The sequence below is a fragment of the Cygnus atratus genome, chromosome 1 (assembly GCF_013377495.2).
Source record: "Cygnus atratus isolate AKBS03 ecotype Queensland, Australia chromosome 1, CAtr_DNAZoo_HiC_assembly, whole genome shotgun sequence".
Lineage (NCBI taxonomy): Eukaryota > Metazoa > Chordata > Aves > Anseriformes > Anatidae > Cygnus > Cygnus atratus.
Window position 1 is genome coordinate 46672379 of NC_066362.1, and position 72089 is coordinate 46744467.

Sequence of the window (72089 nt, forward strand, 5' to 3'; positions counted from 1 at the left end):
AGTACAATATGAAAAGCTAGCACAGTTTCAAGCAATAGCTCTCTGCTATCTTATATTTTAATAACCTGGTTTCTAATCAGTGTTATATTTCTTCAAGGGTGAAAGAATAATCTTCCCCCTCCCCCCCCCCCTTTTTTTTTCACACTGTGGAGACATTCCAGTATAAAAATCTAACATTTCTAGTCCAGTATTGATATCACTTAAGTGGCTGGCTAGTGAACCTGTGATCCTATGCAAGAAAACAAAGCAAGAAAAGCAGGTAATTATTAAACTAGCAACAACAGTCACTTACATAAATCATTGTACAGTAACTGAAAAGAATTTAATGAGAAGAGATATTTGACAAGCTTTGATGTTAAGCCTGGAATGTATTACCTGTCCAAAACTTGGGAAAGACACCAGGAAGTAATTCTCGTTTAAGCAAACAAATCACTCTTTCTGTAATGTCTCAAAAGAGTTCATCTATTCTAAGCAGCTAATTTGGTATCTCTAATGTTTCTTAGTTACTTTAGAACAACTGGACTAAGTAATATTTAATGTTAAAACAGGTAACACACCATCGTAGCCCAACATACATTTTTATGTTTCCTTAACTTGCGGAGAAAACTGAAAGTGAGAAGTACATAATCATTTGTCCAGCCAAAGAAAAGGAATTTCTTCTAAAAACATTTGTTCTTATGAAAATAATGTGGTACCTTTACTAAAACCTGGATTGTTTACATTAGTTTTTTTTGTTTTGTTTTGTTGTTTGTTTGTTTTTATCTGTAAGATAAGTTTGTTTTTCATCTATAAGAAGTTAAAGGCCACTGACAGCTCCAGAGAAGTTCCAGTGAGAATTAAGGTCTCATCCCTGAAGGTGACAGCAATAGGCACAGAGAGCACAGCTCCCGAAACTCTGGGTGATCTCAGTGGAAAGCTCATGCCCTGGACTCTTCCAGTCCAGTCTTCAGGTTCAGAATAGCAACAATCAAATTATTTCACATTATCAAATTATTTATCTGGCATTAAAATACGTTAATGAGATGTTTCTCTCCATGTGTCAGTGGACAGCATTCGCCACAGCGAAGCAGTTGTCATTCTCAGCAGTAGGCTAAAAGAAAACAAACATAGCTTTTCTCTGCAAATCTCAGAGTGCTCCCACAGCAGTGAACTTTATACTCTGACATAGTACAGTGGGCATGTCTTTTTTTTTTTTTTCCTTTTTTGTGCATCGTTATTTGACTAAAAGAATAGCGGATTTCAGTTGTAGCTATGAGGCACGCACTTTTCACTGATAATAAAATTACAAATAAAAGCTTCATCTTGCACCTGAGTGCTGTTCTAATAGCTTAGAAACCAAAACTCAAGAAAAATATTAGAATTGTTATATGTGTGTGTGTGTGTGCGTGTGTGTACATCATCAAACGGGAAACCTGACTCATATTTTTCAGAACTTGACTGAGTTCTGTCAATCGCTCTCTCATGGTTTATCAGAACTGGTTAATGTATATTAAACATTAGTGTTCTCTCTCCTGTAATTACTATCTGAAACTGGGCCTTCACGAAAAAAAGTCATCAGAGAGGCTGAGGGAGATAAAGAAAGGTGCTGCACAGTGGAGAGACCAGGCTAACATTCACCCTTGCTGGTTAGCAAGAACATTTATTCTTGCCCTAAGACTTTAAAGAACAGCAACAAGGAGCAGAAAAATAACCTTTACATTATGTTTTTAATAATTATTTTGGGGCATACAGCCAGGAGAGAAGTGGAGACGGCTTAAAATTTCAGAATCTTCAACTCTGTGCATCAGCAGAGCGTGGGCTCTACAGAGGGTAAGCGCTGACATTTATTTCACACAATGGTGCATGTCTTGAGGGTAATTGCCACCAGAATATGACCCCCACTCTAAGTGTCAAACATTAATGTAAAATCAATAGGGAGTCGCATTGTGCTTCTGTGCTTCTCACGCACCTGCGTCACACCCGGAGGTCTGTGGCTCTCAGTGCGGGGCTCCCCAGGGGCATCGGCGTAGGCTGGCCACACGGAGGATCTCTGGCAACTTCGCGGCTCTGTCAGCAAATCCTGAGCAAGAGAAAGTATAGAAGTTGTTTTCCACACTGTGGGTGACATCCTAGTTTGAAATGACACAGTTGGAGCTGCTTTGTGACAAGCGCGGTGTTAAGATGACAGAAATAAACCCACAAGAACAGCCATCCTGCCAAATACACTTAGATTCAACTCAAAGCTTTCACTTGATAGTCCACTGATTATTTTTCTTTTTCCAGAGAGAACGTAGTTTCCTCTCAAGCTCATTATTAATTAAGCTTTTCTTCACATTATAGCCAAATTACTTCTTTAATGAGCTCCACATTTCAGAATGCAAATAGTTTACCTTATCATGAGACACCACAGAAAACTTCAGAGTTAATCAAATGTCACAGTTATTGGGGGTGGGGGGGGGCAGGAAACCCAAGCACGAAACGAACCGCTATTGTTCTCTGAAAACAATCTGCAGCAGATCTCTTTGCCTTGTGTCCATTCTCTTGAAACACTGCTTGGGCAGCAGTTTCTCAGCTCAGCATTGCAAAATTTCCATTCTCAGAGGTGCTCTGTTTTTCCAAATGATGTGCATCCCTGTTAGCACCTTCCAAAATGTGACATATCTCCCATAAACATTTTATTTGAGCATAAAAGGGTGCAGTTCTAATATGTTTCTTCTAGATCAGGCAGTTGTGTACGGACCTATTGTAATGTATCTAGTCAGAAAATTACTAGAGCATATTATCTTCAATTGAAATTACCATAGCTAAGGCCACTGAAACCATGGGTTTCTGATGTGCCAAATCATCAATCCTAAATATATTGATTGTAGTGGTCAGAAATACACTTGAGTTCCTGTCTAGATCTTGTTCCTGGATATTTTGATTTATGGAGTGGGGCTTAGTTATTTCTCTCCTTTTCCTCCACCCAAGGCTTCCAAAACCCAAAGCCAACAATTTACAGAGGAGGAAAAAAAAGCTCATAACTGCAGTTCCTCATGTTCATTGACTGCAGAAGATACCATGCTCAGTTATCACTGCCAGGATATTAAACATAGTTCAGTCAGCTAAAATCAGTAAGGGCACTTTTCAGGGAAGTTGCTCTGCATGCCTCCTAACTGAAGATGTTGAGGCACACATGACCCCAAATATTATATGAAACCACATCTGTGGCAACTTCAGCTGCTTCCTCAAGCTGTCCTCTCCACTATCCTGCTAAAACTTGAGGCTGAGAAAACACATTTTCCCAAGCTAACACACTTCTCTATTAAAATAATAATAATAATAATAAAAGAGTCAGAAGAGGGATCGCTATGGAGAGATGACAGCATGCCTCATCTTCGAGCACATACTGGCAGCAGATCCCAAATGGGGACAGCTATATGAACTCACAAACTTGCAGGTACCCACATCGTTTGCTTCCTACACATTTGTAAAACAAGAGCTTTTGCCACAAAGGACCTCACAGACTGGGACTGAGCAAACCCGAGGGAAGTTTTGAACCTAGTGAATTTGTGGTGTTGGGTTTTAGCAAGTGATGTGAAATCATCTAATGTGATGATACGCATCCATTTCTTTGCCTTGCATTAATCAATGCTTGCAATGTTTCTGAAATGGGATTGCAACTTTTCAGGGATTTGAGAGGGGTTTAAGAATCCCTGCACAGACAAGTCATTTCACTAGCCACTGAAATGCAACTTTGTTACATGGCTAACACAAGAAGGTAGGTGTAAGTTTTGTGCCTAAGACTAAACCCGAGTTTGGCCAAAAGTAAGTCATCATTACAACAAAGAAACAGCCAAAAATCAAAAACAAACAAACAAAAAAACAGTGATGTGTTTTCGTAGCAGAAAGAATCCCGGATTATCATGTGTTTATGAGAATGACCTCCACAGAAAAACACCAGCAGAGTTCATGCTATATGCTGTACGACGGTGGCTTTATAAAGAACCAATTATCCTTTCTTGGAATCAAACCTATAGTTGCAGACAGTTTAAGTATTTCAAAAATCAATGTTTAGAGAATACAGTTCTGCCTCAAAAGGTTAACTGGTGAATGTAGGGCACCTTGGTGAAATGCAAGCTTCGCCACTATGCGTTTAAAAATCACGGTCAGATAATGGAATATCTCAAGTAAAAAGTACTATACAGTGAAAACAGGGAATATATATACAACATTCAGACAGGATAAAACAATCAGGACATCTTTATATTAACCTATAGCTTCAAAATGCTAACCCAAATCTCCCCACCTAATCCCCACAGGACCATGAGTGGAGGACTTAGCCCCTACCTTCCCCTAACCACGAGGCATGGGAATTCCTCTGCAGTGTGTTATTGCAAATGTCATTTCTCTATGTAATGGTACTTACACTGCGTAAAAGAGAGCTACCAAGAGAAACAATTCTGCTAGTGTTAACTGGATACTGCATTAAATATTTGTGGCATACATGAACAACAAATTATTCCTATAGCAGAATATAGCAGTAATACAAACTGCAGGAAATAATTTCTCTAGTCCTCATGGGATATGCATTAAAAGGTTCAACAAAAGATATTATGTCAGATTGTACATTTACTCTTAAATTATTGATGAGCTATTTCTATTGTCATTTGTGCTTGGAATACTAGAAACTAAAGCAAATACTAAACACAGTGTGCCTGGAAACACATATGTTCATAGGCTCCAGGATTCCCCATGGTCTCAAAGGGATTCTCATAACCTCACAGGTATCTTCAAGCCCTAGAATTTGCATTCTGCTTCCTAGCTCAGCTTGCAGATGTTTAAAAATACATGCAACAAGACAGCTCGCTTTTGGCTACACATCTAAGAGGTTCAAACATCTGAATTATTCTGTCTGAGGTCAACTACGATATGTGTGCCAAATTAGGTTGAAACCCAGCTGGGAAGAGCTGTGAAATACTAAGATCTTTGGTGCTTGGGAACTTCTGCCTGTTTCTGACCAATGCACATCCTTTCAGATCTTCTTCCAGGGAGAGGACATATTTTCAGGAACCAAATCTGTAATCTGACCAATCATATAAGCCTACACCTTATGAATCTGTAGACTTCAGTCACTTGAATTTTGCCATACAGATATAAAATGCTGATTTTGATAGCAAAATTTCATAATTGTGTTCATTGGCTGCTGGAATTTTAGAAGACAAAGGATACACATCATGCGCACTCGTGTGCCAAGAAGATTTGGAAAAAAAAAAAAAAAAAAAAGATAACGCAGGTTTCCTAGGCTTTTTAATATAAGCAGAAAATATTTTCCAGTAGTTTCCAATCGTCATATATCCTGCTAAAGCAGGATACACCCATGGTAATTCCACAAAAAATATATTATTTTGTATAGATATAACTTCAATGATATATGTATTTCAGCATAATTCAGCTAGTTCACTAGAGAACTAATGCTCAACCAACAATTTATGAGAAATTTTTTGCACGACTCTAAATTGTGAACCAGTAATTTAAGGAACTCGTATGACTGATACTCTAAGATAATTTCACATACCTTTTTAAGTGACAGATGATATTTCAAATAATAACTATCTGCTGAAACATTTCAATACAATTAAGGTAGAACTAAACAGAAAAAGTGGTTCTGCTCTTCAGGGATTCATGTGTAAGTAAAGTCCCAACCCCTAGTCTAAAAGCAATCTTTGCTTTCTCTTCTCCTGGAATAACTAGCACAATTTTAAAACTACTCTTGGGAAAGGACAACTTAAAAGAGAATTATCCATAAATGAAAATGCTAATGACATTAGCATTTTTTTCTCTTTACTAAATACATTAGATCTCAAAACCCAAATATTTTAGGAATTTCAAACCTCTAAAGAAAAGCCAAATAGCTATTTGTCTTCAGCACTGTTAATCTCTCTCCCACACACCTCCCCACCCCCACCCCTATCTCTTCAGTCTTATCTTACTTCTTCTTCCAGGAAAGGAGAATAGAAGAATCTGAAAACAGTGGAGAATGGACTAAGGTGCACTTGCAAATACTCATTTCAATCCTGAAGACCTTAATGGTAAAATTCACTAGCTGCAGGCCACATTTTTTTCAGAAATAATCAGTATGCTACCATAAGCCTGAAATGTAAGCCTCAAATGTGCTACTACGGACTGATTCCTAAAAGTGTCTGAGATTGTCACCTATCAAGAAGCTGAAGAAAAAGAATCTGTGTAAGAAGTAGTGAATTCTGATATTTGTTTCTTCTCTAATTTTCTGAAATCAAAATCTACACAGACAATTCAACCAAAGTATCTATACCGATATGGAAACAACCGTCATCCTTATCAAGGACAGAAAGAGAGTCAGAGTCTATTAAATCTATTTTTCTTGACAAAATATTGCATAAAAATTCCATGCTGAAGCTGGTTAGAATATAATATCAAAGGATACAAACCTTCACTACAGTAGTACAGAACACTGCAGCATATTGTTTCTAAACATATGAAGTGCAAGTTGGATCTCTTCTGGAAGGTATGTAATGATATATACATGATTCAATTTCTATCCAAGATCTGCAAAGCTTGTCAAAGAGTAGAAGACTCTATAAGACCTGACCTCCCTGATCACTACAGAGTCTTACTGAACAGCTCTGCATTACCTCCTTACACAAGCCAGAGCACAGTGAAAACCACTTGAAAATCTATTTTCAGGGCATCCTTAAAAAAAAAAAAAAAAAAAAAAAAGCAGAAATATCCACTGAAGTGAGTATCTCCTATATCTGCAGAAAGAAATCCAAGGCCCCTAACACGCAACAGTAGTACCCTGAATGTTGTCCTTGACCATGGCATAGAGCAAGCAGTTTGGGAAGAATATAAAAACAGGACATATTCTTCCTACTTTCTGTTAAATTGATGATTTAAAGAGAAATGAATAGGCAGACAACATCTGGACAGTTGCATTTTATAGTTCCACGAACCCCCCTAATTCCATTTTTAACTCATTTAAACCTTCGTCCTCCTTAACGTCCTCTGGCACTGAGTTCTGCAACTCAGGCTCATGCTGCCAGGAAGGGTTTCAAAACCTGCTTTTATTGGGAAGCCAGAAGAAACATTAACTAGCTATTCTCTGGTCGCCTTCTCCTCACATGTCCTGATGGAAGGAGAGCCAACTCTGAACTAATTGTGCCATAAGAGACACACCTCTCTCTCTCTCTCTCTCTCTCCTCTCTCTCTAAATTCTTATTTAAATGTTTTCCCCACTTCTGCTGCTGTGCACACAACAGTAATTTCCCATAAAGAGAAACTCCCTCTCCTCTCCTAAAGCACTCCTCCCAGGAGATTCACGACTGCTCCAGCACTCAACTCTGATGTATCATTTTAGTCCACGAGGCTTTCAGTGCCCCTCTTCCTGAGCTGACAGTTATATATAGTTATGGCTGTATCTAAATTAGCCTTAATATTTGTGCTCATTAAAACAACCATTTGGGAAAGCTTTCTGACCTTCTAACTGATTCTTATTTTAATGTAAGTGTAACCTGCCAAAAACTTCCATGTAGTTCCAAGAAAGCTGGAGGCTCAGGGTCTTAGTCAGAAGTAGTTTAAAAATAAAAAAAAAAATAAAAAACACATACGAACAAACCAAAAACCTCCTCAGACATGAAGTACATTTACTCTGAGCCCTACCAAAATGAGTAAAATAAAAAAGAAACTGAAACTGTTGAGGGAGGATAAAGTTTCAAAATAAGAAACAACTTCTTTAAATCAAAGAGAGATGATGCTAACCAAGCATTCATTGCCTGAACTAATGACCAAGGGAACACAATTGTCTGTCATCAGACTCAGTAAACCACTTAGTGTGATGCAGGAAGATATGATGGTTTTAATAAGATGACATTAAGAAAGGAAAAAATAAGATTGAACATTGGAAAACACCATCAGCGAGATTTGTTAAATTAAGAAACAGTCCTCTTCATCATAGCAACAAGTTCAGCTTCTGAGAACATTTAACACTAAAAAAGAAAAAAAAATAAAGAAATAATTTCACACAGGGAAGAAAACAAACAAACAAACAAAATAAAACAGACCTTCTGTCAGGTTGTTCTCCAGCTCCAGCATCAGTGATTCTTTAATAAAAGCTGTGTAAACCTGACCTCAGCCTGAAACAACCTCTACAGAGCTGCAAATGCTGATGGATGGATATCATATACTCACAGGTAGAAGGCCCCAGCAGAACAGGGATAATCTGAGGGCTGAATGGGATTAGCTCAAGGTATTTAAAGCCCCCCCCCCTTTTCTCTCTCCATGGGCACTATCTCACATGACAGCAACATTCCAGAAGAACAATGAAATTGGTGAAGCAATAGAATGAACCTCATAAGCATAGACTTCAAAAAAAACAACAAAAAAACAACAAAACAAAACAAAAAAACCTGCATGGAAACAGAACCGAGGCTGTAGAATCATTTCCTAACTCTTCCTTCCAAAAGAAGCATTCAGAGAAAATGCTAATATTTGCTCCGCCCACCCTGAAAGCGCCCTGAAATAGCACTATCGTAAGTTAGCACTGTTCCATTTCTACAGACATGTGTTAGGACCTATCTCACTACTATTTAAGCAAATTGTATCAAAACTGTTAAATTTTTTTTCTTAGTGTGACTCATGCCAGCTGGACTAGTCTAAATATTATTAAACATCATTAAATATATTATAGTCAACCTTAACTTGTGCCAGCAAGGCTAGTTAAGAAGCAAAAAAATAATATTCCAATAAATCCTGCTCAGATGCTGCGGTGACTAGTGTTACAATAAGAAAACCAAGACTTCAAGAAATTCTAAGGTTTTTTCAATAATGGTATAATAAATGTAATAAATGGTAATAAATGGTTTTTTCAATTGGTATGTTTACCAATCCTTCTGGAAGTATTTCCACTGCTGTCACTTGATAGAAGATTTAAAAGACAATCCAGGAAAGACTACAATTTGCTATAAAAATTAAGAAGTGCTTAAGTGTCTTGATCACATTTGAGGGAGATCTGTCACACTTACAAGACTAAATCTTGATCGTGCCCAGAAAGAGACCTACTTTCTGAACTGCCAGCAGGATAACCATACTTTTATCCTGGCATCTCTAAAAGATACTTGAAACAAATCACTGGGAGCACAGCGCTAAGAAAGGCAGTTATTATGAACATAGTGATTATTTTACAACATCAAAACCTACTGAAAAGTGCTTTTTCATATTATGGTATCTACACCATCACAGCACTCAATATTTTTATGAATATTCTGAACTCATACCTGCATATATGTACAAACACAGCAAGTTATAGAAATCAATGGTTTTTTTGTTTTTGTTGTTTTGTTGTTTTTTTTTTTATGAACTAATGATGTTTATAGTCTTAGGAGCTTTTCAACAGCGACAAACACAGTATTTCAAAAATCGCATGTCAAGTCTACCGTGCCTCTGGGAGGACAAATCAGCATGTGTTACATCTGTAAGTCTGCAAGCACAACTGTTAAGTGTATTATAATCAACAGGAGGAATGCAGAGTACCTCAAAGGGAAAAATAAAAGTCATAGTAGATAGTAACCACTTTCTTATTTTCTGGAAAAAATACCAAGATGCTGAAAATTGCTCATACTTAAATTGCTATTAATTAAAATAAGCCATAGCTACTTTCTCTCCTCCCTACTCCCATTTTATCCTCCTCCCCCTGCACTCCACAAAGAATCGGAAAATACTTGTATAATGGAAATTTAAAATTCACTGAGTTTTGCATTTAGAGGTAAATTAAAGTTCATTTGGTTAACATTACAGTGAATAAATTGGAGCTTCAGTTTGGTAACTTTTTTCTAAAGGTAATTGAATTTTCCGTATGAAAGTTTAGAAAAAATGTTTACTAAATGGACAGAGAAAATAGTTTAAATGCTGTCCTTTTAAACATGGCTTTTTCCAGCAAACTAACTCTTTTTTCTCTACTTAAGTGGCCACTTTGTCCTCTGCCCCCACTTATGCATAGAACCAGTTGTTATTTATTTATTTATTTTTGAAAGTGCTTATCTGTGGCATAAAGTGCAGCAGTGTTTTTCCTTTCCACAGAACTGAATTTTATCTACATCCCTTGACAGACCTCCCAGTTTCCCCAGATTGCTGATTTCTGATCTTTCCCACTGTTTCCTTTCTTGAGTGCATTCTCAGCACCAATATCCATATCACACAGCCATGCAGTTGCAGCCATGCCTTTTGGAAGGAAGACTGGCCCTGGGGAATAAATCAGACTCCCTGGGGAGCAAATCCTGTGCACATGCGACAGGACAGAGAAAGCAGCATCCCACTACCTCCATTCAAGAATTCCCAGGATCCCCAAGGCATTAGCCACAGGGACAGGACAGGAGGGGACAGGACGGGACAGGACAGTATTGCTGAGCCTCAGGAGAGTTACACAGATGCACAAGGAGATCATCTAGCTGATTTCCTCATTCTGGCTCACCATCTGCAGAGATGGGAACTGCCATGTAACACTGAACTGTGGAGCTCCCATCCCTCTTGGGCATTGTTATTTCTTTTGTTTAAAATTCTCAGGTTTTAAAAAATTGATTAAGAAGGTGAGTCACAATCTGATCTAGTTCCTGTATTAAAAAGGTTAACACAAGCAGCCAAGTCACATTAACATAACAACAGCAAAATCAATCCAGCATGAGATTGAATGCACTAAATTCAGTCTTAACCCCAACTATGACCTGTTGTATCAGTCTTCAATTTTATCTAAGAAATTCCCACTTCCTAAATCATTTGAGGAAAAAAAAATAAATCTAAGAAATTTAAATAGAGCATAGGACTAATAAATAATTCCTCTTTTTACCAATACATAATAATCCACTTCTAAGATCCTTCTTGGTAAAAACCTTCACAAAATATTTCTTAAAGCGTTGTGTGTCAACAAATCAGAACTTCCCTGGGTAGGGACAATGCTGGGAAGAATGAAGAGGGGTAAGACAGATTAAAAGGAATAACAGACCTAGATCCTGTTTGCAATATGGGTAAAATATACAAAACAGTATTTTGCATGCAGTAAGATACACACACATTCTGACAGAGTAGGCATCTAGAGTAACTTTAGAAAGTGCCTTTGTGCTATCCTCGAAATCATTGCATTCAAAAGGATGAAAACAGGAGTGGAAGAACACCTTTAAAATGCCTTTCATGTTTTCTTCCAGTCCAAAATTACAATTACCACACGCTTTATAAGCCTGCAGCCAGCTTTAGTAAACTGCTACTTACAGCTCTTGCATGACAGCCAACAGATGAAAGCGATGAGTGAGAGCTCTCATTCATTGCTGCTAGCAACCCACTGCCTTTCTGATCCCTTTCTTCAGAAACAAAGATTAGGTGGGGGGAAATAAGGTAAAGGGTTATTTTTAAAAGTCCATATTTTTAAATCACCATCCAGGAGCTGGCTGAGTTGAGCTCTTATTAGTTTCCTCTCATCTCCCACTTCTGTTTCCATAGAAACCATCACAGCATCATTGCCTGCTTCACTATTCCAAAGTCTTCAAATTCAGTCAATTCCAAACCTGGCTGGGCACACAGGTGGAAGATAATGGCAGCAGTGCTTAAGTGCTAAGGTCTGCGTGGCTGACCTCCCACCATATGGAGACCATATATATAAAAGAGAAAAGTCACCTCTACCATATTGTATGGACTGGGGCAGAAGGTTGGTCCAAATCCCAGCTGGTTCTGCAGAAGCTCTTCCCCTTTTCTCCATCACTCCCACATGAATGCATAGGTGGAGTGGGATGAAGGACATGCCTCAGTCCTCAAATTAAAACCCACAAAAGTTGGAAAATCAGTTAAATGGCGGGACATCGATGTACATAATCTGCACAGCAAAAAGGCAGTTGGTACTAAGTAGCAGATTTCTCCATTCGGCCCGTTTTCCCTGCTTCTAGAAAAGTATGGTGGATAGTCTCAGGAAATAAATTTGGGGACGGGGCGAGGTGGTAAGAAAAAAAAATCTGAATATTCAAAGGTACACAGGTACCATGGAAAGATACACTTCAAAAGCCTTTCGTCCATCGTATTTGTCTACTTCATTGAGTTCATCTAGGAAGAAGAAAGCTCCTTCCAGTGCCATTCACTCATTTTATAAAGAGAAGGCACTTACTATTCATTATTTTTACTTAAATGGTCTGCAAATGAATAATCAGCTGTTTTTTTTTTTTTTACCTTCTGCACCACCTTTATCCCTATCAGAATATACCCAAAAGTGACATTTTGAGATGACAGTTTGAGTCACCAGGTGACCAAAACTGACTAGTCAAATGCAAGAGAAAGTATTACTCACTACAGACTGCCCAAGGGGATTACTAAAAACCCCAGGATGGTGAATTCCTCTTAACAAAAGGAGCAGAGATGTTCAGTGAGACAGTCACTCAGTATGGCTTCCCCTGTCAACCACAGTTAATTTCATTTCAGTTCGAGCAAATTGTTCTTAAAATAAATCTCATCTTCTCTCAGGCACAGCCTGATAGGGAGAAGTTGGTTATGGATACAAAAACACAATAAAGGCTGCTACCAACTTGCTAACAACAAGGAAGCCCACAGAAACACTCACTCAATACTGAATAAGTAGCAGCAAAATCTAACCTGTGGAAATCCAAAGAAAAGAGGAACTATCCTTACATGTCTGAGAACTACTGCAATAATACCTGAACATGATTCCTCCTCTTTGTACCTACTAGGCCCTGCAGACAGTTTCTGTTCAAGAGATGTTTCCAAAGTATGCCAGATCACCTGACAATCTAGAAGAAATAGAATTGATATATTTTTTTATTTTTCCAATGTATGAACGCTTCAAGCTCTATATGAAACTTGTACGTATAAAATATCAAACCATACATTCCAGAACAGTTTGTGAGCTTGGTGAGTGTGAGTAGGTCTAGGCATTGCATAATAAACATGATTAACATGTAAGTGGATGCAAATGTACACCCACAATACATAAGTTGTAGATGCTCCATATCTATAGTTTTTAATGGAATGCTCGAACAAACTGACAACCAAAATGTGTACCATGCTGCAAGAATGAATTATGCATAACAGGCTTTTGTTATATCTAGAGTTGTGAAGAACTTGAAGAATCTGGCCCTTGTGTAGTTTTATAAATTTTGACCCAAATTTTCCTTAGATTCCCCAGTTCATGTTTCCTACCACTACCCTGATCTTAGAGTAAGGCTCATTTTGGCTGAAACAACTGGCATGCTCTTAATTATACCCAGTACAAGACAGATGGAGCTAGTGGAGGGTCCTCAGCAAAAGGGCCATGAAGATGATTAAGGGACTGAAGCACTTCTCATATGAGGAAAGGATGTAACAGTTTGTCCTGGAGAAGAGAAAGCTCAGAATATCTCATCAATATCCATGCATATAAGTACCTGAAGGAAGGGTATGAAGAAGAGGGATCTAGGATCTTTGTGGTGTTCAGTGGCAGGACAAGAGGCAATGGGCAAAAACTGAAACACAGGAGGTTTTTGCTTTTGTTTTAAATACAATTAGGGTGACCCACGCACTAGATTAGTTTTCCCAGAGAGGTTGTGGAGGCATGTTTCTTGGAGATACTCACAAGCCACCATGGTCCTGAGCAACCTGTTCTGGGTGGCCCTGCTTGAGCAGGGGGCATTGGACAAGATGACCTCCAGAGGTCCCTTCCAACCTGAGCCATTCTGTGATTCTGTAAAGGTTTTATAGATATAAAAAAACATGTAAAAAAAATCTAAGTGAATTTCATGGATATGGAAGGTGATGAACTGAAAGAAAAAACGTCATCTTTGTTTAGTAACAGTTTTGAATCAATAAGCTGAGTGCAGATAGCAGTGATCTCAAGTTACTTCTCAGGAAGACTGTTATTTTCAACAATATCAGTATACACATATTTATGTGGGCAAAAGGTTGTGTCCAAATCACTTAACAGTTCCTTCTTCCAGAGAGCAATTTTCTAAAACTGTGTTTTTCAGCCTAGCAGTAAATAATTTATTTTCCAATAAAACATTTCAAAGGTATAATTTATGGTGCAATAATACCCAGTATCATGGATTTTTATTTTTTAATGTCTATTACTATCTCTCTGAATGGTAAGTGTAAATTTGGGTTCTCATCATAGAAGAACAAATTCCATTTGTATCAGTGTTCCTGGTATAGGATAGTGCAGCTACTGTCTGTGACAATGCAACAACCCTACTAAAATATGCTGAGCTAAGAATTGGTTTCTTTGATGGAGAAACTTACAGTGCCCCAACCATACTCACCCTGTGTCAATCTGCCATATTTCCTCAGTTACGGAAAGACAGGTTAGTGCAGTAGTTAAAATGCAAACTGAAGGCTAGTTCAGTTTCCAACAAGGAGTTCAGTTTCCAAATCAACAGCTTCCAGTTGATGGCCAAGTCAAGGCCTTGGGGGCCTCAGCTCTCTGCTCTCAGATGCAAGGGCCCTGGCAGAATAACAGGAATTTAGATTTTAAGATGATCAAATTAAGCAGTAATGAAAATAAGATTGTTATACAAGTTATTGGTGCAGATCACATTGCTGCTTAGATAGCATGGTTTATGCAACAAAATTTAAAAATGTAATGTCAGAAGCTGAGAATAACACTGCAAAAATGAATCAAGTCCATGCCATCAGCAATGAATACACTGCCACCATTTTCTCATGCCGCAGGCCCAGAGGAAGATGACAGCTGCTATTGAAGATAAAGATGATTTTGTGGAAGTGCTTGAGGAATTACCAGCTAAACATGAAAGTGCAAACTTCTCTTGCCTCTCTAAAGGAGAGGGCCGGCACCCATGTAATCAATAACAGCAGACTGAATAAAAGCAAAAGGATCTAAAGGAAATACCTTAATGATCTAGTGAAAAGCCCACAGAGGTAAGAGACACCTCTGGAAGACATAACCTACCTATTTTAGTAGTGTGCTTGTAATTTACTCACAGAACAGCACAGAGAGCATCAAGAACTGAATCTGGAATCAAGGGGTCTTAGTGCTCATTCAGATTCAAGGGGTATAACACCTTAATCTAGGAGACAGATCTAGGGACTAATCTAAGTGTTTCAGCAAGGAATCAGGTTACCAGACTCAAGCAAGAAAGACTGTATCCAATCCCTTTCAAGATGCAAGCACGGGGGGGGGGGGGCAGGGGGGAAAGAAAGAAGAAATAAAAGAAAAAGCAGCCTAATCACACGAGTACTTGACACTGGAAACCACTGAGGCAAGCAGCTTTTCCCCCAGGAGGCACAGAAGCGAGGCGGGCAGCACGGCAAGCCAGACCCACATTTCCACCAACACTAGCCCAGCTCATGCTGATGCCTTGTGCCTGCACCTGCTGAAGGGGCCGACCGGCCCTCCCCAAATTTGTGCTTTGACACAGCTGCCTCTCTCGCACTGACACCGGGGCTTGAGCAGCCATGCAGCCAGCTGGATCAGGCGACTGATCTGCCTGAAAGCTAACCCTACCAGGGAAAGAAAAGACAGATTAGTTTTCAGTTGGTCAGAGAGCTTCAGAAGTCATTTCTGCAACAAAGAGGAGGGAGGACCGGCACTTTTAGTAGTACTGCTGGCCCAGGTCAGCTGAGCTGCTTCAAAAACTCTCGCTCCTCCAGGCACGCAGCCACCAGGCAGCCAAGCAAGCAGCCCAGCGCCAGGTGATCCCAGGAGCCACCTGCGTGCACACCCTTCGGAAAGGCACTGGGCTTAGCGGAGGGTGGCTCAGCCTGCAATTCAAGTGGAGTCAAATTATCCAGCAGCCGCCCCAAGAGGTCTCCAGCAGAAAAGATCGCGACAGCTTCATCCTTGGGTATTGCAGAGAGACCTACGCGTCACTCAGTGTTTGGGGCTTGCAAACATTTGACATTATTGGTCAATAGCATCATCAGGATGATTGAAGATGATGAAATTGATGCACAGGGACAAAGAACGCTGCTCTCACTCAGCTGGGTTCTGGCAGAATCTATTGATTTAACGCAAACAAAACAATACGGGTAACAATATTCAAGACAACCTTGAGAGTTTATTCTGATTGCCACATTAATTCAACAAAATGGATGTTATACAAAGCTGTAATTCTCACAAAATGTACACTGACCACACACTTTACACATATATATATATAAATACAGATACTAATCTTGAAGATTATGATAGAGGGTGCAAAGTTAAATAGCAAACAGGATAGGTACCAAAATTAAGGCTGATCACGAATTCAGAAACAGATCTTATGATAATGGGTTTAGTTACAAACTATTTTTTTTTTGGGGGGGGGGGATATCTTATTAAGTGTAAAGGAAGACTGTTACCGAGTAATGGATTATTTCATCCAAATGACTCTGTTCTCAGGCATCTTCTGCCTGTGAAGTGATATACAGACAAAATCAAAGACAGGAAAGATGTCTAGTGGGGAGGAGGGATGGCATGCTGATGATACCAGGGCCAAGAACCATCAGATGTTAAAACGATTCGAGCTTTTGCCATTCAGCATCCAATTTAAAAGCCCTCTTCTGCAGGTGAAATAAAAAACATGCAAGTCACCCAGACCATGTTTCCAGCTTCCATGAGACTAGTCAATGGGATGTCTCAAGAGAGACAAGGACATGAACACCAGTGGACAGTCAGACACTGAGGTATGGAAAATCCCATCAGGAAATTACGAAAAAATTATTAGCCTTATACCAGTTATGTAAAAGCAAATTCATATCTGACCAAAACAGTGACAGAGACAAATATAGGGTCTTCGCTAGGGAGAGAGTGCTGTCCCCAGCCTATGCAGGTGGGTGACTCAGTTGTCCCAGGAAAAGAAAATAGGAGCAAAGGACTTGCTCCCCATGAGTCACTGATGTCTCTCTGGCCACTTGTGGCCAACAGCAACAGCAGTCTGGGTAAACCAGACCTCACCTAGGAGCTCACTCAGTTGGTTTCCCAATGCACACTCTGTGCCAAAGCTGCCAGAAAATTCAAAGGTGGGGAAAAAAAAATAAAAATCCTTAGTTTATAATTCCTCTGCACTGTTTGAGCTACATATGATCTACTGTAACCACCTGTGGTGTAAAAACAAACAAAAATTATTAAAAACTATATATCTTCTTCAAGAAATTAATTCATACACAGTTTTGGCTTCATCCAAAATTCAAACAGGGGGGACTGGTGTTACATGTCAACGTTTTTTACTCCAGAAACATGCATATATCTCATGAAAAACATCAAGGAGAGAAAAACAACAACAACAAAAATACAATTTATGAGTATGCATCAATTTATGGTTATATTATGATTTATTCTTTGGTATTCTGTTCTTCCAAAATATAAGAAATATTACTTAATACTGTTAAAGGAGGCCACACTGAATATATCCAAACTATCTACATGTTATCTGCAAAATTACATGCAAAATCATGCATTTTAAAGGCAAAAATACAAGTTTCTCCAATGTTATACCTTTATTTCAAAAGCTGGACTATATGATAGCTGATAAGGTAGCTGTTGACAAGAAAGAATAATGATTAACTTTATTAGGAGGGGATAACTGAGTAGAAGAAGCCTAAAATTGTTTCCACTTTCCTGCAACAATGTGTAATTTGATGCATATTTCTTACACAATGTTTCATAAATGGAAAGTCTGCTACAAAAAATTAAATTGTAATACCAGTAAAGGAAACTTGTTTCATAATCTGAAGGACATCCCAAAAAATGCAGTGATGAGTTTCTCTCTCATTTTTGTACTCCAGTGATGTGGTGGCGATATTTTTGCTGGCTAATCAACACTGTTTATTATGTGTGACTGAAATAAGAAGATATAATTTCTGTATTCTCCTTTTCTTAAGTTGAATTCTGGAGCTCTGAAGCAACTATTTCAGTTATTATACTTGTATTTAGACAACCAAAATGTAAGAAAAACATGGACATAGACTGTGTCCTGATCGTACAATCCCTTATTCCAAAAGCAATTTCTGCTTGTGTATGCTGAAACCAGTTAACTTAAATATAGGTGTGAAAAAGACAAAAGATATATACATCATTCAGCACAACTTCTTTAACCATTGTGCTATCAAATTAAAAATTTTCGTAAAATTCAAGAATTAACTTTTTTTTATACTTTGAAAAAACAAGTACTGCGCATTGAAGTACTGTCATGGACAAAATAAGTAATGCCAGATCAGTATTTTTAAGTGTTTCTCTAAGACATTTCTATTTCAAAAACCTTTTAAAAAACATCCAGTAGTCTTTAGGTCTTTCTGTCTGGTAACATCTACTTTAAAGTGAGAAGTACTGTTTAGCAGTTTTTTATTATACAAAACAATCAGTATATGAACATCAGACAGTTCTAAAGAACGTCTTCAAGAGGAACATCCAGGTTAGTTTTGTCACCTTTACCCTAAAACCTTTTTAGTAATAGCTACTAATAACTGCTACTCCTTGAGGACCTGAAGCAACAGCACTATTGTGAACATACACCAAGGAAATACCTCTGCAAACTCAGTTATCAATCTAAAACTGAAAGGCATCTCGGCAGTCCCAAATTCCATTTGCAAATTCCATTTCTTGGAGAATTTATTCTGGTAGCAATTATTATCTACAGATAAATCTGTCACCACTGTAGATTCAAATTTTCAAAATCACCTCAGAAAGACTAAAAATTGGCACAATGGGCTCAATTAAAATCCTAAGACTCACTCTAGCCTATTATTGAAAATAAGCTATGAAAAAATTAGGTTTCAGAAATATTACTTTTACTTCAACTACGCTAGTTTAAATGTGAGCACAATTGAATTATTTTTGCTCCACATCTGCTTAGCTGTACTTAACAGTATATTACAGCAAGCTATTCTTTACATTTTTAAGGAGCAGAGAGAGTTTCTTTTTTCTTTTTTTACTCACTTTTCTTTTTTCAAGGCAATACATTTATAACACTGTCAAGTACTAAGATAAACAATTGATATGACTTTCCCCTCTACAGAATACTGATAGCCAATTTAGTAGAAACCATATTAACATACAGCTTAATGTAACCTTATTTATTTATTAATACTCCACCTAAAAAAGATTTTGCTTCTGTTACTGGGCATTCATTATCACAACTGTTTGGTGTATGTACACCCTGAATGGTTATGAGAAATTTTGATGCAACAAAATTATTACTGCTCAGAGTATCAAAAAAGCACTCTACATTCTTAATGACCTGTTAGAACAGCTCATACAGAAAGAAATTCTAATGTATGTGAAAGACTAAGTGCCATTAAGAACCACACAAGTAGTACATATCTGATACTACTTGAATACAAGGAACTTGTCTAAGAAACTGGGAATTTCCTACAGCCAAGCCACAGTTTATTTGACTGCAAATACTTTTACAGTTAGTAATAACGAAGCAGCAGACAAACAGCATGAGAAATCGTATTCCTGACTTTTTAATATCTGTACAGAATAAATAAATTCCTAATTGATCAATTATATATTCAAGCGGGGAAACAGAACGCTGGCCTTTCATTGTCAATTGACACCCAGTCTCATCACCAGAGAGCACAAATGAAATGCTAATGGAAGAGAAGATGAATGCCAATTTCCTTCACTTTGCTCCAAGTTTCAGAGGCTCTCTACAATAAAAGATAGCTGTTTGTGGAGACTGGCTTGTTCCATACCATTAACTCAGAACAAAACATATTTTTAGTGGGACAGCAGTGTTTACTTGTAAGAACTGATGAATTGTACACCGCCATTTATCACTTGTAGACAAAGACATTCAGGCACAATTTTGGACATAAATCAAGGTACATGCTCCTAAATAAAAAAGGGATTGCTTAAGTCCCTAAAACTGCATAGATTGAGGTCAGATTGGCCATAGCAACCAAGAATGGTACTTAGGCCTCCAGTAAGACTTAGCAACCAATAAATGAGCTCAGATCTCTTTTCATCTCCACTGGTGTGAAAGCCAAAATTAAAAAGATTAGATCACGCTGCACCCACCACAATAGACTTCACAGTGAAAAAGTCATTTCTAGCCTTTGATTCACATCAAATAAATAACATTCATCCCTTCCATAATGAACAACTTTCAAAGTAAATTGAATCTCCATAGTGCTGCTTTCCCTTGCTGCACCGTATTTACATAACAATATATCACAGGAAGCTCAGAGTGGGTCTTACAAATGGAAAACCGAGTGCAAGGCAGCTTTAGTGCTGATTACAGTATATTCAGCTTTAAAATGCTTCCCTTTTAAACATAATGCAATGTAGATTATAATAAACATAAACAATGCTTTAAATCTTGCAGGATGAAACTTTGTCATTATTTCAATATGGAAATCACATAGTAAACAGCTCCCTCCCCCTTTCCTTTCAGTCCTTCCATTTGAGGATATTCAGCAAATTCTACTTTCCAGGAGCGCCGATGATACTATCTGTCTAGCGTTTCCAGGAAAAGGCATGGTACATTATTTCGTTTTGACTGCCTCTTTTCACACTATTGCTGTTCACTTTTATATATATTTTGAAGTACTTCAACAACACATTTGGACATAACAAACACATAGGTAATCTACTATGTCCTTCTCAGACAAAGCAGCAGGTATTATTGTTCTTCCTCTCCCTAGAGCGGTAGTTACTTGTAAATAGGTAAAAGCTGATCACAGCTGCAGGAATCTAACACGGGTTTGACATAAGATCAGAAAACATATTGCAAATGTTTGCATTGTATTGTCACTGTATGCCCTGTTTTCCCCTGCACAAAATTTATCATTACTAAAACTGGATCATCATTCCCCTCTTATTGCAGGTTGCATAAACTAACATTTAAAGGAAAGCATTCAGAAGCAATACATTAAAATAAGAATTCTAAACCTACAATAAAAATATGCAGAAATAATTTCAGTCCTCTGCAGCAACAACTCACGTAGATCATACTATTTGAACTCAGCAGGGAACCTCATTAATTTTTAAAACTCTCTGACCCCAGTGCAGTTAAGGGTGTAAAAATAATTACAAATTAGGGTTGAGGGAGCACTGTTTTAATATTGCATGTGTACTATCAGCTACACAGCATTTTACTGTGGATGGATATGCATTATTGCTAAGCATAATTTTAACTCAGTCAAAATGCAGCTTCACAGTTAATTTTAAAAATGCAAATGTTAGAAATGTTATATTTTTAAGAACGTAACTATAGTAGCCACCGCTTCTATGCAAAAGCCCTGCCTGCTTTCTGCAAACAGTCTCGTAACACAAAGCACTGCAACCACAGTTTTAAAAGCTAGTAACAGCCTGGATACCACAGTAAACAGAAATATTTCTATAACAAGACACGTTTGAAAGCTAACAATTTCTAACTTATTTAGAAGGCTATAAAATACTTGGCTGCAGGTATAAATAGTCTCTCTTACCTAAAACTTGTCAGCAGAAAGATCCTTCGCCATTGTTGTCACCTCCAGTGCCCCCTCTTGCCACCATGGAGATTGGTTCTGCTATGTTTATTGCTCTGTGCCTCAGTTACAGCTGTGACACGAATCTGCCGGCAAAGGGGTGTGTGCGAGTGTGTGCGTGCGTGTGCAAGGCGAGAGCCCACTGACTTCGAGACTGGGAACCTAAACCTCAGGCCAAGCCAAGGCTGGATGAAAATGATCAAAGCTCTGTCCCTCATCAGCAGAGCAGACAAGGTTTTGTTCCCCCCCTCCCCAGAGCGAAGCAGGGCTATCAGTAGGGATTCCCACTAGCAAGCCTCTAGCAGAGGCAGACCGTCTCCTGATTGCTAGTGCCTGCCCAGCAGCCTGTGCAGAATACAGGTAGCTATTGTTCCTCAGACAGATATGTAGCCAGCCACTCAGACTCTGACAGATCTCAACAAACCAGTGAGCCTGCCTTCATTTTAACTCTTTATTTACTAGTGCTTTACTTTTTAGTAAGGTCTCCTTTTGCTCTGGAGAAGGAGAGGAAGGGAAGGCAAAAAATATGTAAGACCATCGGTACATTGTTCTGGTTTTGTTACGAAAAGTGTTTCTGAATTTCATGTATATGGGAAGAAATCCTATGTAAATTTAGAAGCATCGATTTTAATTTTGAAATCTGATCTAGCCTACTGTTGGGCAACACAGCAATAGTACACTTCAGCAGTCAAACAGGATTCCAGCTCTGTAAGGTAAATAACTCCTGTTCTGCCGCCTTCTGAATTCTCATAATTCATGAGGAAATAAAACAGTTTGAATAGACACTGTGCATCTTTGCACAAATATTCTAGTTATTTTAAAAAAATAGTGTAATTTAACGCAAGTGCTTCGTCATGGGCAGTGTGTTTTTCCACCAGAAATCAGTTTTCAGCATTGAATGAAAATGAAGTTAGGGTCTCCAGCACAAAACTGTTACAGCAAGGACATAGCTAGCCAGTTAGTTGCAGTAAGAGGAAGCAGATACTCATGTCAGTCTTGCAGCGGTCTTATTTTTTGATAAGCAGATTTTACTTACACAGAAAGGATTTTTATTTTGTATGACATGGAGCTTAAGAATATATTCACAATGACATGATCAATGAAGCTGTTAGATAAGAAAGATATCCTGATTTATATTCTGTGCTTGACTATTAGCAAACAATTTGTTGTCATATGAAAAACTAAAGATTCTTCATTCTGTTTAAGTATTGTATAAGTTCAGCCCAGGTATACACTCCAGTTTTAAACATACTTTTCTCCTTCTTCAGTTTAAGCCAGTCTTAACTTTATTTCAAGCAGGTTGCAGTAGGATATGCATACTTGCTTTTGAGTGGGTTGGTTGAATTGTTTAAGGCAATTTTAAGGTGTGAAGGTTGAAGATTACACCTTCCCCACAACAATAAAATCTGATTTATAAAATACAGTTTTGTGGTTTTGTTTTGAATATTCAGACTGCTAACACAAGTGCAAATTAGTGACACTATGTCAAAAACAATATTTTAACCTGGCAGAAACTATCAATTCAGACAAGCCTCGACACCAATTACATAAATAATCATTTTATCAGCAACTTCATAAAAATCTGCATGCAATTTGTTTGAAAAGTCACCATTGGTCATTTTATTGTGTTTCAAAGTAATCTTTTCTTCATGTTTGAGAATTTTCTTCTACACTTCTACAAAAATGCCAAGTGTCCAGTGCCTTTCAGGATTCTTGCAGTGCAGCAAAGAAACAAGCAGACAAGCAAGAAAGCAAATCAGTGTTACACAGGGCAATGCACCCTGTGCGGCAGAATACCCCTAGAATACCAGATGTGTTTTAAAGCAGGATTCAGCATTCACAAACCCTACTGCTATTTTATCAGTCAGTATCTGACTTAAGTCAAGTGGAATATCAGTCTTTAAGGACAGAGACATCTATTGAACTGTACTTTTTTTTTTTTTCCTCAGCAACTTACAGAAGTACCCAGCAATATGTAGAAAGAAAGCTTTCAATTAAAAATATATTTACAAATTAATGGCGTTCTTCTATAAAATATGATTTTATTACAAATTCTGAAGCATTCTGCACCCATTTCCCTTCTCTTTTGAGCAAACCAGTAACAGTGGCCCCAAAAGCCTTAAAACGTAACTAAAAATTGCTGGGGGAGTATCTGCCAGGCAGCCTCTCTGCTGCTAGGTGCTGGTGTAACCCCCCAAAGACTGGAGGAGCTGTGCCAGCCGACAAGCTGGCCACAAAGCTGCAACACCAGTGGGTAGCAGAGAACAGCCCGGTCCTTTCTACCCTACCCAGCACTGCAAAATGGGGGCCACCAATACCACACTGTGAAAAGAGCAGTCTTAAGCACAGGTGTTGATCACGTGAGAAGTTTCTGAGCATGGTCATATCTGCTGCCCAGTCTTTGGCTAGGCCTTTCTCCTGGGGTATTTCACACTGAATGGAGTCTCCCATACATCTTCCAGCGCTGTTGTGATCGACTCCTGGCTGGGTAGCTACACAAATGCACACACGGTTCAAAAACAACACAATATTAAAAAGCAGAAGGTTGTGGGAGAATGAAAAGGAAAACTTTCCACAGTGAGATAATGACAGAGCTGGGCACCTCACGGGAGGATGGAGAAATCTGCGCTTACTGTGAACACATGACTTCCTCCCCAGAAACCTTTTGCTGTTTTTACTGGAACAATCTCTGGGCTGCGTTCGTGAGGAAAACAGCTTTCTTTGGGTTTTCAGACAATACTGGAGAAAAAATACTTTCCAAAAGACCTTCTGCACCTCTGATGGTTGCCTTTGGGCAGGAAGATGGCCCTTCCAGTCAAGTCTACCACAAGTAACTGATAGCAACTACCTTGCTATAAAGTACAAATTGATTTCTGTAAAGGGCAACATTTGTTTATACTGATTAGCACTTAAAAAAAAAAAGAAAAAAAGCTTTTTCTTTTAACAACAAAAAAAGCGCAGACTGCTGCTTAAGAAGCAGGCATTGTGTGCAAAATGTTGATATCTCATCTCATGTAAAATAGAATATTTTAACAGTTTGAAATGATTTCCCAGAAGGAAAGCATAAAGAAAACCATGTCTGCCCTGCATAATAACCTTCTGCCTGAGAATGTTGCTTATGACCACACGGCTGTGATTTCTTTCAGCTAACCCACAGCCATACTTGCATGAACAAAGCCACATGCCAGCACCACGTATCCATCTTCCTTTAGAGATCCCATTTTAATGATTCTTTAGTAAATAGCTTTGTATTAAGAGATTATCATACCAGATATAAAAAAAGCCCAGTGTTTCAGTAACTGTTATAGAGGTGAAATAAACATCACGTATCCCAGCACATAACCTCAATTAAACTTTTGTCTCAGTTTGTAGGCAAATTATATATAAAAAGTGAGCTCTCCCTCTGATCAAAAATCAGGTTTAATACTTCATGTGGTTTGTGGCTAGTTCTTTATACAGAAGAATATAACACAAGGAGAATTTTATGAGCTGCAATTTAAATTTAACTGACTTTGTCAGTTCTTCTTTTACTTAACGTAAAAGGTATTGTAAAACATGATATGAGAAAGCACTGATATTTAAAAAAAATTTACTTAAAATGTGGTAACTAGACTTTATCACAGAAAATACTTTAAAAGATAAGATGGGAAATAGATTTCTATATCAAGATATAGAAATATTTAGACTGGAGCAAGTGCCTAGTTTGCTTAGGATGTAGGCAAGTGCAGCACGTAGTTTAGAAAAGAACTTATGGTTAACATATGCTCAACTATATTTGTACACTGTAATACAAAACAACCAGGTATTACAGTTGATAAAGTGCTCTTAGGCTTCCCGAAATTTTACATATATATAACTAATGAAATAGCTTCTCTTTAAAATGCAGTGATGAAGAGCACAACTTTTTTTCCCCTCCACTCTTTCTCAGAAATATAACTAAGGTATTCCATTCTCCACTAGATGCTTTGTGAAAGCAAATGTCAGGGATTAGGACTCAGCAAGATAATTACGAACATTCTACATAATAACATAGGAAACCAGCATCAGAGAATCATTTCACCAGTTCATGTGCCTCTTAGTGATTACGCTTTTGATACATGATCTGTTGGGAAAAATGGGTAGAAGTTGACAGTATCTTCTCCCTTCCCTGCCGACCCCACTCTCCCCTCAGCATTCTATTACTTTAGAGTTAGTTTCAGGATACTGAACCACGGTTCAAAATAAGGCTTTTCTTTTGTAAAGCTTCAGATTCCGAATCCCAAATGCATACTTCACAAAACCTCCCTCCATTCAACACTAAGCCCCAACCTAGCTGTTAGTACATGAATTACAACAGGGCATGTTTGTATATCATAGGGTAAATTAAACTATTTATAAAAAGTTTATTTTTAAAATCAATGCTGGACCCTGTTCCACACTGACACAAGAAATAAACAGAATGAGATGTTTCCTAAAAACAAAGCACAACAAAACACAATACAAATGTAATGAACATGAATAGAGTTCCTCTGGTTTAAGTAGCCACACTACATTACAGATGCTCCAGTTTGACAATTCACTTCTTATCAGGAATTTGTATTTAGCAGTTGTTCTCATCAACTCAGAACCAGTGTGGACCTACCGCTTTAAGTGCTGATCCACGGGAATTGCTGGTTTCAAAGGGCCTGAAGTAAAGTAGCTGGTTGGAGGAAAAACAGGCAGGACTGCCCCTGTAGCTTCAAGCTGCCGTGTATAGTTTTCTTCCTTGGAATCTTTTGATAAAAGTCAGAATACAACATGATTTATTGATGTAGCAAAGTCATTACAATTCAGAGCAAAAAATGTTATTGGACTTCCCTCCAGCTAGTGCTGTTTAAGGAAGCCTTTAAAAAGCAATTTAATTCCATTCCACAAAGTCAAATTTTCTCCACAGATAATTGGTTTTCATTATACGTATAAAAAGATACAATGAAGCCAATATGTCAAACTATATCTTTTTTAAGATTTATATTTATTACTGAAACACTGACCTGCTTTTGCAAGAATTGTATTGTCTCTGTTTTTCTACCGTTAACCTGAAAAGCCTTACTGTTAATAACATAAGCACACATTATAGTAACATCCACCAATCCACCATAAAGTCTGAATATAATCAAGAATTCCTCTGCCCTCTCACATTTATAGCCAAATAATTCCATGCTGTCATCTGTCATAGATTAAATCTTCATATGTAAACTTGCTCAATATGAGTTAAAACATTCACGCAGGTTTCAGAGCTTGAGACACTTAGTTGGAAAGTATTTACCTGGCTTTGGTCATTATAAATATATTTCAAAACTGCTATACCAAAACAATATTAATGCCTGTTTTTCTGTTTATATATGTAATATATAATAGTGCATATTGCCACTGGACATGTTTATATTCAAAAAGACTAGGAACAGCAGTGCTGTTCTGAGCATCTTGAAACATTAAACTTCCAAAGCTAATACACTAATTACAGCAGAACAACAAAACAAAGAAATTCAAAAGTTATCAAAGTTTGAAAAACAAAAACGGGCATTAAATTTTTCCATAATTACAAAACTTTATCAAAAAATAAACTCTTTCAAAGCCCTAATCCTACTTATGAGTTACGTATTACTAAAAATAATCTCCAAGCTAAAGCAACCAAATGCAATAAAAATACTCACCAAGTCCCTCATTTTCCTTAGAATTCATGTATTATTCTTTTCCTTTTCCTTATTTCTCTTCTTTCTTTCTTTCTTTCTTTCTTTTTTTTAATTATTATTTTTTTCCTAATAAGTCCAGAAGATTGAAATTTAAAAGCTGTATTAGTTACTGTCCTTCTGTTCCTGCAGCTCTTCAGTTGTACAGAGGAAACTTGGCTGGTATTGTTTAGAGAGAAAGACAGTGGCCTGTGTAAGCCAAGAGACTCTGCACTGTCTGAGGATCTCTGCAGTGCTCTTAAACTCCTCCACTGAGACAGGTATTTGTGCTGTCTGTTGTCCAAACAGGTTCATCACAGCTCTCACAGTCACCTTCATTTTTCAGTCTTGCAGGCCCTATCTGCTGAGAGGAGAGAGGTTTCTTCCTTTCAGTATTTATTTGCTTTTGGATTGGAGGAAGAGGCTCAGAGATTTTCAATTTGAGATCAAAGACAGGCACGTAATGGGACGCAACAGAGTTTTCTGAATTGTGCTCAGAATAGTAGTCCCTGAGTTCCCACATTCACTGCTCCCAACTCCAGAAGCTTCATGGGGAAAGAAAGAAAGAAAGAAAGATAGATAGACAGACAGATAGATAGATAGATAGATATATGCACACAGACACACACACACATTTTAAATATATTAGTTTTCCCCCCTGCAGCACTGCAGTCTCTCTATTGTCAAATAATAACTGTATCTGAAAAGAAAGCACTTAATAAGGCTAAGGTCAGACTGCTTAGACTTGGCATTTGCTGCGATAACAAATCAGAAATGATAGCATCGTACAGATTTATGAATTTTTTGCCCCCGCAGTCACAAACATCAGACGTTTACTTTATAAAGAAAGCTTTTAGATTCTTCCTGCAGTTTCCATAGTGATTTCATTTTTCCCCTTTTATCACAGATTGGCTGAAGTACTGCTACCCTTTGTGCTTTAAAAGGCTTGTGCTACCAACTGTCGATAGAAAGGCTCTGTAGCAAAAGCACACATGCAACACATACTGTCAAAAATAATTGAAATAGATAAATGCTAGCTAAAAAAGGTTTCCGTATTTTCTCTGCTTGTCCTGAACACTACCGGAGAACGGTATTTTATCTAAGTAAATGTAATTAACTTGAGCCAACCATACTACTGTTCTGTTTCCCCTAACCTATGAAACTTCTATTAGAGCACTTGTATGACACAAAATAATCGCTTCACAAAAAGCTTTAATAGAGCTTACATCGTGTAAAATGCCTGCTTGTTAGATATAAATTAATTTCATTCATTTTTTTTGAATCTTTCAAAGACAATGCTTATGCCAATGATATTTTTCTTCTTTTTCGTAAGTTTACTCTTTTAGAGAACATACTGGTTTAAGAAACAATTACACTGTTTCTGGCAAAGCAAACAATGCTCTCTGTTGCTGGAAAGATAACCACCTTTCAAAGTAAGCCTAGAGGATTAGTTTCTATTTAACCCCTTGCTAAACAAATGAGACAGTCATCTCCTCAACAAAACAGAACTCAGCTAAGTAAACATTATTTTTTATTCAGTTATCATGCCTTTAAAAATGGAGTCTTTAGATTACAGAATGCGTGCACAGTATTTCCCTACCACTTTTTCAACCAGCTTAATAGAAAGTGGGTGCACTGCTAATCCTAACCAGTTGCTCCAGCCTCATGAGAGTTTCTATTCTTATAAGTCAGAGATGGCCTATTAAAAATACTGAAATCATATCATGTAGTGATAAACATATTACAAAAACTCTTTGAGCTGGAAATTTTCCAGGTGACTATGAAAATACAGAGAATGAGATATTTGTCCCTGTGAATTTTGCATTAACTTCCTCACTTTCATACAAAATTGGGAAAAAAAATCCACAGGATACAGTACAGTTAAACAGATATTTTAATTTAGGATAATAAAGAAAATATCAGGCAACTTTCTTTTGGATATACTTATGAAAGTGATTTATTTCCAAAGAGATTATCTATGCCAAACCATCAAACTCCCTATTTTCACGTCATCTTTTCATGAGGGGAGTTATGCAACTGACTTTTGTTGTTGGGGTATTAAAATCTAACGTTAGGCATTCACATCCATTAAATAGGCAGTAACTGCAAACATGAAGTATGTTAATACTTACTGTCAATAAAGTTTATTGGACAAAAGAGTTTGCAGCATGGTGTAAGTGAAGAACTAAATGTAAATCGATTACCAATAGAGATTTGAAATAAAAAGCAGACGGTTATTAAGACTGTGTTGATTACTGACATGCTCCACAAGTGGTCCTGGCAAAAATCAATACAGACAGATGTAGCAGTTTTGGGATCTGATCTGATCTGATCTGATCTGCCCTGGGATATGAGGGCAGGCTAGTGGAGCTCCTGAACTTTCTCTTGCCCCTCTGTAAGCAACCAGTGAACAGTCACTTTTAGCAAACCTGACAGAATCTGGACCTGTTCTTCATACCTATTTTTCCACCATCTCAAGGGTCATTTAATGAGCCAATTAAACAATGTATTCAAGTAATCAACTCAATCTGGCTTACAATAATTAATATAGTCTTTGTGAAGATTTTTCATTCACAAAACAAACAAAAATATAAATAAAACATGCTAAACAGTAATTAGAGTCCAAAATTTCTGAGAGGATGACAATTTTTCACAATCCTTTTTTTTTGTTGGTTGTTTGTTTTTTTAACATTATATGTAACACAAAGATGATTAATTCTAGGAGAATTTCTATTCAAGGAGGGAAAATTGCTGTAGTTTAAAAATAACTCATCAATAAATAAATAAAAAATATGTAACGGTTTTATCCCAGAAGAGCAAGGATGAGAAATCTGACTTATACAATATAAGAAACATTGAAATCAGTTTCATTGTACCTTGAAACACTAAATTATGTTCTTGCAGAACTTTCTTTCCAGAGTTTACATAAGTCAGATATTCAAACAGTTCCTGCACTTTTCACAAGGCAACTGATTTCCTGGGACTTGTATAAGATTTCTGAGTTTATCCACTGATTTTCTCTAAGCCATGGAACCCTCAGGAAAATATTTTCATAGAAGGAAAACACAGACCAAGTATTTTTTAAGCATCAGGGACTAAACAAGGCATTTGAAGTGAAGAGTCAACTAACAGTTTAAGTTAAAAAAAAAATGCTCCTTTATACATGGATCTGCATTTTTTCCTTGGAGAAAACCTTATATACAGCTGAGCTAACTAAACCAAGTAAGGATTTATTGCTATATACTTTTAGTAAAATCTCTTTTAGCATAAATAATTCTTCAGCCATGCAGCTGATGGGTGTCCAGAACATTCATTCATTTTCTTCACCAAATAAGTAAAATAGGTAAAGTTCAGAGTATGACATCCTTCCCCCCTCCACATGTAGACCTCACAAAGATGCTATTTACCTTGTAGCTTAGGCAGAAGAAGCAAATAGTTTTAGATCAAGGACATTCATTAAAATATTTGGCAATAAAATTAAATAAATTAAGAGAATTCTCCTTCAACAGTTCCCTAGTGATGAAGAACCTTCTTCACATCCTCTAAATTGGAAGAGTGATGGGAGGAGGAGGAGAGGACAGACTACATAACCAAAGAAACAGATTACATAATGATTGGTTCCCCCTTATCAACCAGCAAACCACCCCACAACAGAAATGAAAAACACTCTTCTGCTATCATTCCTGGACACATAGTGAGGGACAATAATTTCCTTAAGAAGAGAAAAGCATCCATTTTTTCACTCATCTAGTACCTCCCTAATTTTTCAGTTTTGGAGGAAAAAAAATGCTCCTAAGGAGCAGATTTCCTAAAATCCTCTTTCCCACATGAAAGAAGAAGATGTGGAATTCTAAACTTCAAACAGTGGGTGCATTTATTCAAAGACAAAAAATCTGCAACCTACCACAAGACACGAACTACAAGACAAAATATTTTAATATTTTCAGCCTCAGTACAATCAACCCCAAACTGCAGTGTTAAATGAAATACTGCCTAATTTACCCACCAGCACTTGGGTAAAGCGCTACCCAAAAAGAAAATGGTCTAGCCACTTGGTAGTCCATTTTCTACCAGCTAGCATCAAAGCCAGTGACTTACGTAGCACCAAGAATTCCCTACCTAGCACTGTCAGTCTTTTCCTGAGATAGAACAACCGAAGCTCTCCACTGAGATCTTGAAAAATATATTTGAAAAAAAAAAAAGAAAAAAGACAAATTTTTGCAATTATGTTTCTCTTGTTCTCTTGTGCAGTAAGTGGAATCTAAGATGTCATTTGCTTCCTAACAAGAAAATAAATTACTGAAGTACAGAAAAAACAGCCTGAAGTGTCAGACTAGTCTTTGTGAGCTAACCTAAGCTCTTAAAGGGTGGTTAAACATGCACTTTATTTGGGCCAGTGTTAAAGCATACAAAAGTTCTTTGCTGCTTTGTTTTCAGTGACTTCTCAACTTGCTAAAATATGTGGATATAAAACTGTTGATGTTTGCTGGAAATCTTCCTTAATGAACGAAAGCATCAGATGCATCTAGAAGAGTGCCAGCTCTGAATCAAGGACATAACCTACAGCCTATACCAGTTCAATTTGAAAATCTGCACACATTTTTTCCCTTCAAATAGATGGAGACCCATAACTGTGCTATACAGAAAATCATCATATATTTTTTATCTATTCATTGTAAAACAAATGTTCTCAGACATTGCAAATTTTTGCTAGAAGAGAACTAACCTGAATTCCATTACTGGAGCACCTAACAACCACACCGTTGCAGAAAGGCATCCTCTCCTCTTTGGAAATCAACAGCTCAACACCAAGAGAAATCCTTTTTAAGCTATGTCTATTTGCACATTACATGGAGGTGTGCTTGTGCATGACTGCTTTTGTAAATGCATCTAGCACAGCTGTGAATGCAACTATCTGTAGTTTCCCCAGTGCACAGATTAAATATGAGAACTACTGATTCTGGCACGCTGGCAAGTACACACACATTAAAACCTTAACTTAATAACATCTGAGCATCTTCTAAAAGGGCATCCAGCAATATGATTCATACCAACCACGTTATTTGTTCCTCTTCCTTTTTCATGGGTGAGAATAACGTCTGAGGGATTAAGATGAAGCAATCTGGGATTTTTGTTTTCTACACATTGCTATGTACCTGCACAGGTAAGGTCAGCAATGTTCCTACCAATGAATGTACATATTAAAATGAAATTTATGATGATACTTAGCTCCTGGGGGAATCGCAAAGTCTTGAAGTGATCCCCAATAATATTCTGTGTCATGCAGAGACTATGTTTTAACTCAACCAAAGAAACATAGCAGAATAATGACACTTTCAGCCAAATTTTCATCTTGGAGCTTTAGACAACCTTTAGACTGGAAGAATCCATGACAGGAATTATCTGGGAATCTCTGATTAACATAAGGTTAATTTTCATCGCATAGCAAAATAGCATGAAATAGCCTCAAGAAGGAAACAGAATCTAGAGGAAAAGGAAAATCACATTCAACACACAGAAGGAGACGTGGCTAACTTTACAACAGATAGATAAGGCACCTGTAATTTCTGGTGTCAGGAAAGCTCCTCCTAAAATTATCTAAACTCTTAAACTCCAAGAAGCACACATTTTTTCTTGTTTCTATGCTCCATCTTTTAATTCTACTGATTTCTACTGATGGAATTTCCAGTAATAATTTTGATTAAAAAAAAAAAAAATCTGTCTTTGTAGAGCAGGTCTAAAACAAGAGAAAACAAACGACAATACTGATCTTCCAAGGACTGGTGAGAGAGGGATCTCAGACCTACAGCCATGCATTATTGATACAAATCTGATTAAACATGATGAGGCATAAAACTGAAATCAAACACCCCAAAAAAACAACAATTTCCTCTTTGTCCTCCAACCCCAGTAAAATGGAATCCAGTCTTATTCTATAATTTGGTTTTACTTATGATATGTTGAAAGAAGTCCAAACGAGTATGATTTTAAATTATGCTATTCCTTTATACTGGAGCATGAAGAAAACCAGTTAAGAAAATATCATAAGAAAAACATGTTAATACAATAATAAGCATATTTTCTTCAGAAAGGGAAGACCTGTGCAACATTTACATTTCAAAGCCTATGTCATTCAAGAAAACTCAGAATATGAACAGAGCTCCACTAGTTTAATGCAAGTACGTTAGCTCTTTATTAACAAGAATCACAAGCGTTTTCAAGAGTTATTTTTGTTAAATCCCTTATTAAATTCAGGACAGGCTTTGTGAAAACCCAAGGTAATCAATAGTGAACCATATCCCATAAAGCTGTGAATTAAGATCCAACCCTGATCATTTTAGAATGCAATAGATATTTAAAAAAAAATACTTAGCATTTATTACCTACACTAATTAAGCTTCAACATGCCTGTAAGGCAGGCAAGTAAAACCTCATTTTACAGACAGGAACATTTAGAGCAGACAGAGAGGTTATATACATTGTCACCGATTAGGAAGAAAAATCTCTGACCCATAGTTGGAATTCTTAGAGCAAATTGTCAGCACACATTCACACTGTCAAGTTCTTCCTTCAGCAATTTACAGTTTGCATTAAATATAGAACAAAGAAAAGTTAGGCAAATATGTAAATGTGAACATATTCTCAAGCCAAAACACATTCCAGGCAAATAATAGTTGAAGTGGTCAGCAGCTTGCCCTGGCTTGCTTCCACTTTCTCAGAATTCAAGGAAATACAAAGGTGGCAGGGAAATGGGGAGAGAGACACAGATAAGTATAGATAATTATGAAAATGCTGAATCCTGCCTAGATCTATCATAGGACTTCAGGACAACTTTCTTATTAGAGTTCTGTGATTACCCGTGGGTCAGGCACTGCAGAGAAGTGCCTGTAGAGGTGATGTTGAATTCTACTGAGTAGAAAAATATCCCTCAGGGAGCTAGCTTGTTCTTTTCTGAAGCAAAGCTGAGAGCACTTGGTGTTCTCTTGGATAGAAAGCGAAATCTATTTGTGGTGTTAGCTCCTGTCTGAAGGAGTGACTTGATCACTAAGCCTTACCAAACCGAGCTGTATGAAGTGCTGCTCTGGTTTCTAACTTCACCTGGATGTGCCCTGTCCAGAGCACACAGTGCTGCAGAAGTGATGAGCAGGATAATGTGCCACTTTCAATGACAGATGGCCTCTGAGCTAAAGAATCTGAAATATATGCCATTGTGGCAATTTATGTAACACACCCACAGTGACACTGTGTTGGAAAGAAAAGATTTAAATGTTAGTATGACAACTCTTTAAGTTCTTTTATACATAACCTGATCTCCACTTGCATGCAAAGATGAAATTATTAAGCCTGTCTTGGAGGCATCAGTACTAAAAAAAAATGCAAGAACTGGTGTGTAAGAAAATATGAACAATCATCTCTGACCAACTTCAGCCAGAAGAGCTGTTCTTTGTCAGAGCTCTGATAAATGCAGTGACTTACTGTAACATCCAATTCCACACTCTTCTGTGGCATACACATTATTCCCCCAAGACCCAAAGTAGTCTTATTCTCAGCTGGGCAAAACAGCGCTACAAGAATTGAAAACACACCAACCAACCTACAAACCCCTAAGTATCTCAGGTCTTACATATCCAAGTTACACAATGTGTATTTAAGTATCTCAAAACAATACTTGGAAATTTTAGATTGCATAACCTGAGAAGTGCAATTACCAGACAAAGTGTTGGGGTCTTCTTGAAATGAAAGATCTGCAAAGAATCTATAGACTTTATATTGGTCTTCTGAGCTATGTAAAGTGGAATTTCTTCTAATTTACTCACACACATTTAGGATTTAGAATAAAGTAGTAGCAGTGTGGGGTGTTTTTGGTTTTGTTTTCCTTGACAAAACTGAACCTTTTGGTAATCTACTCTTGTTTCTTCTAAAGATATGCAACTACTCATTAATTATGCCTTCTCCATTGAACTGCTGTTACATTTATTAAATACATCAGAGTGAGTAAAAAATTAAATTGAAGATTTTGCATAGGCTAGTAAAGCTCAAAGCAGAAACATAGCATACTGATTTTGACTACACCAAATCACAGAAAGTGAGCATCATTCTAAAATTTTCTTTGCCACCTCCTTAAGGCTGCTGTCACTGTCTCTTTTACCTCTCTCTTGCAGTTGTCAAGAGAGCAAAATAACCACAGATGATCTTCTTTAAAGGCAAATTAACATAATTTAAAACAAAGATAATTCTACTTTTCTCATATCCTTTTTTTTTTTTTTGGACACCTGCTCTGTTTCCTCATTTGGTGAAGGCCTATCAAAGATGACAGAAGTGTACTGAGAAAGTAATCAAAACCTTGAAACCTTCCTTGAGGAAATCTAAAGTAACTGGCCTGCTCAGGGAAAGCCCATGGACTTTGTGAAATAAACAAGTGGTTTCTTGATATCAGGAGGTAAAGAGTTCTTCCACAGAGGATGCCCCCTAATTTCAATCAAAGCTAGTACAGAATAAGAAAGCAAAACTGATGCTCTAGAAGGTGTGAAGGAATAGCATGATGCAGAGTCCAGTATCTGTCTGGGTCACGCTAAGACAATATTGCCTTGAAACAAGGAAGATTCCCTTAGATTCCCTTTTATCTAGACTTTACGGTATTTCCAGGTTGGGAGTTGAAATGTGGTTGAAGGGTAGTTTGGATCTGATAGAACCTAACTCTTCAAACTGTTGCACATGCTTCTAAACCAGTAATGATTCAAAATCTTCTCTCAGCATTATTCAAAGAAAGCCTAAATGAGATTACTGCATTTCTATGTTGATACTTGTGTATTCTGAAGAAGATTAATGCCTCAGCTTTATATTACATTTGCATTCTATGTATTCATTCCATTGAAATAATACATTAAATAGCATATAATTTGGGTGCATATCAGCAAAGCGTGCATCCTACCCTCAACATCAGCTTCCCACATTAACATTGTTGCTAGACACTGAAAAGATTAACTACGTAAGTGAAATATACTCATTAGCCTTAAAATGATCATAACAGACCTATACCGTATCTTCAAATTGCTTTTCAAAGCCTGGTTTCTATTTTTATAATCAATTTCCTAACTAAACTACATTTGTCATTATGAAAACAAATCATGTAAGTCATATGCACATTTTTGTCTCCTTGTGACAGACATTGATTGAGAAAGGAACAACTAGTTTCAACCTCCAGTAAACAGCTGGTATCCTTAGATAAGAAAATCTCTGCACATGGCCGAGCTTCCAATATTGTGAAAAAATGATGCAGTAGGAAGAAAAAGAAAACAGAAGCCCCAAGTGCTTACATGAGACAACATAATTTATAGCCAATATTCATAACATAACTTAATTATCACATTCCTTTTTGTATTCTGTCATTAAAGTGCAACCACAGCTTCCTTTGGCATCATTGGATTTGTTCCTGGCAAAATAAACCACATCACAACAGGAAATATTTGAGTTTTGGTATGAGATGATCAGGGGAGAATGGTTGAAAGATAAATCTATATAATAATTAAGCTTTGATATATGACAGTCCACCTTCATGACTCATTCATAAGATCTGCACGTTCTGAAAAGTCAGAGCCACAACCATATTAGAAAGTATTTCAGGGTACAGCTGGAGTGTCTGAGTGTCATTTTAGCATGAATACTATAAAAGCAGTTCAAATGCATTTTGCCTCTTAGAAATCTTATTACTGTATTTAACAATTTTAAAGATATTCCTTTTATGAAACAGTGACTGACTCAGATGTCAAATTGGGCAAATACATTAGACAAGGGCAAACACAGACTAGAATTTGAATGGAGGTATTTATTGTCTAAAGTCTTTCTGACTGATTCATAAGGACAGCATATAACCAGCTTGCAGTGACCACGCATATGTCTCTAGTAAAATAAATTAATGAGAAAAATGTTAATTAGCAATGAAAAGGTAAGTATGGGGAGGGGCCAGTGAACAAAAACACTTTTCTTTTTTGTAAGGAAAAGAGACAAAGGGGGTGTTAAACGCCCTCTTAAAAAAAAAAAAAACACTTTCCATATCTTTTGCCAATGTAAAAGCAAAACTGAAAATTGTTCCACATATGCTAAATTTAGTTTGTGCCATCATAGCCCTTCCTAAACCAGGGAGAAAGTACTACAATCTCCTTATTGGCTCCCCCCTTGCTCCAGGATGCCAATTAAAATGAAATCACTACAAAAGGTGTTGTCCTGCCTATGCAGAGCACCATACTCTTGGCAAGCTAGACAGGAACAAAAAAGCAAGCAGGGTCCTCCTTCAATTAAGCACTCAGGGCAAACTACATGGCCTTCAACTTCCATAATTTAAAAAAAAAAAAAAAAAGACAATTGGCTTTCAGGCCATAAACTCTCGCTGAAAGAGCAGCTAAGATATGAAAGAAATGGGAAGAACTAAAGATCCAGGTAACAAAGCTTCTAAACAAAAAGAACAAAAATAAAAAATAAAAAAGAGGAACAAAGGAAGATCATGCATGCAGAGATAACCATCAGGAAGGGCATTTTTTAACCCTTCTTTTGTTTTTCTTTAACTTCTTGTTCCTTTCCATCAAATGCAATTAATTTTAATTTTTAAGTAGGCACAATCAGTTTTCAGAGTCCGTAGACTATTTGTTGCTTTAAAACAAAAAATTAAGCTATTGACTACACACATCTAGAATAATAAATCACACCTCTAATATTTTCAATCAACAATACTCAGCCCTCATTCCAGACATGTTTTTGGTTATATCATAGTTCTTGGAAGTCTGTTTATTGATATATATTGAAGTAAGATAGATGCCAGGTTCAGAACATCTGGTTGAAAGGTATTGAAAGGTATGTTTTCCATAACCTTGAGGAAAAGATCATTTGAGTCAGGTTCTGCTTGTGGGATTGGAATAGGGATCTCAGCCTTTAATGAGTTTAGCTATTGATGAACAGCTACTAGAACTGGACAAGAACACCCACACATATAAGGCAGCAGGTGGCAAAAGTAAGTTATTATTTCTTCTTGTACTGAAGAAAAAATATAAATGCAATCTCCTTTACTTTGGTTTACTATTTAATAAGGTGTTGATTTCACATACTGTAAATCCAAAAAGGAACAGGTGTTGTATTGTCTGGGTCAAAAAAAATGGCAAGAATTTTCTAAACTTTTTTTTTAAGGGGCCAAGAGAAGATGGAAAGAAGGAAAAAGATTAAATTCATATGGAGTCATAATTGTTCTTTACATGTGCAGTAAGCAGAGATCTTTAAACAGAAGCTGCCTTTACAGATTCCCTGGGGTGATCCACCGGTAGACTCATGTGGTCCAACACCTCATCTGGAAAACACCTAAAGCTTGCTGCTGCTGTTGTCCTGCACAAAGATTCAAAGGATGATTTCAGACTGAAAAGCCAGCACAAAGAACCTTACCCTTCATCTTCTATCACTGATCCAACTAGAAGCATCTGCTCATACTGTCTGCCAGTCTGTTCTGCAGACCTGCTAAAAATGTACAGCTGAAGAGACAGACTTAATTTCAAATGCCTTAAATCACAGCCAGACTGCTAGCTGGCATAGTACGAAAGAGTTTGCCCACTCTCTTTCTGTTTACATATAAAAAAGCAATTGTATTGCCTGTCATTAATTGGACAGACTGACCTTGAGTGTTTGTGATTTTGTTTCTGTTCCCTTTTAATGTATGTACTGGATAAAACAATGGTGCACATTGTGGTGCAGGGTAAGCCTTGGCCAGGATGAGTTCTCTAGATTGTTAAAATACTACATCACAGTTGCATAGTCCATGGTAGTCTGAATCACTCTTCAACCCTGCACCTTTCCAGCATGTGTAAAAAGAACTGTTTAATTGCTATCAGCAAATGAAATTTATGCCATTCCTACAAGCATTTTAACACATCTTCCAGTCCTTGGAAGTATTGCATGAGTGCTGTAGCACTGCAGCTGGAAGGCAGAGCAAGGCTCCTTCCAGAATATTAGCTTTCTGAAGAATAGCAGCACATCACTTATGAAGGTCAGGTACCTGTCTAATAACCTGACACCAGCCACTGGTACAGAGTCCTTTTCCAGATGTGAACACAAGGTATGAAACAGGTTGTTGAAACCATAATGCTCTTAAATGCCTATAGGGACATTAGCCTTTGTATCCCTTAACTTTTAATGAACTTTATGAATGACTACGGTTTCAGAATTCTCTTGTGTGGGAGAAAATTACATCTCATGAACTAAGAAGGTCCCCACAAAGGTAGTGATTGTGTGTGTAAGCCATAAACAGGACTATACACATATATCTACATTATACTGAAATATAAATATATGCACACATACAGCCCTAGTGTTACAGCTTCTCAGAGAGCATTCACAACTAACAAAATAGTCATGCAGACTATATTTGAGATGTCTTCTCTGTGCTTTCACTGAGACCTTCTCTTCTCAAACGGAAACACACTTCACAAATTCTAAAGCACACCAGCCAAATCAAAGGAAAGAAAGTTGTAGCTGAAGTGTTTACCACAAAACCAAAACAGCTATGAGCAACTTGATGTGAGAGAAAGATGGAAATGAGCACCAGTTGCCAAATATGTGCCAGCTGATGCGGGGTGAAAAAGAAGGATTAATGCAAGGCAATGTCATCACAAGAAACTAACTTTCTGTCTGGAGTACTGGGATTTCTTCTTTCTCCTTCTCCTCCCTCCTTCTTCCCCCCCGCACTTCTTCCCCCTCTTCCTCTTCCCCTTCCCCCTTCCTCCCCCCCATACATGAGTGTGTGTGTGTGTGCATTTGTGCACAAATGTGTGTAAGAGAGATTGGGCAAGGTTGACTGTGAATTTCCAAATTATATTGTATTAACCATAGAATCTGTTGGGTAAAAGGGAGAACAATTTTTCTGAGTTTATACTCTCTGAAGACGTGCATTTAAATTCGAGTCAAAGGTTATTTCTTGGCTTTAAAGTTTTCCATTGCTACATCTGAAAGGAGAAAGTTTTGACAACTGATATTTAGAGCTTTGAGCAAAGAATAAAAAGACAGTGAATAAATGTCTCTGAATATAACACTGCAGGGGTCTCCTCACAGACAGAAAGATACCCAAATAACAGCTCTAGGCCACAAGTTCTTTTCTAATATTTTGTCTGGTTTTTTGTTGTTGTTGTTGTTGTTGTTGTTGTTTTTTCTGAAATGTGTCCTCTCTATAAAAGGAAATTCACCATCTTCAACTTAGTTTTAGGAAATACAATGAACCACATTAATAATATTGAAAAGCACCAAAAGCAACCATCCCATCTGATGAATCTGGAGGACCAAAAGAAATCCTGAGGGCAAAGTTTGGAATGGTTTGACCTTCAATTAGCCAATCTTTAATCTTCTGAATCAAAAAAAAAAAAATCTTCTGGAATTATTTTGTTAAAATACATCTTCTTCCATGAAGAATATTAGTAATGTCACATCAAAATCTATTTTTTCCAATGGAAACAAGGAAAAACAAAACTTCTCCCTCCTTTCTTTCATTCCTTAAAAATCAACAAGTGTAGCTCTCCTCATTGATCAGCTACTGTTGGCATTCACACTGATGAGGGAAGGAAGCAAGGTCTCTCAATTATTCACTCATCATGTTAAACAACATAGCTTCCCAACTCCTACAGAAAACAGATGACAAATGAAAGGCAAACTAGTTTGGCTGTTTATTCCAGTTCATGAAAATTAAGACAGGAAGAGAAAAGCTACTATTTTGGGTAACAGCAAAAGTGTCAAATACAGGATGGGAGGTTTTCTTCTGAGATTCAAACAGAAGTTTTAGAGTTATTATAAGTCTATTACAAGACTTCTGAATCTTAAGGCATTCTCAGAAGCTGATTTTTTTTTCAGCTTCTGTATCCGCCTCTAGTTGCAAGTATCCTACATAAGACATCAGTTCTTCCCTTTCCTCTGGCAGTGTTAGTCACTAAGACCAGAATTGCCATCAGATCTGCAATGCTCAGAACCAAGCTTGCTTTGCTCATGATAGGATTTTTCATTGTACTGTTTTCAAAGGTGCCTGGGTAGTGCCAAATACTACTGGGGAGAATTTCCCACTTGTGCCAATTCCACATATCCTGTTCCCACTCTCATACCATTTCACAGCAGGGAAGGCAGAGGAAGGCAGAGGGAGCCATTAATTCTATCTATAAAATCTAATTCTATAGAGACAGAGTACATAAGAGACCTGAGTGGCATCCCACAGCCTTTCCCCCCACCCCTCCCAGGATTTAACTACCTGTGCTCAAGGCTAGCCTTAGCAATGGTGCTACTGGGCAACAATGGATCTGCTGCTGGAAAAAGAGCTGTGAGAAAGGGCCATGAAAAACTTGTCTCTGTCCATCAGCTTGGGAGCTATGTTTAAGTTCCAGCCTATGGTCCTTGCCTGAACTAGGCTATGTATGCCTGCGCCTTGCTGATCCTCACCCACCTGTCCTGGTGTGACCTCACTGCCACCAGCCCAGGTTTTGCAAAGTCCCTCACCCGAGTGAGGGATGTTCACTGTGAGCAGTGGCTACAAGAAGGAGATGGAGCAGCAGAGGGCAGCACACTCAATGCTGAGAATACCTCTTCAGTCCTCAAAAGTGCAGAAAGAGAGAAGTGCTTTTAAAAACCCTGCTACAAGACCTTGCTGTCTAGCTTGCTCTAACCAGCATGAGCAGAAATATGCAGAGCATACTCGAAGTATGTGACAGTTTTAATTTAGAAACTTCAGCTCTATAATTTCTATCAAGTATGTTGTTGAATCATAATTGTGGATGATAAGGACTGTTACACAGGGGGCTAAGCATAGGTCAGCTGTGTGTGGTGGAAGGGAGGAATAACAGCTGAGATGTAGACCCGAGTGAAGCACAGGGTAACAAATGGCTTAGCTGCTGATTTCCTTGCTTTTTGTGCTTTGCATTGGTGGGATATACAGTCCAGTGCATTTTAATCACAGTTGATGACATTTGTGGATGAGCTGTTTTATATTTACATTTCAAAGCTTATAGACAGTTAAAATTAAGGTTGCATCAATATCATCAACAATCAAGACTCAGGAAATGAAAACCTACTTCTACTAATTGAACTTAGCCAAGCTATCCCATCCTTTAATCATTGTTATTAGTAGTATTTAACTATAGACAGTGTACAGAAGACAATGTACCTTACAAGAAAGTCAATTTCTTCCAAGCAGAGCAAAACGAGTGGTAATACAATGTGTTAGCATCATACAAGGAAAAAAAAAAATAGCAAGTGTTTCCATGAGAACCTTCACTTTTTCATTTCCTGACTTTAGCATCAAAAAAATTTACTTTTGTTAGGTAGACTAATCCAAAAGTTATGAGCTCTCCCAATTTTATTTGTTACTCTTCCATGATGCAGACAAACATCACCACAGGCAAGACTGCTAACCCCCAGCTTTTGGCTCAAACATCGTATAAATCCACAACTTCCCCCAGTTCCTGCAAACAATGAAGAAGGGGCTTGCAACCACACAAAAATACCTACCACCTCACACCTTCATAAAAGGAGCATCAAATCTTGTATTCTTTCCAAAAGAACTTGAAGGAGAAAGGGAGGAGACTTCTACACTTGCTTTAGTTCCAGCTTCTAGTGCATCTCTAAAAGAGGAGTGATTTAAGAACAAGCTATCATGTCCATTTCTAAATACAACCAGAATTTTGCTGATTCAATACAAGAAATTATCTGTGAATGACTACAGCACAGGCAACCTAGGTCTGTACAATGATTTAGTCATAGGGAGCAGTGAAAGCCAGCCTACCTAACAATATTTATATCACCCTTATTATAATGGTATATGATTGCCTTAGAACTATAACTTACTGTGAGTAATTCCCACTTCCTATACCACATGATAAGGTAACATTAAAAGTTACTCTTTTTTTTATTTATTTTAAAAAGGTATTTTAACCCAATTTCCTAGCCGAACAGGTTTATGCAGTCAATACTATCTGCTCTGTCATCCTGCTTGCTGCTCTCATTAATCACTTCCCAAATTGTTAGTTTTGGTGAAAATTAACTTAGAGGTCAAGGGGTTAAACACAGTGTTCCCACAGGTATTGTCAAAAGTGATTTCTGGCAAAGGGGAGAGCCCTCCAATAAACAAACTTAGAGACAGACATGCTATAGCATGAACATAAAACCAGAGAAGCCAACATGGGAAACAGTTCAGGCACAAAACCTATCACTGTTTCAATCAGAGTTTGCATCTTTCTAAGGCTCCAAAGTAAAATTAAGCCCAAGATCAAATCATCAGAAGAGATTTCATTAGTACAAGTGCTGGAGGAACTACTTGCTTTTATTATTTCTGTGGGATGTATGAAGAGGAGAAATAGTCTTCTTATGTATAAAATATTGTGTTTATCAAGTAGTTTAAAAGGGATGTAAATAGTAAAATGGTGGTATTCTAAACAATTTTGTATTTCTTTTGTATGTGCTGAAAGGATATAAATTTTGCCATACCATTGACTTTGTAATGGTATTTCATTAAACAGCAAGGAAGGATATTGCTAGTCTGTTTCCTCTTTCTTGCCAGTTCCTGTGTGCCAAAAAAAAGCAGAATGAAATATGTGAAGGCACTATTCATATTCATAAAAATTAATAATAGACTTCTATGCACTGAATGTAGACTGACGTTTGCATTAGTAAAGACCATTAAGGAGAATCCAAATCTTTAACAAAAAAAAAAAAAAAGCATAAGAACCACATGTTCTAAAAAATATTTTCCTTTTTGTTATTTTAGTCACTTATCTTTCTTAACAGTTTTGTTAATTGTTATGAGGAATGCTATTGCCCTGGCCTCCATGTGGTAGCATAAGGATCACACTTTTTAAGGTTATCACAGAGGTAATTAAACATTCAAAGACATTAACATTTCTACACCTGAATTTTGCAGACATTGAAAAATGGCACATTGCAAGGAAGATTTTAATGAACCCATCTAATTTGAAGCTTCTTTCTTAATTTTTTCACCAACATGCTAGTGAAAACCTAGAAAAAAAAAACAGTATACATAGGAATATTCTCATGATTTATGGTATCTTCACTTACATCCACTTGGAGGGTGGGATTTTTCAAGCTTAAGTTATAACTGCACTTGTACTATATATCAAGAAAACTCATAGGAAGCAAATCAAACTTCCAAATGAAGAACAATATTGCCTGTCAACAAAACCAGACTTGACAGATTTTATAGATGCACACAAATTTGCAGAAAACAGAAGATAGATTTGAACTAGAAAACAACTTTCAAAAAATATATATATTGTTAATTCCATTTAGTTAAACAGTTTTAAATGGTGCTATGAAAAACTATTTTTCTCTCTTTAGCAATTAACATTATTTCATTTTCAGTCATTGAAAGAAATTTGCTTAGCATATTATCATAACAGAATATACACACAGCATTGTTTTGTCTTCAGAAAGCAAGCGAATAAATGGAATAGGCAGGCTGCAGTGCAGACACGATGCCTCCTTCAAGCTTATTAAACTTCCACAGTGAAGAACAACCCTAAAGCACAGAGCAGACTAATTGTACCAAGCATAATTTCCAAGGCTGTGATGTTTCTTTACAAGGCTGTGGCCATGCTCAAGGAAGCTCCACACCAGGCTGCTGCTGCTCACGTCTGACTCTTGTGCATGTTTCACATCAGCAGCTCCTCAGTTAGGGTCCATGTGCTGTAAGACAGGATGCATTTAGAAACAGGGTCACAAACCCACTGGATATTCAACTGCTGCAGGTGAATCACAACCCAGATGTGTGTCATGAGCCCCTGAGAGGGAAACTTTGGGTACTGTTGTTCTGGTCATAAAAATTAAGAGTAGTAGTCAGGAGGGATGTGGGCCTAATGGGGCAGCAGCAGGTGGTACACAATTCCTTCATTACAAAAGGCAAAAAAGATGGAGGGAAAAAGCAACTGTAGAACTTGGTTCATTTTCTCAGAAACTTCCCTTTTTTTTTGTTTAACTGTGTGCCCAAAAGTACAATATTTCTTTTTGTAGCATTCCTGCTGTAACACACCATAAGAAAAATTCAGTTTCTTCTGTCTGCTTTTCCTTCATTGGCTTGATTTGGACAGACTGAACTGCCTTACTCAGATGGCACTACCATGGTACAAACTTTGTCTTCACTATGAAGGGAGAACCAAATCCATCAACAGTGATATGTTTCAGAAGGTGATTCAAGGTACTGAGTAAAACCACGTCTAGCCTCTAAAAGTCCCAGATCATCATTTAGATATCAAAGCATTTCAGAAGGAACAAACAAGGCATGTATATCTGGAGGGTGTGCAGTGGTCTCCAGGTTGCTGCCCATTATCAGCAAGGAGGCTGCATGATCTGTCCCTCCCAGTGCCAGGCACAATCCATATCATGAGTGATGGAGGGCATTGGCAGATGCTTGGGAACAGCCGTAACTTTACCACAAAGGCTGCTGTCATCCAAGGGAAAGCGGCTTAGATGAGAGTGGCAGGGACTGAGATTTACCTATCTGACTTTGGAAACAAAACTGAAAGAGACTTCAGAGTGTTTTGAGACTGACTCACCCAAAACAGAAGGATGTGGTAGGCGTAAAATATGCTAATGGAGCATCCCTTTTATTTGTATGTAGATGCACAAAATTAAAGGCATAAAGGCATTGGAAAGCACCTGAAATATTTCTCCCTATAAAATATTTATGACTGATCTAATCTTACATTAAATGTTTCTTAATAATGGCAAACATTTGAGGCATTACACTCGGTGAATTGCCAGGGAGTGCTATGAAACTAAATGCTTAAAATGTAGAAATTACCTTTAAGTCATCTCATTTGAAGAAATAATGAAATAGAAGATGTTCTATTCATTATTTTATGTAGGTTTTATTATATTAAACAATGTGGTTTGGTTTATATAACAAAAGCATCCTAATTAGACTCCTTCTTAAATAGATACAAGTTTATTAGTTAATGTATCCTGGGTAAACCATTCCAGCTAATGCAGCTATCACAGATAATGCCATGTTTTAATTCTTGCTAGTTGCTAGTGGAGTTATTTATACGCACAGCATGGAAGTTTATACTCACGCTTCTTTGACTGCACATGAAAATAAAGGACATTCAAGTAAAGGGAGAGAGGAGAAAATTAACAATTTTAAATCTCAAACCAACCCACATTTTCAATGAGAGAGAAGACAAATAGATGGACATGGCATGATAAATAAAAGATGTACTTTAGCATTTCCCAGTTTTAGTTGACAATTTTATTTATCTCTCTCAAGGAGATAACAAGGAATGTTTTGCTTTCAGAAACTGGCACAATACTTAGAAGCCAGAATTTATTATTTAATTGTGATAATTGACTATTAATATTCTAATGCATGCTAAAACATTATAAGATCTTCCCTGCCTTTTCTCGTTCCCAAGTGTGACTTTCTTTATGACAGAGATAAATTGTCCAAACAGAGATAAATTTGTCCAAACTCCCTTCCTTCCAACTCCTTTCTGTCAACACAGTTTAAGTTAAACAAAATCAGTGAGAAAAAGAAGAGGAGGAGAATCATTTTGTTTCCAACTGTCATTGCATATACTGCAAGCTCACAGGTATCAAAATAAAAAAGTGAAGACTAAGGAAGTATATGAGAGATCAGTCAGTAATCAGTCCCCACTCTTATCCCAAGGAAAAGTCTTAGTTCCCTGTGAAAAAACTAAATTCTCAACATATTTATACATTTCCTCATATAAGCATTCTGATTTTTGTCATCTTTTAACACTGCTTTGGCCTGATTTCTGAAGAAATTATGCTTAATGAGATTGTGCTTTTTCTATGTACAGTGATTTTTCAATTCGTTGGCCACATTCCACCAAATCTGAGAGTGGGAGAGTGATCTCATGATCAAACAACATATATCACAAGTACCTAATGTTTTTGGTAGCTTACTGTAGTAAGCACACCTCAGAATATAAACCAACCTCTGAAAAGCAATACCTGCTGAAATTCAACAGTAAGCCTGCCAAAACACTCCAACGAGCAGGTTTTGTGTTGAGTTACTTTCATTTCCCTTTTTTCTTTCTTTTAATGAAAAATAGCATTAGTGAAATTGCAACAATTAAGAAAATAGTTAAGATGCTAGCTTTTCAGCTAGAATTTCAAAGACAAAAAATTACCTGGGCATTCTGAAATAACTGTTCAAGTTTCAGCATATATGTGTTATTACTTATTCATGAAATAAGTATTACATATCATTTATATATATATATTATATATAATTAAAGATGTACCTTTTAATATGTACATGTCTATAGATGGATAGCTACACACACATACACACAAATAAATATATATGCCAGCTGAAACATTTCATCCTTTCTTGACCAAAGGACATCTCTTCTCCCAAGCACCAAGTGATAAGAGAAGAGGAAATGGCCTGAAGGTGCACCAGGGGAGGTTTAGGTTGGATATTAGGAAAAAAAATCATTACTGAAAGGGTTGTGAAGTATTGTAACAGGCTCCCCAGAGAAGCAGTTGAGTCACTAACCCTGGAGGTCTTCAAAAAATGTGTAGATGTAGAGCTCAGGGACATGGTTTAATGGCAGACTTGTCAGTGCTAGGTTATAGGTTGGAACAGATGATCTTAGAGGTCTTTTCCAACCTAAATGATTCTTTTTTGTACTTATATGTATTGTATGTTTGTACTATAATGTAGCAGTTCAGCATTTGTAGAAACAATCACATTTTTGAAAACACTGCAAGAGGAAGCTTAAATTCAACAACAACAAAATAGAGAACTGTGATGGGTTCCTGGCAAAAATAAAAATAAAAACCCATACCCCTCAGCAATGAATTCTCCTCATGAAATTAAACATGCATAGTTCTGATACACACAAAAATCCAGGAATTTGAATAGTTTACAATATAAAATGGTCACAGGGAAATGTAATACACAAGTGCATACAAGCCACAGAAACAAGTGAATAAGAGAAAGCAAAATCAGTCCTACTCCACAGCAACAGCATGTCTTTAAATTATCACACCAGTTTCAGAAGCAAGTATTTTATTGTCGGTTCAAGGATCAATTACTTTTCTACATTGCCCTTAGATATAACATAATACTGGCCAGCTCTCTGAAGCTATTCAGTGGCCTCAGGTAGGCAACTCCCTTCTTTGCCCTCTTGACATACTGTAATCACACTCTGTATCCTCTCTATTTAATTGTAGTATGTATAAACGATAGACTTTCTCAGTTATTACAGCACAGGAAAATGTTCTTACATTTTACACCAATTTGAAGGAAAAAAAATAATAATGTGTACCATATTTTATTTAGATATAAAATATAGATGAATACAATGATATACAGACTTCAAAAATCCAGGCTACAATATCTGAAGCAGGTATACAACAACAGTTACCTAACAAAATTTCTCTACTCCCCCAACCCCCTCTTTTTAAAAAAACTTATTGTCCCCCAAAGACTTTAAATTCCTATTCAAGGAAGTGTCAACTTCATCTGTGTAGAATACATAGATTTCATTCCTTAAGACTTAGTATATACCTTATGCATCTCTTTATCAGCAAAAGGATATATTTTACAAAATTTCTTGAGAGTATTTAATGACTTCTTGAAAGATTTGATGTAGGCATGCATAAGGAGATTTTGTTTGTTTGTTGGAGTTTATTCAAATATTCCAGCTCTGAAATTTTCTGAGAGTTTAGGACAAGAATAGGATGCTTCAGGTGAGGAAAAGAAAGAAAGAAAAATAAAATCTACCCTGTTTAAGTTTGGTTTATGGAGCTCTGAGAACATAAAGTAAAATATATTTTTAAATAGTAAAGCATCTCTGTGTGTAACCTGTTTTTAAAATAAATAAATAAATAAATACATACATACATACATAAATTAGAAAACAACAACAAAAAACACACCATAAAAGTACTGCAACCAACCAAAATACTGTGGAATAGATCTCCCAATCTATCTCTCCTGAGCATTGCAACCACTTTTCCAGCTCTAACCTGAAAGGTTATTAGAGTCTTTTTATGAAGTAGCTCTTGAAGCAAGATTCCTTGACAATATAACATACAAGGGCTTCAAAAGTTAAATTTTGGGACTGCCTATGGTAACAGCTAAAGATAGGCCAAATGGTCTAGAACAAATAAGATAACTTTAGTCCAGTTCCTGAACCATACCTGCATGCCCATCGTTGTTTAAAACTGCTGAATCACTGCTTTCCACCTGTTTGCATTCCCCTTTTTTCATACTAAGTAATGTCTTTTCACACTTTCATACTTGGTAGCTTCAGACTGGAACTAGATGAAAGCTCCTCCAAAAAGCTATTACATTTCTGGCATATATGAAACCATAAAAAAATAATGGCCTCACAATCAGAACCAAATGTTGCTATTCCAGCTTAATTTCTAGAGTAGGGACATTCATCAGAATGTGTATGAGAGAGTTCACTGAAGAAAACACCATGGGGAGAGTTGTCCCTATTTATTTTCCTGACAGATCACTGCAAGCTATGTCAAGCCATAGTGTTTATGTCTATCAGTACATACTTTTTAGAAAATATTTCTGACTCTTTCAATAGCAAATTGTAGTTCAAATCTATGGAAAAGTATATCCTAGGAAGATCAGATCATCTTTCTGCCACTTAGTTCATATGATAACTTGCTAACCACCAAGATTTTGTTATTCCAAGCAGCAGGCTAATTTTAAAGACTGAGATCATGAAAGCTTTACATGAGTAATATAAAACATGCATTTCTTTAGAATTAGACAAACAACATGACTAACTCTTTCAATTCAAAGCCCACTTATAAGGAAATATGGTTTGCTGTAAAACGGATAAGTAATAATAAAGAACAAAAAATGTTAAAACTGAAACATCTGCTCAGTGTCTCATCTCCTCTTCAGTTTCCTCCTCGTCCTTATAATTGCATAGTACAACAGACTTAAATAATGATAAGGGGTATTATCACTTTTAGTATACGAGGTTATAATTTAGCTACAGTACCACTCTGTTGAAATTCAAGATATTTAGTCAATAAATAAATTCAGCTAAATGAAACATCTTCTCTTATGAAAATAGTATTAACAGGCACACTAGCCAATTATAAACCATGGGTTACCCATTTTAAATAGATTTCCAAGGGTAGCAATGTTGGTACAGAAAAAGTGTCACCGTGATCTTTTATTCATCACTAAAAAAAATAAAATCAGGAACATATAATAAAAAGTTTATAATAAAGAAAAATAAATATACATTATGAGCACCCTTACCCTTCCTTGGCCAACGCATTTCTACTTGTTTTTTCTTATATGGACAAGTCTAAAGCAATGTTCCCCCTTGAACCCTCTGTCTCTTTTGATCACTTTTTCCTAGACAGAAAAATAGCAAAAGTAATGAACCAAAAATGAGATAAAATAAAAAGCATAAATTAAACATCAAAGACTTATTTAAAATAAATTTATTAATTTATCACTACAAATTTGGCATTACTGTTTCAATATGGACTAGAATTTTAAACCTTGTGGTCAATGAATCACAAAATAGATTGTCAGAAATACTGTCTGAAATATGAATCCACTGAAAAAAAATGCTTGAAAATACCTGACATAATTTAAGAGAATCAAAATTGGCTGGATATACCTCTGAAAAGTCTCTGCTTCTCTTTCTCAATTCGTAACTGGCTTTCTCCTATACGACCATTTCATAGAAATAGTTTCAGACTTCTACATTTGAAAAAACTGTACATTTTTAGGTAATACGAACTAATAACAAAACAGTAAGCTTTCCTTCACACTGAAGCCATCTCTTCAGAAAATTCAGGACGCCCATTGGCATGAAATCCATGATGTGCCAAACATGATGCTGTATGAAGGAAGACATTACTGTTGAAGACAGAAATTCTTGTCATGAAGACCCACGCTAAAATTAAAATTTTTGTGGTTGAAGTTCAAAATAGAATTAATAAAGGACTTAAAAATCAAATTCTGCATGTACTCCAGTTGAAAATAATCATCTCTAGACACACACCTGAACTTTGATCAGCCTGAATTCTTTTGTTCCACAGAAAAGCTCATTAAAGCTAAAGCTGGATATACCAATTTGCAATGATTCTCCTACCAGCTTAGCTGACTTCGCTAGACCATTTCCTTAGACCTACTTCTAGGGTAACTGGACAAAAACAGGCTAATAGAGTGCTGTGTATCCCTCTTTGATGACATTTTTGACCAATATGGTTTTTGCTCTGCCAACAGTTGTCCATGGCTGGGCTATTCTTTTATTTAAATCTTCCTTTTGTTATGAAATGATGATGTTACAGAGCCAAAAATAATCCAACCCCAAAATCAGAGCAGTTATGTCAAGACTGAAAAGGGTAAAAACTATCCATCTAGCATGATATATTTCCTACTACCAACAATGATTAAAACCTTGAATATTTAGCAACTTTTGAGTTCCTTCTTATCCTTATAGTTCATTAAAAGTTATCACAAGCTAAGTTGCTTGTGATAATCTAATATACTAAATGAGAAAAGAAATAATCTATGTAGACTCTTTTCCCCTCTAAGAATAAGAAAAATAGATAGAAACGTGTCTGAAATTCTTTTTTATTAAGCCAAAATTCAGAAGGAATGAAACAGCAGCTACATTCGTATTGAAAAATAACAGAATCCAGACTCAATGCATCCAACTGTGGCTTCTTTAAAAAAACTGACAGTCTCCAACACAGAATTCATGAGTTTTGTAAACAATCTCTCACCTTTATTTCAGCCAGTGAAGAAGAGAAGCTGGTGAGGGGAGAGTATGAACTGACTGCAAAAAAAAAAAATAATTGCAGTCACTGTACCAGAAAGATGGCAATACTCCAGGATTGAACCAACTCTGTCTCTAGATGCCAACACATGGAGGGATGTGTTATTTGCAACTTGAAATGGGTGATGCGTGACTACTATCAGAAAAAGAGCTGATGGCTAGGTAGAAGGAAGGGGAAATAAACAACTGCACAGCTAGTACAAGGGACACCAACGCTTCCAGCTTGCTTTGCCACATTTCTTCCTTTCTCTCCCACTGCATTCAGACCCTGTATTCATATAGTAACCCAGCACACGGTAGTCCAAAACATTTGCCAGACAGGGAATCAGGAAAGGTTGGGATGGGGTTTTGTTTCCTCAGTGAACCCAATGGGCAGCAATCTGGTAGCTTTTTGCATTATTTCCAGTAATTCAGACGTAGGGTTGAAGGAAATAAGATTAATGTTAATTTGAAAGTCTAAGAGGCAAGCTAGGAATGAGTATCCCACTGCAGCTTTCAGCCCATTTTCAGAGGCAAAGACATCCAATAAGTCTCTACAGTGAGCCCTGGGACTGTAAATATCACAGCAATTTGAAATCGTCATGGGTTTCCATTTAGTATTCCTACATCGTGAGTAGAACATGATATTTACCAGTGATTGATATCTGAGGAACGTAATCTGTTTTACATCAGATTATTTATTTATACATGAGGAGTCCTGCAGCTCTGCCTGGAGACAGTGGGTATGCCTTGTGAATGGAACGGATGCATATGCCCTGTACTCAGTGTCAAACTGTGACCTCATCTCTAAAATTCATTAGACAGTTAATCTTCACTCAATCTTACAGCCAAAACAATGGCTTACTGATGTTAGGAAAAGAATGTTGCCAGGAACTCCTAGTGCAGGTTCCTTCATGGCTCAGATTCTTTCAATTCCTTCTTCAGTTGTCTTGCTCATAAAAAGAACTGGCAATATTTTTAACAAATCTTCTCAATGCCCACTGCCATATTTGCAAACAAACCAGATGGTGAACCCAGAAAAAAACAGAAACGTATAAGTATGCTGAAAATCAATCCTTACTCTTTTGCTTGAACAAAAGACTAAAGCATATTTGCAGCTTAGTGTGACATTCATTATTTAGAAGAAAGGGAAGTGAGAGAATGTCATTTATTGGTATCTACGGCCAATAGTATTTCAAAATTATTAGCTGTTTAGAGGGCATCTGCATCCATTCTGAATATTAACAGTTTGTTCTTCAAAATACTATGACTTTCAAATTAAGGAATGATTCCTCAGTACTAAGGAAAAAGTAAATTGCACTAGTGGAAAGGAGTCGCCCTCAATTTTCCATTCCTTTGATGAAAGTCTCATACAAGGAATTCCTATACATCCCTTCTCAGCATATAAAAGAGCAATATCCACATAGATTTTGTCGAGGATTATGTTCTTAATGATTATAAAAATTCTTCAACAATTAAAATTATTGTATACATTGATATTCATATATCTCACGTTATTCTTCCATTCAGAGTTCAACAGCTTGCAGATCTGAAAGGCAGGCAAGTCTTTTGTTTCTGCATCATAGTTACTGTGATAGACTAGGAGAATCTCACTGGAATAAATAAAGAAGTTAACTAATTAATAAAAGTTTTTATCTTAAAATACCTCAGACTTCAGAAACACACCAGTCTACCTGAACTCACATTAATATATTTGGCACCCATGAAATTACCATCAAGCTCCCTCAGGGCATGCTGCTGTATGGGGTATCTTTATATGCACATCTTCAGGCAAGGACATGATCTCCCTGTGATTGATAGAGGCACTTACCACAACGGAATCACAATCAAGACCAGGGTCCTCTGGAGAAATAAGAACAAATAATAATGACAGTAATGCTTTAATATCCTACTAAGCAAGAATTATCTCTGCTTTCTTGTAATTTAACATTTTTTTTTCCCCTGTTACTTATATCCATAAGATGCTAAGGCTAACTAGTATCCAGGCCACACTGGTCTGCTGCAGAACACCAGCCATAATTAAACAGCAGCATAATGGAACAGCATTCAACAAGTCTGGGTTTTGTGTGGTGTTTGTTGTGGGTGGTTTTTTTGGTGGTTTTTTTTTTTTTTTCAAATACATGAATTTTTTTGAAGTTGAAGAGCTTACCAATGAAACAGAAAGCAGAAGCTTGAAAGAGCAAAAGAAGATTTTATCATTCCAAGAAAGCAACAATCCCAGCATTTCAGGGCACTGCTTCCTGAAAATTGATGCATTTGTGAATTCTGGGGGCAAAGAAAGACTATAAAAACCTGCAGAAGATTTTTGTGTTTGGAGGCATATGAAATGTGTTGCTGTGGGTCAGTGGGGAATGTCAGATGAAAAGACAGTGGAGAAAGGCTGGGCAAGGGAGATGGATTTAGAACAACAGCAGGTGAGTTGCTGGGGGAGGGGGAGAAGCAGTTAATACTGATGCAAAGGGATTTGCACTTCTCTCAGCCCTGTGTTCGTTCTGCAGTTTATGGACATGAGAGGCTGGAAAAAAATGAAGCTTATTACACCTTCTGGTGCTAAACACTTGGAACAGAAGGGAAAAGGGGAGAAAAAAGAAAAAAAGGCAATATAAATGGACAGTGTAGTCTCTACTAATTCCTCTATTCCCTCTATTAATAAATAGAGGGAATGCAAGAACAGTGTATCCTACCAGATACATAATAAGACATCATTTGCTGCCCCCCTCCTACTCTGAGGTCCATAAGACACACGCCATTCCCCTAACCCTTGCAAAATGCAAATAGGATATAATATTTCAACAAGACGAGCTCTCCTGATCTCCCAAAATAAAAGCATACCAACTAAACAGATAAATATTATATTGCAAGGAATATAACTATGGTAAACAATTATGTTGATGTAATACAATTTGTAATCTTATTTGTTGCTTTCCAAACATATTTGTTCAGAACCTGTAATAAACAACCTAATGTTCTTTCATCAGAAAGTGCAAATCAACCAAGTTAGTTAAGAACTATTCTAAGAACACTTAATAGCATCCGGGTTCAGTAACTGATTTTCTATTTTAAGCAGGAAGAGAGGTACTGCACAAACAGTCTGCATGATAAAAGCCTGACAGCAAAAACTCCACACATACCAAAGAAAACAACGTGTCTATGACAGCTACAACAGGAGCAATTTTCAGCTTCTTACACTACTCATGCAAAGCACTTTGCAGTCATCCCTTTTGCATAAATCTGTAAGTTGTAATTTTGCGTTCCAATGGATCAGTTTGTATGCTCTGTATCTGCAAATGAGCCAGATAATACAGAATGTGAGAAGTGATTTGTGCTATCAGTGACATCAGGAGTTTTGCAGCTGTAGTTATTAACAGATATTTTTTCATCCAGCAGCATCGACTAAAATCAATCATTCTGATAACTAGGCATGGCATGAGCTGTCCGCCCTGTCATTTCAATCTGATTAATCACACATACACAGACCTTTACCTTAAAGGAGCAATTGTTCACATTTAATCACAAAGATACATTCAAGCATACCATCGCAGATTACTAAATTTAAGTGCAATTTATGTCTTATATTTTGGCAAATGCAGTTATGATAATATGGCTTTGGCATATAGATATACTGTTTCATTCATTTTACAAACATTAAAATCCAAGCTAATGTATTGTACTTTGAATCATTTATCACATGAGATTTGCAGCTTTTGAAGCTTCCATTATACACATATCTTTATCTGCAGATTTATCCTAATAATCCAGGTACAGATAAATTATTAGTTATTATGTCTTCTTCAGACAGTGCTTGCCAGGCAGTATCATCTTCATCATAGTTGAAACTCGACTTCATTTTACCTGAACATTCTACATTCTATTCTATTATGCTATTAACTGGTCCTTCTTTTGTTTCATTTTTCCTTTTTAACCTTGGAACAAAGTATAGCTCTTCCCTTTAGAGTTATGCCAGAGTTCTTCTCTTTTAAGAAAACAAAACAAAAAAAAAAATCATACAACAGAGCCCTTATATAAGCATAAAACTCTGCAAGTCAAAGCAGACTGCTCTAGTGAAAACAGTGCTGTGTGAAAAAACAGTTGAATATAAGAACTATCAAATTGGTAACAATTTGACTCTGCTACATCCTACATACACTTCTTGATTAGACCTGAGTGCACAAAAGCATTCAAGTATCCTAAAGTCCATCACTGTTCAGCAAACCACACATGCATACGCTTCACTTTCCCTGCAGAAGCCAATGAAATATAAGACTGTGTTAAAAATTGAGTATAACCTAAATGTTCTGCAGATACGAGTGGACAAAACCATAACCTTTTGCTCTGCTGCTAAAGTGAAGTAATAAGTAGTAGACAACTGCATTTGTGTTTTGTTTAAACAGCAGGTGACTCCTTATGCTTTCAGTTTATTTGAAGGTATAAATTCACCAATATTTTCCAATTGGATCTGTTTTTCTGAGGGGTCAGACCCATATGCTAGGAATTCTTCTTTATTTGGTGTTTCTACGCTATACAATACTTATGCTTTATAATATGTAGTTTTTCAAAGACTGTTGTACCTGAATATGAATTGCCTGATTAATAGGCCTGTAGATTGAAATAAATAAATTTTAAAATGTTTTAAATATTTTATTCAAATAAGGCAAAAGATTATAAGTTAAAACAAATAAAACAAAATGGATATAAACTGGATCTTTTTTCAATTGTAGACCAATGAGCAGGAAGACCCCAAAAGACAGGGTTCAGTTCTGACTGCTGCCCAACTGGGCTCCCACAAAATGGTGGGCTGGATAGGCTGATGAGCAACTAAACACTTGCAGGAGAGGAGAAAACATTCTTCTGCCAAAGAATTCAGAAAAGAAAAGGCAAAGTGTTGGAGGCAACCAGGGAGTTGTTTATGTATAAATAAATTGCAGAGACAGATTCATGAACAGAGTGCAAGTAATTACTCAACTGCACAGTGCATTTATTTTCTCGGTCCTAAAGTGGGATATTGAAAAATATCGCTTTCTTCCACATGTCATGCACCAACGTTATAATACTTCCAAAGGTTCAATCACCACTCAGTAATATAAGCGTTCCTTAAAATACTGACTTTCCAAAACAAAGCTGACTTTCCAGAACATGCCTCTTCATCACATCCTGAAGAATTTTTTAGAGCAAGAAGAATTGTTAATTTATCGTACCCACACAATTTAACAGCAGAACATCATCACCTTTGGTCATGATGTTGCAGTGCATCTTTACTGAGTAGAAAACAGCTATAGAAAACAGCTACAAAGCAGCCTATGTTTTATATAGAGTATCTTATGGTGATACACTACAGCAAAGATTGAAGTGAGGATTTTTGTACATACAACCACATATAAATTAGGAATCTAGAAAATACAACTACAGATCAGAACATTAGTCCATCTAGTATGTAGCCCATCTCTGTAGTTGCTAACATCTAGGGAAAGTGCACAATACCTGTCATTAAGTGAATGAGGATAATACCTTCCAAATCACAGGTTTCAACCACACCATTGTCTTCAATAACTGTTCATTAGCCAGTTCTCTGTTGATTTTCAGACCTCGTTTTAAACCATATTGTATTTTTGACCTTCCCTAAACAGTAGAGATGAGTTTCACAGTTTAAATTCTGTAGTTTGGAAAAGCCAAACCAAAAACAATGTCTTCTTTATTTATTTTTTCTCTTCTCTAAGCGTACTAGCTAAAGATAACATTGGATTCCCCTGGTTCTTACAGAGGATGATGAACAAGTAGTCCCTGCTTATAACCCCTGAGGCAACCATCTTTGTATTCATCTCAACCACAATACTTCCCAGGTACATACTTCTTCTACACTTAAAAATTCTAATCTGACTAGCCTGCCTTCATCTAGAAAATCATCTAGGTATACTTTGTAGTTGTGTTGTTTTTTTCCCTCAAGAGAATTTGATAAATAAATTGGTTTTTAAAAGAAGTCCGAAAGTCCAAATGAATTAGAATTATGTTTCTCTCTTAAAAAGCTGTGTTAACTATTCTCCAATGTATCATATTTATTTGTTAGCTTATTTTCAGTACTATACCACAACAGATCTCTGAAAGAATGGCTAACCACAAGCTCTCTACCAAAATCACCTTTTTGAAAACAAGAAATTTCAGCCTTCGTGATTTACCCTTTTAAATACGAGAGCTTTTGAGCTCTGATTTTTTCTGTACTCCAACATTTTTGTGTGAAATAGGCTGATACAATATTGCAGTAATCATTTCAAATGGGATCCCTATGTCTGATTTAGAAAGGCTTGCTAATAGGCCTTCTGTATTCTCATCCCTTGTGTCTTATGTATCTATGACTTTTCACCCTGTAACTAGAAAACTGCCCTGCCCTGAGTGATGGCTAAAAGCACAGTACAGAATACAGACTGTCACCTTTCCCTTTCTCTACTTGAGACCACACTGCTGTCCAGGAGCCTCCTGAGTTAGGATTTCCTCATATAAAAATTTATAAACAGTGAAATGGCTAATTCTTCTCATCACACAGAAAAAAAAAAAAAAAGAAAAAAAAAGATTTTTAATGAAGTAATGCATTTTTAGCCTCTTGGAAAAAAAAAATGCCTTTATTATACAAATTCTGTTTAGAGTTGAATGCCACATGGCATCAGAGAAGCCAGGAACTTCAGCGAGCTTTTTAATGTTTTCCTCCAGATTATCAAGAGTATACTTCAATAGAAGTGCCAAGGAGGTATTAATTAACTAAATAGGAAGATTTTCTTTCTCAACAGACAGATTATCAATTCCCATCCAATAATTTTTTTCCTGTATTTTCCTATGAATAACATAGAACATGGACAAAACAGGACACCAAAGACAGAGCAGTGGCTTGATGGATTATGAAATATGTTACTAAACTGCAAAGGTTCAAGGGGGATTGAGGCAATTTAGATGGTAATGATTACTTTGCTGATTAATTGAATTATACTATGAGAGGTTTTGTTCATTTGTTTTAATATGCTTTAACTGGCCACTGTATGCACAAGATCAGTTTCTATTGTTTGTTTGTTTAAAACTTAATAATGAAAACAAACACTGCATTACATCTTCTCAGCTGTGCTAACCCCTGTACAACTTCTAGCATATGAATAGAATTCCTGCAGAAAGTACTTTTTTTTTTTTCCTGTTCAGAGAAAATAAATTTACCAATGAGGAAACAATATTTTCATCAACTACAATTTGATATGATTCAGTTTGTAGAAGGAAGATATAAATTTGGAAAGGATTTCTGTGTATGGGAAATGTATCAAAAGAATTTTTCAGAAAGCCTAATAAATAATCTCCTAAATTTCTTTAAAGTTCTCTCTGAGAAACTGTGAATGTTATCAACATTGTGTTCAAAATGCTCATGTAAGTAAGACCTTGCAAGACTATAATGTTTTTTTCCAACACACTTTTCTAAATGTGTTCTGTGTCAGATTTTGCCATAACATTGTAAAAATTATATTTATTTTTAACTTATTTCAGAAATGGTAGTACATTCAGGAAACCAGAACTGAATCTGATACACTATGTTTTAAGTAATTAACTGCAGAACATTAGCTATAATCTATTGCTACTGTCCTACTCCAATCTAGTGCAGATCACATAGATACCACACAATTCTTAGAACTTACACTTTTTTTTTTTCCTATTTAGTGTATTTCAGGAAGTCAACACAGTAACCATTTTGGAAAGAGAAAGGGGAAGGGGAAGAGGAAAAACCTTCAGGAGAAAAAAATAGTCTCTTCTACTCTTCTCCCTCCACACTATTCTGATTTTCTCTAGATTTGGTTAAAGACTTATCACAAGAAAAGCAACAAAAGATAATGGTCTGAATTCTGTCATCATGGTCTCTTATGCCAAGCCCCTACATGCATAGATTTCAGAAGGAAAGAAGGTACTCTTATTAATCTAATATAACTATGATTTAATTTAACTACTAGGTAGAGACTATATTAAAAACAGAACAGAGAAATATTCACAGACTCTATAATTAATATTATCAAATAAAGGACCAAATCCAAAACTACATTTTAAAATAAGGTAATTAATTTTGTGCTTATTGTATCATTACCTGTATGTATATACACAAAGAAACCCTACTAAGAATGGAGTATTAAAAAAAAAACTCTTAAAAATATGTGGAATGTTCTAACTGATTTCCACCATCAAATGAGATGTGGATAGCCTGATAGGTCTGAAAGCATATAGAAACTTTCTTTTTCTTTCTTCATTTCTAATACGTTTGCAACTATGACATTGCCTAAATTCAACCTGGAGAACATAACCGAAATCAAAATACTATACATGCAATATATTGCAATATATCAAGAAACATCAAGCTGAGTAGGCCTTTCCTTTTAGGTAAGTAGCAGTGATATGGTCATAATTGTCATTTTTGTCACATTGCTGCATAAGTCCCAGTTTGTACTGCATAAATGCACACAAATTCAACTGCATTACACTGCTCTCTTCCTCTATCTGACATTTTATTTCTGCTCTTTTCCTCTCTGTTTCTTCCTTCTGCTGTTTCATCACATGTGAGAATCCAATGTTTTTTTTCTTCTGCTTGTTGACAGGAAAAAGAGGTTATGGTGTTTGCAGACTACATGGTCCTAAACAAATATATAAATAAACACATAAATAATCAACAAAGCTGCAATCAACATCCATATAAGGTCCTCTAATTTTATTCTGAATGTGAAGTATAACTTAAAACACATCATTGCTAATGTTGAAGTAAAAAAAAAGAAAGAGAAAAAGAAAAATCAGAACATGTTATGAATTAACAGAATCAGATGTGATTTATGCTGTACCTGTGGTTTTAATTTTTATAGAGAAGGTGTAACATAGGCCCCATCATCCATAATAAAATTCAAGTCTATCCCTTTAAACATCACACAGTCACTAATCAGAGCTGAAGGGGACTGAGTTTTTCTCACAGTATTCATTCTCAATTTAAAATGACTTAATTTTGAACTATTTTATATTCAAAACACTTTTCTATATCTGTCATGTAACCCATACAGTTCAAGTAGTTAAACAAACAACATCTAATCTAATATTCTCTAAAATTAATTTCAGTAGAGTGGCTGATGAAAAATGGAAAATTTTCAGTATTTTATAGGTATATCTGAATCTTTTCCTTCTAGAATTAAATCTGCACAACAACCACTTTGTTTACAAGATTATTTTTTAATGAGGTGTTACTTATGTATGCAGTAGAACACATTTCACAATATACGTGGCTGTGCTGTTAATAAAGAGGCACATCTTAAAAAAAAAAAAAATAATAAGCAAAGATTGCATCAGAGAATTAGAAAAATCTTGGTACCCTAAACCAAATGGTGCTCCTGGCACCACAGCACTCATATACAGTCACAAGTTCCGTTTTACAGCAACACTTGCTTCACAGAATTATCATCTCTCACCCATCTGAAACTCTCAGCTAAGTTTTTCCTTTTATAACAGAAGCTTCACTGAAGCTGTATCAACTGGATTTTCACCATTTGATGAATCCCTTGTATTTTAGTGTGTGTTTTTTTTTTTCTTTTCTTTTCCATTTTTTTTTCACCTCTTGGTAATAAGATTCAGTTCATCTTGTCACAGTTGAATTGCCCAAGACAATCCATGCTTTCCCAGGCCTACTGTGGTTACACAAATGGAATTATCTGAATGCCAGGAGAGATTTTTTCGAAGTCTTATTCAAACATCTGGACTAATCAGATATTACATTTTGAACGTCATATAGAAATTTAAAGCATCTAAGAAGAGAGACAAAACTTATTAGGGCAACATGGAAAGAGACAATACAAATATTTTAGCTATTTTTAGCATTCCAAAAACAATCATTTCATCATTCATTTCTTCTGCTTGAACCACAGCAGCACTCTGAAAACATGGCTGCACATGACAAGCACAAGAGAACTTATTCATCAGTGTTTGTTCTGTTTCTGTTTCATTCTGGTTAATTAGAATGACCATTTGTTCAGCAATGTTATGCTATATTTAAAATGGTATGAGGGCACAGAACAACAAGAGACTCAGCTGATGCTACCAGAGAACAGAACTTCTGAGGACAGAGACAGCCATGAAAAGAGTTAGGCCCAAACCTCATCCTGCTCCATGAGCCCCTAAGCAAAATCCATCTGTTCAGAAAAAGAAGAAACTCACAATGCTGACCTAGAAGGAAACCAAAGGGACACGTTTACAGGCAATGAATGCATACACCACTTACACTAAGAGCACTAATGCACATTCAGAGCAGGTACCAATGCACACAGAAGTAGAAGGGCCAGCTTGTCTCTGAATTACCCTTTCAGATGCATTAAAATCTAATTGAATACATCAATCTTCCACTTTTCCCCATATTTATTTCTGGTTCCACTTATACAAAAAGCCGAGGTCCTGAGACAGAGTCTCTCCCTCCTTACTTTTCAACATTACTTATCAAATGATGCAGCTATGACAGGAAGGGAATGGGCAGTAAGATCCTTCTAATTCTGAACTGGGGGCTTCTATGACTTTCTAATTTCTCACTGTGTCCTATAGCATTACCATTTTTGACAAGAGTCTCTGAAGTCTTTTCTCTTGAAATTCACATATTTTATCCACCTTTCTTCCTTTATGCTAAGTCTGCTTGGCCACAAAGTACAGTGCTTCCTGAAGCCTGCTACACTGTAGAAGGACAGCAGCAACCACAGAACATATTGCATAAGTTAAATGAAACTTGAAGAAAATAAATCCTTTTCTCTATGAGCTTTTAAGGGGAAAAAAGGTAAGAATTCAAAAGGGAGGAAAACAGTGACATGAATAACAGCACTTGCTGCTTTTTGAACATGCCTTTTTTCACATTTCCACCTTTGAGCAATCCAGTCATTAGGCTTCTACTGTTCACTGCAGCTACAAAAGCCTCACATTCCTATTGCCCAGCCAAAGGCACAGACTTGCACGTACACATTGGCTGTACTCACTTTGTCCCATGAATTTGGACACTTTCTCCCTTCAAAAGCCTACAATCAGTGCTATGCACAGCCTTTCTCACACCAATGGAAATAAATGATCTTAGGGGGTACAAAGCATTTGCAGGAAAGAGTCTTTCATAACAGCCCACACTGCTGCCATCTTATGTACGTTCCTTTAATTCCACCCACAAAAACAGTATGTAGAGGCCAAGTTTTCAGCAACATCACATTTCTTCCATACTGAAGGCACTTTTCCTGTTGAGGAAACCTTGCTTTGTTGAGAAACAGCTTCTTTAACCTTCAGTTTCTCACACCTTTGCTATACTGACATTGTCTCTTAACAAGTGAGAAATATCTCGCTTTGCGTCACCCTTCCCTTGTTATTTTGTCTTATAGGATGTTGATTAAATTACCAGCTCAGTCATGGAAAAGCAACTTTGTGAACAGTTGTAATAACAAAAATAGCTTGCATGCCAGTGTTCCCTCCATATGCATACCAGTGGGGTTTATGTTAGGCTCATAAAAATTGTTGGACTTTTCTCGTATATTTTCCACAGAAACTGGGAAAAGATACACATCATCTAGTCCAATAAGAGACGAAAAAAAAAAAACACAAACCTCCACAAGCTGCCTGTTAACCAATCACACTGTTGATGGCCTTGTTATTTATGTTGCTTTATACTTATCATCAAGGTGGTCTAACCCTGCCGGTGCCATGGGTCTGGTGCCAGGTACCTCTACCAGCCACACAGGGAGGCACATCACATTAACATCCCCTAAACTGCATGCGGCACTGATTAACAGGGACCAGAGCCCAGAGCCCAAACATGCATAAGAGTATCAAGACCTGACAGTTGTTAGATTTCACCACGTTTAGGTAACAATGCTTCTCACTCTCCTTCCTTACCTGTGCAAGACCACAGCAGAGAAGTGATGCAGGCTTGTTAAGCCACATTGACAAGATATATGCATGCCCTTGAAAAAGCCACAGTGCTATTGACGTCAAAAAGCAATGGATTGGGTCCCCTGTCAGAGACAGAAAGCAGACATCTGCTTCACTGCAAATGCGAAGAGGAATTCATTATGTCAAGAATAGTCTTATTTCAAAACAAACATTAACATTTGAAGTGCTTAAAAATTTTAACTAATGTATATTTTCTTCAGTCTCTTGATTTCCTGTGTTAAAAAACAATGAATGTTCAAATAATTAATTTTATGATTTCTTATTATTTTATTGTTTGATTTTATTAAGGTTGCTTGATACTTTCCCTGTGCTTCTCTCCCCTTCTATGTATTTCTCTCTCCTGCTGTGTGCATCTGTCGTGTCTCTCTCTCACTTGCTCTCTCCCTGCTGTGTACATCCACTATTTCTCCCCACTACTCCTATATACGTTTGCCATCTATCTCTCTCCCCCTCCTGTGTGTATTCACTGCTGCTCCCCTCCCCCAGTACAGGCATCCATCGTGCATCTTTCTCTGCTTCTGCTGTGCACGAGTCTTTTCTCAGCAACTCCTACACGCATTCATGAACACCCTCCTCTGTCTACCTGTCTTTCCGCATGCCCTCTTCTCCTTTTACAGTTCCCCTTTGTGCATCCCTTAGCCTTGCTTATCTTTATCCTTTTCTTCTTTCCATCTTTTGATGTTCCAGTTTCTTCTCTCTCCTTATCTGCACCACCCTTCTCTCAGTCTCCTTTGTACCATTTCTCCTCCAATTCTCTCTGATCTGTTCTCATAAATTGATTCTGCAGGAAAAATGTTCTGCTCTCGTTTGCAGGGGTGTGCAAGTCCATGTTGCAAACCATTCAGCACTGTGTCAAATCTAACGGTAGTCAGTTTAATTTGCAGAAGAATCCTTGGTCCTACAACAGACACACAAGCTAAAGTCTACCAAACACTTTACCTGTCCTTTTTTTTTTCTCATATTACTGCATTATTAGGCTCATTTCCATGTAAAGCATAGTAGTTAAGGTATCCCTGTGTATACCTGTCAGTTTCTTATCTGCAAAAGAAAAAGATCTGTTGCAATTCTGAGCTTGATTACTGTTGTGGTTTGGGTCAGGACAAACTTAACATATGCATTAATTTTTATAAAAAAATGGATACATATTTTTGGTTGTTCATTGCCTCCATGAAAGAATGCTCACTAATGCAGAGGACAGTACAAAACTGTAGAAATATGGTTCTCTCTGTTTCCCTTGTCCTTGCTGGGAGGAGGAAACCTTGTCACAAGTCAAAGAGGAACAGGGTATTATTAGCACTGCCTTTGGACAAGCAAACTTAGTCCCAGGCACCCCTGGAGACCTTGCATTGTCAGATTGTCCCCAGGACAGCCAGTCTGAGGTGGGTGAGTTTGATGAGGCAGTAAGCATTTCCCAGGTTGGTTGATCTACTCTGGCTGGTGACTACCCTGTACTGCTGCTCATGATTGGTGTAGTGAGTCACCAGACAAATATTCTTGGGTAATTTTAGTTCTGCTATTTCTTCCAGTAACAGGGTTGTTTGGTTTTGGTTGATTTTTTTTTCCATAACTGTCTAATTGTGCTTCATCTAACAGAAGTTACACCCCTAACAACTGCATAGCAACAAACAAAGCCAAATTGTGGGCCTCTAACATCAGTCCCACTACTCTAGCTACATCAGCTCAGGAGGCCAAAACTGCAGCTGCAGAGATTTACATTTTCAGCTCTCAGTATAACCAGGGTCAACATGTGTGTTAGTTGTTGCATGTACATGATTTATTGGACATTTAACAGACCACGTCTTCCAGGTAATTCTCAAATTAGTTACCAAACTGCCCTGACCAAAAAAAAAGGATGAAAGTAGTCTTCCCTTTCTTTTTCTCCTCCCTTTCAAATAACCCTGGTAGAACAGGGAAGCAGAAACTACCAGCTTTCCTGAAAGACAAGAGTTCAACTCATGTAACCACGTCCATGCAACCATTCTCAAACAGGATGATGAACCCTGGTGGTGCAGCACCTCTCAGGCTTACCTGGTCCAGTTCTCTGCTACTATATAACATCTTGCATATTTTTTTCTATAAAGTTTTCTTGCAACACCATTTTCAAACTATTTCACTTTTTTCTACTCATGAGCCTGATCAAAACTTCCTTGCTCTGCTTTTAGAAAGCTTCTAACTTCTGGCTTTATTACAAATTTGTCATGTCCACTTTATACCACCTTGTTTGTATGTTAGTCTTGTCTTTTAAAATAAATGAGTCATCATTTCCCCTTGAATGAAATGAGCATTCCATCTCAGAGTTTGCTAAAACGGTTATAACTTTTCTTTCCTGACAAGTAAACAAAATCGTCAATTAGCACTTCCAAAAGACACCTCTTCGTTGTGTTGAATAAAGACAACTTCCCTCTCTCCATACAGAATCAACTTCAGATTCATCCCATCATTTGCTTTCCATCTGACGTACAATAATAGTGTCTTAATCATTTAATGACCAACTAATTGACCTAATTCCTTCTTCCTCCATGCTCATATAGCAGAAATTATTTTTATTGGTCCATAAACACAGAGCCTTTCATTTTATACTATGGAATTTCCCCTCATTGCATTATTCCCACCTTCAGGGCTATCCAGACCTTTCTATATTCTAATTCTAATAAGCAATTCTAATTACTCTTATATTTATGTTGTTAATTCATCTTGTGTGACCAGCAAATTTCAACAGCTTGCTCTCACTCTTGGTGCCAAAGTCACCTGGGAAAAAATTAAGACTGATCACAAGACTCATCCTTCAGCAACTCCACTAGTGACACCTGTACAACCCAGTCCTTTGTCATTCAACACTAACCACTGCTGTCTCTCCCTTAGCTAATTACACACCTTATTGATAGTTATCCCCACTTTTCTAGTTTTGACTATTAATATGCAGATATTAATTTCCAGATTCCTGGTACAGATAGATTACATCAACCACACCTCCTTGGTCTAGAAATTCATTACTTTCAGCAAAGACAGATATCAAAAATGCCTGACATAATCCGCCATAATCCACCCTGCAGTATTTATCCCACTTTCCATTATATTCAAGCCTTAAATAAGTATTTCATGTAAAATTTGTTCTATTGGCTTGCTGAGGTTTTGTTTAGATTTTCCGTTTTAGAAAACATATGATAGATTTGCTCTATGCCCACATCTACTGGACCAGGCTCCCCAGGGACGTAGTAATGGCACCAAGCCTGTCGGAGTTCAAGAAGCATTTGGACTGTGCACTTAGTCATATAGTCTGAATTTTTGGGTAGACCTGTGTGGTGCCAGGAGTTGGACTCGATGATCCTTACGGGTCCTTTCCAACTCAGGATATTCTATGATTCTATGCTTTTTTTCATGATTCTACAATAACACATACTAGTTCCTTTCCAAAGTCTAGGATGGAAATTATGCAATCTTGGAAAAAAAAAAAAAAAAAAAAGTTGATTTTCACTGTGGCTTTTCTGACTTCCACTTATATGCCTAATCCAAGCACATCTCCTTTGTGACTTTTATTCACCATGGTCACCTCTGCAGTTACCCATTTTGCATGGGATTAAAAAGTCCTGAGCAGCTTCCTAACTCTGCTAGACCTTCTCTAGTCCATCTTTCTTTTCCACTCCCTGCAGGTGGATACATCTGGCTGGGAATCTGAGTGGCACCATGGCACAAGCAGAGCTAGGGAAGCTCCTGAATGCTCTGCTCTTCCAAACCCCTGGAATAGGAAAGATCATTTCACAGGCAGGTGCTTTTGGTTATTACTTCTACATGTGCAGTATGTCAAATCTAGAAGCACTAATAAAACACTATCAGAGACTGCAATTTAAGAAGACATATATTCAATGACAGACATGCAGATGCAAACCCACATCTGAGCCTTACTCAGCTTCTCTAGATCATCGTCTCCTTAAAAACAGATCAGAACTACAAGGCTCCCATCTGTTAATTCTGACTCTAAACTTGGCTAAATAGTTCCTGCTCTGAAGCCTGTAGCTAGATCTATATTTTTTATCAAAGTCTCCTATTATTGTAGTGCTTTACTGGACAGATTGGAAATACTTCTGCAGCTCCTGAGAAATTTTATTGAACCATATGTGAGTTGGTAACACAGTCAGTAAAATATTCACTGACATTAAATTCAATTTACTTTTTCTCCATCACAGAGAGCACTAATTTTGGTTTTTAATGAGGCAGAAATTTATATTAAAATGCATAATCACACCTGCTTTACATTTTGTATTAAATAAGTAAATTTTGTTTTAAGAGTGCATGATCAATGTCATTGAAACAGGAGGAAAATTTGGCAGCTGCACAGAGAAGAGGGATGAAGGATTTAGTGCTTCAAAAAATGACCTAGGATTGAGAAACAGGCTCAGTCCCTGAATACCTCTGTGAAAGTGATCAACACAAAAATGAATAACATTGCCACTGACATTTTTATCACACAGTTTGAGTGTTGACACTCCAAAGAGATAATAAGAATAGTTCAAAAGATCAAAGTTCCTGTCTCAGGCTTTCTGCACTCTCAAGGAGATGTTGGTACATCAATTTATACTTGGTTCAATATTTGGAAATGTTCTTTTCTTTCTTTATTCAAAGAACTCTAAGACTCATCTAGATGACTTTGTGCTAATGAATGGATTCTACAAAGAATCACAAAACAGACAAGTCCGTATCTATATGTAAACTCTTAAAAAGTGAATTGGGATATTTCTAATGAAAACCACTTTATAAACATGACAGAACAGTGTGAAATTAAGAGATATTCTTTTCATTAAAAGGGCAATATTTTTGTTACCTTCCCAAAGTTTAAAACTCCATTTGCATTTCAAATAAGTCACCACAATTTCCCAACTCGACTAAAAGTAGTTTTATCTTGGTCATCTAGAAACAGGTAAAAACAGTTCTGAATTTCCTGCCTCCTTTGCCAAACAAACGTTCTTCATCTGAGAATAAATTTCTATGCCCTGATGGAATAAGCTGCTCACAGGAGAGTGATCTAACAAAAATGACGGAGACTCAGGAAATGAATGTAAAACTGATTGCTTGACCTGCTGTGTAACACAGCTCATATCATGCATATGCACCTGAGAAGCTATTACGATTTGCACATCTTCTGTCTGAATGACTGCCATCCTATCTATAATAACTTTACCAGTTAAATCACCATCTGTTTCACAGGCTTTCTAATGTTTATATCTCCCTTTTCTGTCCTAGGAAAAGAACAAAATTGTTTTCCTGTATTGTATGAGAAGTAGTATCCCTGCACTCAGCTGGAGAGCTAAGCTAAAGTACTGTAACTGTCTCTACCAAACCAAACTACGTAGGCACAGATTTTAGCATATGGATGTAAAATGAAATCCATGATACTGCTTCCCCTATATAAACCAAGATAGACCAAGAAACACATTACATATTTCCCTTCCTCCTTCCACCCTATTTGGAAAAGTTTCTTAAACACTAATGTAACAGGTGATGATGACTGCATGAGAAACTGATCCCTGGCATGTGCCAGTGGAAATGACACAGCATTTACAAGGCCCACGTAGGTCCTAGTTCAATATCCGCAAAGGAATCCTGGCTAAGTTATACACTTCGGAAACTATAGGCCCTGTCATCCATACTCATCAAGAGAGATGACTTAATTGGAGATTAAGTAGCTTCCATAGTGCACTTCAATTACTCATTATTAAATAGTAAATAAATACAATGATAATTAATATAAAGCCACATTGACCTAACCTTGTCTACAAAACTCAAGGATACAGGACACATGTCCTCCACCATCACGGGGGAGGTCCATAATCTCACTCCTTACTTTTGAGTTTACAATTATACGGGCAGACAATGGAGATATTACAAGGGTCAGAGGTTTACAGGGGTCTGGCAGGAGGGGGCTCAAAGGGAACCTTTTCAAAAGATGTCTCAATCTGGATTTGCAGAAGCATTCTGGCAAAGTCAGGGTTGCTATTCAGCTCCCAGGACCCTGGATTAAAAAGTCAGCGCAGAGACCATAGTGACTATATATAAAATCTTTCACACTGCACAAGATTAAGATTAATCAGTTTGTCTCTCTGTATGCCTCTCCTGGACTTAGTCAGAATTCTGTTTTTTTTTAATGCTGAAAAATGCCTTACTCAATTAAAATGACAAATACGCATTAGAAACTGACCGCTTACAAAAGGAGCTTCTGCTATGCTTCTGTATGCTTCTCTATTATTCAATTTTACTGACATGAAGAAAAATTACTTTCCACTAGTTGTTTGTCATAGTCTGCTCTCCTCCCTCTCCATGACAAGCAGTTCACAGAGTTGGCAATATGGTGCCATCTATCAGAAAGCACAGAGGCAAAACAGTTGTGAAATCATTTTCCTAATGTGCAAACAGCCACAATGTGCATGTCTCTCTCTCTCACACACACACCCCTCTTTTGTCAGAGGGGTTCAAAATCTGCTGGGAACTGGGCCCACACCTGGGCTGGATGCAACTGTTGAACAAAACAACGTTAATGCTGAGCGACAAGCCCTTCCTAGCCACACCACAGTTCAACTCTCTTCAAACTCATAAGCGGTCTTCAGAGCGTGCAGTTGAGGCAATTGCGAGAAGGGGTCCCAGGAACACAGCCGGTCCTTCCCTTGCCTCAAAGCAGCGTTATCCATACTGCTCCAACTCCCAGCCGAAGGCTGTCTAGCCTTTTATTAATGGACCCCTGGTAGCAACATCTATAGCACCTCTTTTTTGCACATGCATCTAGGAATAGTAACCTCTAATTTGAGTCAACTATGCTGTAGCCATTAATCAAAAATGTTTTCTATGCAGCCAAGCAGGAGTTAAAGCTTTCAAAAGAAATCTTATTGACAGCAATTGCAAAAGTTACTGGCACAGAAGGGAGATAACAAGATCAGTAGTTTAGGTCTAATATTGGGCAAAACTTATTCAATAAATTTAAGAGGAAAAAAAGGAAAAGAAAAATTATGTAAGAAACAAATAAAATTCCTATGGCACTGAAGTTTCTCAATCTGTTGCTAGACAAAAATTAAAGCTGTTATGCTACTTAAAGAAGTTGCAAAGCATTCCCAATGGAGCCTTCCATGGGAATTTGAAACCAAAGCAACGCTCCCACACTGGCATCCCAGGATGAAAAGCAGGGTCCTGAAAGCTTTGAGATGTTAACCTCTTTTTTTATTATTTTCTAATTCTTTTTTAATTACAAGACTACTAGCAGGGAGAATACCTCAGGCTTACTGGCTTTTATCAGCTCCTAATAAAAGTAGCTCCAAATGTTCAAGAGGAAACTAGAGGCTGGCAATGCTACACTGTCTTCTCACCTGCAAAAGGAAAAAATTTGTGTACACAGTGTCTTCTTGCTATTAAAGCAAGCAACAGCTAAAAAACTCGGCTGCATAAAGCATCACTGCTCATCTTCCTTGTAGTCACCTTCAAAAGTCACACAGGATTTTGAAGTACAGGGCACTGAAACAAATGTTCAGTGTCTTTTAAAGTGTCCAGAAATGAATGAGCTGCCAGACTCATCAATTTCTAGAAACCAAGGTGACAGAACTATCAAAGACCCAGAGAAGTAACCACTGCGTTGTCTTGCCTGACCTTCTGTGATGATGTGCAGAGGAATGCAGGTGCCACAGGCCTTATTACAGAGAAAGAGAGCTTTGTTCTTGTAGCTTTCGAAACGAAGTAGAATGATCTTTTCCAATGCAGCTGAAGCAATACCATCACTGGTGTCATTTTTTCTGATGTTGAGCTGCCTCCTTCAGAACCAGTTCTCTCTCTAAACACAAAGAGCTGGGGAAAAGACACAACATGGGTAGCTGGGCTTTCATCCACAAACCCAGTAGCACTCCTTGTTAAAGGAAAGATGTACACTAAAAATAATAGTGATGGTCTGCATATGGTCATTACTGTGTATTTGCTGCCAGATCATAGTCCGGATAGGGAGACAGCTAAGCACAGAGCCCAACTCTCTTGCAGGGATAAGAAGTATTGTGAATGGAAGGGAACACCATGACGAACAGACACTTGGAAAACCAGACTCCCTGAAATCTGGATAACACCTTTTTTTGGCAGTCAAATCCCTCTCACAGATTATTGTCCCTCATCTTCATACTTGTATGGGACAAACCTTGTCAGAAACCCACTCTGCCATTTCCACTGCCAT

The 72089-nt window shown here is 37.1% G+C and overlaps 1 long non-coding RNA gene across 1 annotated transcript; it reads right to left on the reverse strand.

Annotated features, from left to right (window-relative positions):
- Positions 1-42475: 42475 nt before the first annotated feature.
- Positions 42476-53753, reverse strand: LOC118250523 (uncharacterized). Its single transcript, XR_004779476.1, has 7 exons — positions 53624-53753; positions 53433-53532; positions 51888-51940; positions 50404-50502; positions 44683-44822; positions 43608-43683; positions 42476-42745 (listed from the first exon to the last, which is right to left on the reverse strand). It is a non-coding gene; the product is annotated as an uncharacterized LOC118250523 (long non-coding RNA).
- Between the last annotated feature and the right edge of the window lie 18336 nt (positions 53754-72089).